Here is a 72089-nt window from a genome sequence, read left to right as displayed (position 1 = left end):
TGCTCTATTGGTGACCCAAACCTTTGGTTTGGATTCTCTATCATGATTGGATATTCATAAATTTCAAAGGTTAGGGAGGGTTTAATAGAGACTGATTGGATTATGGGATTTGACTTTCTAAGGAAGATTCAGTTAGAAAAATTGATTCAGGTTGTTGTTGGGGACTCAAAGTGATGTTTTCCATGGTTTTAATTTCTGAAGAATCAAGGCGTTCTATTTGAGTATGTTCAGTTTGATTTTGTAGAGTTTTATCTACTTCGGAGCTTTTAGATGGGTTTGAGAAAGTAGTAATATCATCTATTTGATTTTGTGTGTTAGAGAGAGATAAACGGGACCAGTTTGATTTTGAGAATATTATTGATTTAGGAAGATAAATTGGATTAGTTAAAAATTGAGAGAACAAAATGATTTAGCAAGTTTGAGAGTTAACTGATGTCATTAAAAGGTGTTCCTTTTGAACTAACATATCTAAACCTAATAAGTGCGACTCTTCATTTTGCAAAGGAATTGACAACTTAAGAGAAAGGAAAATACATGGATTTTTAGATATCATTTTATGATTACTTAAGCATCTTGTATAGGTACTAACTTGAGATGGGACCAGGTCAGTCTCTTTTGAGTGAATCTTCAAATTTGTGCTTGTCAAATTTATCCACTTCCTAAGCTGTTCTCATGGGTGTACACCTGAAAGGTATAGTACTGAGTTAGACTTACATTCACCTATTCTACCAAGGACACCTGCATCCTTAACATAGCCAATTTTAATTGGTGTCACTGACTCAAATGTTAGGTCATGGTATTTTGATCAAGCTCAGTCTCAACTTGCTTTATGGAACAGGTCCGCGGACCATACACCAAACTTTATTTCACTCATACTGCCTTAATCTCCTTCTTCTAAGATGAATTCTTTTAGGACCATGTCCCTTGGAATCAACTATTTCAAAATAAGATACTTCCACCTTAAGTGCCTTGAGAGAGAATCCAGTCAGATCTTCCAATATTGAGCTTAGAACACATATTAATAACAACCATTCCTGACTACAATCCCCTTCTAACAGTTGAAACCATGATCACTTGTTGGATTTAGGAACCCACTTAAGCACGAGTTCCAAGTAGGAGGACAATTTGTGATCAAAACCTTATTGACCCATTTAGGTAGTGATAGCTTTGTATTTACAATTTCCAGTGGCTTGAACCCCTTAAAATGTGATTTTCCTTATTGAACACGTCTGGAACCATTTATTTTAGCTCAAAGCTATCTTTGACCATTTACCTTGATTTGCCCATCTCTTCCACAATAACTACCTAAAGGCTTGTGGACCTTGTTTCTAGTATTAGGATCAGCCTTTCCATGAGACCAGTAGGTAGAGCTTTTTCTTAATAACCAAGACCTTTTTATTATTTGCACCTTGACTGGATAAGTTAGAAAGGATTCTTGATGATGTAGTCCATTTAAGAGATTTATTAAGCTCTTATCTTAAAAGGACTAGGTTCCTTTCCAACTCTTCATTCTTGTGGAGTGTAGACATAAAATGCCTTTGAGAGACCTTCAGTTTCTCTTTAGTTGAATTTGAAGCCTTAAAGCTTCTTTCTTCCCTTTACTATCCAAAGCATTTAACTTTTCCAGCTGACTCATGCAACTCGGATTTTTAATTTTTAGTTTAGTGACCATTTCTTCAGTTTCAAATATTTGGAGTGTTAGAGCAATTAATTCAAGTTCTTGATTCTCTATTTTCTCCTCTAAAACATTTTTCTCAGTAGTTAATTCACACAGAGAGTCTATCAACATACTTGTAAGCTTTTCTATCTTCATAGCAGTGTAGTTATCTAGGTTTTCCTTAATATTAGAAAGAGTTACCTCTTTTTCTTCTTCATTTTCTGTGTTTACCATGAATACAAACAAGGAATTATAGATAACTAGAATATCTTATAATGCTAACATAGACACATCTCCAGGCTTCTCATCCCCATCACATTCACTGAAAAAATCTCTCCATGTTGCCAGAGCTTTCTTTACTACATAATCAGCTGCAACCTTCCTTCTTGGATTTTCAGGGACCTGGTCTCTGTTCTTTCCCTTGTCACCTCCAGTCTTGAAATACTCTTAATAATCCAATTTGTGCATTGGACAATCCTTTATGAAATGTTCATGACTTCTATATTTGTAACACACTTCATCATTGCTTCTTCCTTTGCTGCTATATTCTCTTCTTTGGAACTGACTACTTTTTCTTATGGCTTTGACAATCCTTTTTGAAAAATAGGCAACATCAGTGTCCTCTTCTGCTGAGTCATGTTTGGAAGCCTTTAGTGCAAGGGATTTTTCCCTTTTTACTTCATTCTTCTCTAACACTTTCTGCTTCTTGCATGGGTTCTTAGATTTCTAATTAGTTTATTCGTAGTGAGGGTCTTCAGGTTTCTTGCCTTAATTATAGCATCCATTTTTCTTTCCCAAGACTTAGGAAGGACACCAAGAATATTTCTCACCATCTTGTACAAAGGAATCCCTTCTCTAAAGCAGTGAAACTTATTTGTAATAAAAGTGAATCTTGTACGCATTTCTTAGATTGTTTCTGCTTCTTTCATGGTGAAGGTTTCATACTGAGTAGTCAGAATATCTACTTTAGAATCCTTCACATCAGTAGTACCTCTATGAGCAGTCCAAAAGAAATCCTAAATCTCCTTGGAATTTTCATAGGCTGAGATCCTGTTATATTCATCAGGTCTAATACCACACACTAGTAGTTTCTTTGCCTTGAAGTTATTTTCAACTTTCTTTCTTCATCATTGAACTCTCTTCTGCTTTTTACTACCATTCTTGTTATTTCCCCTTCTTTGACTTTTTTAACTGGAACATAAGGACCATCAAGAATTATGTCCATAAGTTCATTGTCTTCAGCCATACGAAAGTCAAATATCCTGGTTTTCACCACCCTAATATTGCCCATAAAATCTAGGTGGTCTAGTAGAAGATTGCCCTTCTTCAAGGTTAGGTGGAGAAGCCATGCTAACCAAATCACTCTACGTGTCAACCTTTTAGAGTGTTCTAGATCTTATACCAATTGTTGAAACCATGAGGGTTGCACTACACTGTGAGGGACCAGGTCCCTCAATATCATTCAAAGGCAATACAATAGTAATTTAACTAGGAACACAATACAATGTAGGAAACTTAAAGAACACAAGATTTAATGTGGAAACCCCCTTGCTCAAGGGAGGAAAAACCATGGCTTTCCCTCACAAGAAACTCAAGAGTTCACTATAATCAACCTCTTGATTACAGAATCGAGCATGAACCTAACTCTATGCTCCTCCTACTTGTAGTAACTCTAATACAACTTCAACTTTACAACTCTGCTAAGACTCTTTCAACACTAGTTAACTCTAACCAGTTTCAAGCTTAAGAAACTCTACCTAAGGCACTCTAAAAATAAGAAGAAAAGATCATTACTCTTATAACTTGCGTAATTCTATTGCAATTCAGAACTCATGCAAGAACACTCACCTTTTTTTCCATACAAGAAATGAGAAAATGAGCAATACTTGATCAATGTTGAGAGTTGGGTTTTTCCCCTTTTTCTCTCTTTATCACTCGATGGATATTGCAAAAACTAGTTGATGAAGAAATATTTTTTTCCTTTCATAGATGATTGATGATTAGATTTGAAATATAATTAGATCAGGTGTCCTCAATATTACAAGCAACACCTGCACATTTTGTTACCCTAGAGGACAAAACTGTGCAGCCGCGTGCCAGCTGTACTGTACCCTTGGACATCCAAGGACCTGGTCCCTTTTAGTTATCTGCTCATTATCAAAAGAAGATATAGCAGCATTCATTGGCATGATTTGACCTAGGACATAATTACACTTTACTTTAACAAGGATAGAAAAAAAAGATATTAAGGTATACACATACCTCAAGAACGATTATCTAAAGCAGGAAACAAGAATGGATATTTGGACTTCATGTCCTCTTCAGCTTTCCAAGTAGTTTCTTCAACCTTATAATTCCTCTATAAAACCTTCACCGAAGCCACATCCGTAGTCCTCAAACAATGGACTAGGGATTTCCTCAAAAGATAAGGAATCAGAAACACCCATGCACTTCTTTAATATTGAAACATGAAACACCGGATGAATGAAACCCAAACTAGAATGCAAATCTAATTTATAAGCCATATTACCCACTTGATTAAACATACCGTTTGGGACAACATAATGACGACTGAGATTCCTCTCTTTCTAAATTGTATCACTCCCTTCATGGAAGACACCTTTAGAAACACCAAATCATCCATATCAAACTCCAAGTCCCTTCGCTTCACATCCGCATAGGACTTTTGGCGACTTTGGGTGGTCTTAAGTCTATCCCAAATCACCTTTACCTTTTTCATGGCTTAGTGAACCAAGACAGGACTAAAAACCTATTCTCACCAACCTCAAACCACCCAATGGGAGACCTACACCTCCTACCATAAAGGGCTTCGATAGGAGCCATCCCAATACTAGAGTGAAAGCTATTATTAAACGTAAACTCAATGAGAGGCAAATGATCAACCCAAATACCACTAAAATTAAGCACACAAGACCATAACCTATCTTCCAAAGTATGAATCATTCTCTCTTCTTGACCATCCACTTGAGGATGAAAAACAGTTCTACGGTTCACCTTAGTCCCTAAATCTCTCAAAAATAAGAGCCAAAAGTGAGACGTGAACTACTTTCCATGATTAGATATAATAGAGACAGGCGCACCATGAAACTTGATGACCTCTTGAATGAAGAGCTTGCATAATCCTCTGAAGAATATTAGTATTTACTTAAAAAGAAGTGAGAAGACTTGGTCATTCTATCCATAATGACCCTAATTGAATCAAACTGATGGCGAGACCACGAATGGCCGGTAATGAAGTCCATATTAATAACTTCCCATTTCCACTCAGGCAACTCAATGTCTTGAGACAAACCACTAGGCCTTAAGTTCTCCACCTCCACTTGCTAACAGACCATACACTTGGCCACAAAATTTTGCCACATCCCTCTTCATGTTACTCCACCAATAAATCTCCTTCAAGTCATGGTACATCTTTGTTGAACTAATATAAAAAGTGTACCTTAAATCATGAGCCTCAGTCAAGAACCTTTTTGCAACCCATCAATATCGAGAACACACAGTCTGCCTTGGTACCTCAAGATACCATCACCACCAATATCAAAAGCTATGACCTTTTGTTGACGCACATCTCCCTTGACCTGCATCAAAATAGGATCCAAAAACCTATTTCTCCAACAGCTCAACACCAAGAGATGACTTTACCACCTCTTGAAAAATCACATCACCATTCTCATAAACCAGGAGACGAACTCTAAGATTATCAAACCGGTGAATATCTTTCACCAATCCTCACTTCTCTTTATCAACATGAGACAAGTTCCCCATGTACAACCTGCTAAGAGCATCAACAACCATTTAGCTTTACCTAGGTGATAATGAAGACTCATATCATTGTCCTTGAGCAACTCAATCCTTTGCCTGATGTTCAACTCCTTCTAGGTGAACATATACTGCAAACTCTTATGGTCTGAGAAAATGTAAACATGAACCCCATATAGGTAATAACACCAAATCTGTAAAGAAAAAACCACAGTCAATAACTCCAAATCATGAGTTGGATAGTTCTTCTCATGTACCTTCAACAGCCTAGAAACATATGTTGGATAGTTCTTCTCATGCACCTTCAACTTCCTAGAAGCATATGCCTCAACCTTGCCCCACTTTATCAACATATAACCCAGTCCCATAAGGGATGTATAACAATAAACAACGAAACTATCAGTACCCTAAGGTAGGGTCAAAATAGGAGCTGAAGTTAACTTATCCTTCAACTTATCAAACCTACCCTCACAAGAATCCGACCATAGAAACTTCACCTTTTTCTGTGTCAATTTAGTCAATGGAGCAACAATTGAAGTGACACTCTCTACAAAACTCCGATAATATCCAACCAAACCTAAGAAGATTCGAATATCCATTGGAGTTGTGGGTCTACGCTACTTCTTATCCATTGTAACTTTTTATGGACCATGATCCCCTCACTAGAAATAACATAACCCTAAAAAGTAATAGCATGCAACCAAAACTCACACTTTGAATACTTAGCATACAAATGATGATCCTTAAGGGTCTAAAACACTATACAGAGATGATTGGCATGATCCTCCTCTCTTTTTGAATACATCAAGTTGTCATCAATAAACAAAATCATGAATATGTCCAAAAACTGATGAAAATCCGAATTCATAATATCCATGAATGTCGCTGGGGTGTTACTCAAACCAAAGGACATCACCAAAACTCAAAATGACCATATCGGGTACATAAATAGTCTTAGGGATATCCACCATCCTAATATTCAACTAGTGGTAATCCGACCAAAGATCAATCTTAGAAAAGTACTTAGCAGCCTAAAGATGGTCAAATAGATCATATATTCTGGGAAGAGGATACTTATTCTTTATTTTCACCTTATTCAACCAACGGTAATCTATACACATCCGAAGGGACCCATCCTTCTTACGCACAAAGAGCACAGGATACACCATGGAGAAACACTAGGGCGAATAAGACCCTTATCAAGAAGATCTTTCAACTATTCCTTGAGTTCTTTCAACTCTGCCGGAGCCATTCTATAGGGAGGGATAGAGATAGGACAAGTGTACTGGAGAAGATCGATCTCAAAATCTATTTCCCTATCAGGAGTGATGCTAGGAAGATCATCAAGAAATATTTTGGGAAACACATTAACTATAGGGACAGATAACAAAGAAGGACCCTTAGAATTAGAATCTTTAACCCAAACCAAGTGACATAGACACCCCCTGAAAATCAATTTTTGGGCTCTTAGATGAGAAATGAACCTTCCCTTAGGAACTAGGGAGCTCCCTTCCCACTTAATCACTAGTTCATTTGAGAACTGGAAACTAACCCTTTGGTCCTATAATCAAGACACGCATAGCATGAATGGAGCCAATCCACCCCCAAGATAAAATCAAAATCTAACATCTCCAACTCTATCAAATCCACTAATGTCTCCCTACCACAGATAGATACCACACAACCCCTATAGACTCTTCTAGCCTAATAGAGTCACCCATTGAGATAGACACAGAAAAGGGATCAGAAATAAACTCAGGACCAAAACTAAAATTAATAGCCACACAAGTGGTGACATAAGAAAGGATAGACCTAGAATTAAATAGACAATATACATCATAAGAGAAAAGTTTAAGCATACCAGTAACAACATAAGGAGATACCTCAGATTCATTATGGGTAGCAAGAGCATAAAAACAATTCTGGCCAGTGCAGGTACCAGAAGTAGAACCCTTTGGTATATAAGCTGAAGAGGTTGTAATCGGGACTTTATTAGCCCTAATGGATAAATTTCCTGAAGGACAGTTCCCATGAATATGTCTAGGATGGACACATATAAACAACTTGCTCCTTCTTTCATCACAAAAACCATGGTGTAACTATCTAAAAAATTTGCAGAGAGGATATGATAGAATTGACTGGGCCCAATTGGACTGAGATTAGGCACCTTGTACCTTAAACCCATTATTTATCTAAAACCAGCAATCACCGAACGCTTTAGGATATGGAGAACCAGCTACAAAATAAGAACCAGTATTTCCCCACTTCTTCTTAAACTATTGCCTGCCATCCCTACAACTATTCTATTGGCCTACACCCTGCTTAAAATACCTAAACCTCTTACCTTACCTCTCCCCTATTTCCACTTATTTCTTCTTTTTTATCTTTAGCCAAATGCATATACACCATAAGCCTAGAGATAGTTATGTCACTATTTAGCAAGGTAGTCTTTTACTCTAGCACTAAGTCCCGAGACAAGCTCAAAGCAAACTTTCTTATCTTAGCCTTTATGCTAGACACTAGTTTAGGAGCATAATGGGACAACTAATGAAATTTCAGGGCATACTCTTTCTTAGTCATCCTACCTTATTTAAGATTCATGAGCTCCTCAACTTTAGTCTCCCTCAACTCCTGAGGAAAAAATGATCCATAAAGGAACTAGAAAACACATCCTACAATGCTAACTCCTCATCATCACCCCTTGACTGATCCTACTCCTCATATCACTAATATGCCATTACTTCAACTAATATGCAATAAATTCCACACCCTTAAAGTCAGAAGCATGCATCACCTTGTATATCTTCTCTATATTATTCACAAAGACCTAAGGATACTCTTCCACCTTAGAGCCAATGAAGTTCGGAGGATTCAGCCTCATAAACTATCCAACTCTAGTGAACTCAGAAGATAGAGAAACCAAACTAACATGATCAGGCTAATGAGACTGAGAAGTCACCAATTGAGTAAGAGATGAATAGATTGACATAAGTCAGAAATAGAATATCTCGTTAGGGTGGTGGGCCTGATCATCATCAGCCCGAGAAGCTCGAGGAGGACTAGTATAAATTTGTGGAACTCCACAGAGATAGTCAGAAACATGGACCCTAGATCAAGTCTGTACCCCATAAATATGACATATTTTTCCCATGCTTTTCTCAGGTGGGATAGAGGTATTTCCATAAGCATCAAATCTTTGGGGAGGTATGATTGATATGCAAACAAATAGAATTAGAGTAGATTTCAATATCTTAGACTCTATCACCCAAAATAAAACACACGAAAGGGAAACATTCCTAAATGCCTTGTAGCCTATAAGTAAGGCATTCTATATACCCATTAAAGAGACTCTACTTGACACAACTTTGTATACCCAATGACACCAAACCTAGGCTCTAATACCAACTTTGTCATGACCCAAATGACACACTGTCGTGATGAGTATCTCAAGTCCACCATGGACCAGCAACCACCCCCATTGCCTAGCCAAACAGAACAAAACACACCTAGAAGCAGATGAATTCCAAACATATAGAAAGATAGAAAAGTATAAGATTAAATGAATTTGAGAATATCAACAACCAACCTAACCTTAGTAACCCATAAAGCCTCTAAACAATAACAATCATCAACCTATGTTGGGACATGCCCCTGACGATAGCCAAAATGAGTCTAGAAAGGAATTATTCTATGATATACTAAACCAAGAAGTAACAGTCCTTCCAAAATAAGGAGGCTCACCACTTTAAGCTGACACGCAAATAACTCGAGAATCACTTATCACTGTGCAGAAAATATAAAAGTGCCTTTGGATCCTATAATGTGTGGGGATACAACATTTGAGGATGGTTAGTAGGATGAGTACTAGTATGCAACTCAGGAAAAGGATAAACTAATGCTAATCGAAAGTTCAATTTCAAACTCAGTGTACATATTCATATTCATGCATTCTTATATATAATAGATATAGGGGTAGGGAACTAGGTTTAGCATGATAATAAAATATTAGCCTAGACTATATAGCTCAACTATTATAAACAAGCACTAACAAGCTATATGGGTTCACCTGTCCCTACTGAAAGGGCCTAGTGCGTGTTATCCACATGAACCAGAGGTATCAAGAAAAAAAAGTAAATTCCCCAAACCCACGTCAATCCTAGATACAAATATATCAATAGTGTGAACCATGAACATGGCCATAAAAACCAACCCTCACATTGGCAAATTCAAGTATCCAGTATCAGTTCTCTGGTACTTACACCTTCACGGCTTAGCTATATAACCCTTATTAAGACCAATTAAAATAAATTTCACATATATCATTTATTAATAAGGAATTATACATTAAGGAACACCATAGGTATCGTCATACCATTTATCTTGCAAGCTCATAAATATACCATCACAATTCTATTAACTTGGGGGAATGCCTCGACCCCCTTTATTCATTAAATCAAAACATAGCCAACAAGGCCTTCAAAATCCATGTTTATTATTTAACCATTTATGTAATGTGATAGTATAGGTGAGTATGTCAAACCAAATGAGAATTCCACAATTCAAAGCCATTTATACAAGTGGGTTGAGGGAACACAATTATTCAAAACCAATTTCCAAGTTCAAAATGTCAATTTGGAGGAATACCTAGATCTCTATTCCAATTCCCACACCCATGCAACCCATTAATCAAATCATGAACAACTCATGAAAATCATGGAAAAATACTTCAAGAATCAACTATTCCAAAACACTCAACCTATCTCAAAAACCCACATTCAAATCCATAAGAATAAACCATTTTAAAGACATGTTTTTTATAAAATATGATTTGGAAAGAGTAACATGCTTGAAAATATCACAACTATGGAGAGAAATCACCCTTGAGAGCCCTTATTGACCAACTTCTTAGAAACCCCAAGTGTTCTTAACCTTGGGGATTTGAGAGAGTTTGAGAAGTTATTTTAATTATCTTGGAGATATAATAATACCTTAAAGGGTTTTTAAGTTATGGGTCAAATTGGGGAAGAGGGGAAATATCCAAAATTCCCATAATTAAAAGCTAAGAAATGTCCGTTAGTGACCACGGGTCACAGTATGACTCGTGAGGACACATTACGAATTGTCACCATGAATTTTTAGTCAAGACAATAGCTCAGGAACCCTTCACTAGTTACCTTATGAGTTGTACACTATGAATCATGTACTGACCATATGACTCATAGGGACCTAATTGTACCCTGAGCAAAAATGTAGGCCATTACACTGGTTTTGTTATGGAAGGTACACTATGACTCATAGAGAGTCCATGAGACTCATTAGGCACAACTTATTGCCAAGATAAAAATAAAGGGAATTTTCACTGGTCACCCTATGATTAGGGTCTTATGACCCATATAAACACCATACAACTCATAGCATAAGTCATTTTAGGAAGTAAGCTCAAAGATCAAAGATTTTTAGGGAAAAAAATCAAGAGTATTATAACACTTCACAGAGTTAGTTATTTATCTAGCTTCCAAAAAATAGTTAATCACTATTTCATTAGAAGTACATTGAATCTCCTTTTTTAACACTCCCTCAAGCTAGGTAATCCAAAATAGTTTAGGATGCCCATCTTGGATATGAGATGTTCATGTTGAGCTCTATTGAGTCCTTAGTTAATACATTAGCTAGTTTATCCCATTTAGGAATGTAGTTGATAGTCAATTGTCCTTGATTGAGTTTCTCCATCATGAAGTGATAATCTATCTCAATGTGCTTGGTCTTTTAATGATATACTGGGTTGAATGCAATTTGAATAGATAACTTGCTATCAGTGTAAATCTTAGCTGGCCATTTTATTTCAACTCCAATCACTTTTAGCCAACTCACTAACCCAACAAGTTTAGCAACAGTTGTAATGATGCTTCTGTATTCTTCTTTAGCTGCACTTCTAGAGATAGTGTTTTTTCCCTAGATTTCTAAGAGACCATAGACTCACCTAACTTTACAAAGTATCCAATTACTAATCTTTTTGAGAATGGACATGATACCCAATCTACATCACAGTAGGCTGTGACTTCTATTTTTGGTTGGCTTGAAATTAACACCCCTTGTTTTGGTTTCTTCTTGCTATGTATGACTAATATAATAGCAAAATCCATATGAGACTTTTTTGGTGGATGTAGAAATTGACTGAGAGTTTGGTCTGTATAAGAAATATAAGGTGTAATTATTGTTAGATACAAAAGTTTCCCTATGAGTCTCTGATAACCTTGTATATTTGCCGGGGGATCATTAACTTTACAATCCTTTTTGTAAATGTAATCATCATATACTTTAGTAGTGAGCTTGATGTTTGTGTAAATAGATGTAGCAGTTGGTTTAGCTGCTCTCAATGCCATCTCAGCTATAAGTTCTAATGCATATTTCCTTTGATACATCAAAATACCTTCCTTTGACTTGGAAAACTCAATTCCTATGAAAAATTTTAGCTCACCAAGATCTTTTATCTTGAAAGCTTGCTGAATTTTTCCTTTATTATCTTCAATCATCCTTAGTGTGTCACCTATGATCAACATGTCATTCACATAGACCAAAAAAATATTAGTAATTTCATTAGTCTATTTTGGGTATAAAAAATGATCAAGTTAACTTTGTTTTAACCCCATCCCGATTAAAGTTTCAGATAACTTGGCATTTCATTGCCTATGAGCCTGTTTATGTCTATACCGGGATTTCAAGAGTCTTCACACTAGTTTTTTCTCCCTCTGGCTCTTGAATTCTTGTGGTAGGTTCATGTAAATCTCCTCATGTAGATCACCTTGTAAGAATGCATTATAAACATCTATTTGATGAATGAACCAATGTCTCTGAGCCATAATTGTAAGTATTGTTCTCTCTATTTTCATCATCATAATAGGTGAAAAAGTCTCTTGAAAATCAATACCTTTGAATATACCAAACTTGAACTAGAAGTAATATCATCATAAAATGCATACATTTGTCTCATACACTATAGGGATGGTGAGAAGAGATATATTTTACATCCCAGAGGGGCTATAATTGGAGATACCATTGTTTCTGGTACAGAAGTTCCTATAAAAATGGGAAATGCCCTACCTTTGAGTGCGGATATCATAATTTGTTAGACTTCAACCGATCTTAATATCTCCCAAGTACAAACCTAGAGTAAGTCATAATATGCCTAAATCCTTCTTTCATTTAAGGATATAAATAACACAACTTAGGAGATCATATTAAGACTAAAAGGGATGATTATCATCTCAACCTAAGGTGGGTTGGAGGGGCCACCTCTAACCCTAAAAGTCCATTCTAAGGCAATTTTTACCCCTAAACTAGGATACGGTTCCAAATCCTATTACAGAGTTCTACATAAGTTTTGTCAATTCCTAAAATAGGAATTCTACCTAAGGAATGGGTGGCTAGGTCAAATATGCCTAAACACAACTAACTAGCCTGCTAAATAGTTTAAATTATTATCCAATAAAGCTATAATTCCCAACCCAAAAACTAGCATAATATCATACCTATACTACAATAAAGCTCAATCTAATTGGAGAGTAAGCCTAGCCTACCTAGAAATAGAAGAAAGCTGATAAATTAGGCTAAACAGGAGATTTCCCTTTTCGAGAAGCTTCTACACGATGCCATGCTATCAAAATAGTAATCTATACATTAATAAAATAATAATGATACTCGTATTGCATTTTTATGCTTCGGGTCAAAATACCATGTAGAGATTGCTTGTGGAATTGGACTTTCAAAATCATCGACATGTCCCTCTATTTTCAAGGATCATTTCCCCTAAAAATGAGTAAATTCTGAGATCAAATGATACCAAAAGCAATCCATCAAGAAACTAGGACATGTGATAAAATTAGAGAATTAACTCAAGAATTCAATGGAAACTTACAAGGATTACGAAGAGAAAATGATTATTTCGATCTCACCAACACCCCACGAACATCCAAGGATAAGTCTTCTAATTTTCTTCACCCTCTAGGGATTTATGGATCTTAAAACTTGGAGGAAAATAGGGAGAACAGGTGAAGGGCTGAATTAAATGCCCTCCCAGGTGCCATTTAAGATGTTATTTACCACTCAAGTGGTCACTGCTTAAGTGGTCACAGCTAAAGCGGCATAGTACCATAAAAGCAGTCCGTAGAATGAGTTGGTCTTTTGCTAAAGCAAGCAAAATATCACTTAAGAGTCATCCACTTTAGCAGTTGGGCCTCTTCTTAAGAAGCCTGGGTGATCTAGCCCTAGCCACTAAAGGTATCAATTATCCGCTACAGCGACCTTCATTTGAGCAACCAAGCATCTGCTTAAATAGATGTACAAGCTGAGTCCATACACCACCTGAACTTGGATATTTCCATGTTTCCACCAACCTGTCGGGATTCATTCGAAACCCCTAGAATGCAAAAGAATAATTCTATCTTACCAAATTAGACATTCTTGATTCAATAGAGCCATAGAAATTTTCATCCAGAGTCATTTTGATAAAATATGGGCTCCACACAAAAGGACTAGTTTTAGCAAATTTTGCCTTATAACACGAGGTAGAAATGATTCTGGAAGCCTTGGGACCCAAACCAAAGGTCCCCCGAGCCTAAAATCAATGTCTTAAAGCAGATAGAACTATCAAAATATGCATATAAGGTCGTTGAAGACTTTGAAAACAAAAATTGCCTTTAATAACCAAATGAACTGCCCATTAACTTAACTGTCAACTCTAGCAAGTCATAAATGACTTGGGGTAGTTATAGGAAAGCTCTTAACAGAAAAAAGTAAGGAAATATAGAAAATGACATGGAGAGTCATTGCAATATCCCTTACTAAAAGGACTTTTATCTCCAAAAATAAAGGATTAGGATGTTCCCAAAGGCTTGAATAGGTGGGGATATTGAATTTGCATCTCGCTCTCGATCTTCCAAGTAGCCTCCTCTACTAGTGGTGTATCCACTGAATCTTAACTACTGCAATATTCCTAGAGCGCAATGACCTAACATCTATGGATAACATGATAATAGGTTACTCCATGAAGGTCAATCTCTCATCCAAATGAATCGAGTCCGATCAAAGCATATGTGACTCATGAGGGATGTAAGTCGTAGCATGAAAACATGAAAACCTTAATAAACAGCAAAAAAATTTAGGGGTAAGTCCAGCTCATAATCCACCTCTCCAACTATGTGAAGTATCTCAAATGGTCCAATATGTCTGGGGTTAAGCTTTTCTTTCCTCCCGAACCTCATCATGCCCTTCACAGTCGATACATGAAGAAATATGTGGTAACCAAATCCGAACATCAAGGTATGAAGCCTATGATCTGAATAAGCTTTTTGCGTACTCTAAGCTGCCCTCAGCCCATCCTAAATCAACCTTAATCTATCCCACGACTCTAGATGCAAGTCAGTCCCGTAGGACCTAACCTCATATGGCTCAAACCATCCTATTGGAGATCAATAATATCCATTATATAGTGCCTTAAATAGTTCCATCTTGATACTCAAATGATAATTATTATTATATGAAAACTCTGGCAATTCTAATTGTTGCTCCCACTAAACTCCAAAATCCACAACACATGCTTCGAGTATATCCTCAAGAATTTAAATTGTCACTATAACTATCATCTGTCTGAGGGTGAAAAGCGATCCTAAGGTCCACGTGGGTACCCAACTACTCCTAAAAATCCCTTTAGAAGATAGAAGTAAATGTTAAGCTCTGGTTTGAAATAATAGATATAGGCACTCGATGTAGGAGAACTATCTTATGCATATAGATACAGGCTAATCTGTTGACACTGAAGGACATATGAATGGGATGGAAATATGCTGATTTGGTCAACCGATCTATAATTACCCAGATATCTTAAAAACCACAGGTGGTGCGAGTCAACCCGCTAAAAATATATATAGTGATATTTTCCCAGTTCTACTTAGAATTAGGCAATCTCTAAATCAGTTAACTATGCCTTTGATGCTCAGCCTTTATCTGCTGACAATATAGGCAAAGATCTAAAAAGTCTGCCATATCTCTCTTTATTCCACTCCACCAGTAGTGCTACCTCAAATCCATATACATTTTAGTTGTCCCAGGGTGAATAAAATATCTGAAGTTGTGATCCTTATGCAATATTGACTAGATAAAGACAATAGCCCTAAGAAAAAAAATACAGACATCATATCCCAGAATATCCTCAGAACCTTGGATACAGACATCATATCCCAGAATATCCTCAGAACCTTGGCAGCCCTCCTAGACTCACCCCTAAACACCTGATGTTAAATGAAAAAAAGTCCCTTGTCCTTAAATTGATGACTCTGAATTTGTTCAAATAAGTTAGACCTCACCTCAACAATCGCAAGCATCCTCCTAGAATCTGAAGTATCATGTCGCACCATCATGTTGGCTAAGGACTAGATGTCCCACACCAACTGTCTCTCAGAAACTAAAATAAAGGCCAAGATACTCATAATCATTGCCTTTTGGCTCAAGGTATTGATTATAATATTTGCCTTGTCTGGATGGTATAGAATAAAGATGTCATAATCCTTCAGCAACTCAACCCATCTACGCTTCCAAGATTAAGTTTTGTTTAATTCAGAAGGTGGTGACGACTTTGATGATCGATCTAGATCTCACAATAAATTCCATACAAATAATGCCTCCATATCTTAAGTGTGAAATCTATCACCACCAACTCTAAATCATGAGTGGGGTAGTTGCACTCATGCACCTTCAACTTTCTCAATGCATAAGTAATAACTCGGCCCTATTGCATCAACACGTAACCCAAACCAACACAGAAAGCATCACAATATAAGAAAAATCCCTTTCTCTTAATAAGAAGAGACAATATAGGAGCTGAAGTAAGAAAACCCTTGAGCTTCTAAAAGCTAGACTCAAACTCCTCAAATTATTGGAAAGGAACCTTATTTTAGGTCAATTTGATCATTGGCACTGCAATAGTAGAAAAACCCTGAATGAAACGCTTTTAGTAACTTACCAAACTAATAAGGATATGAATATTAGATGGATATATCGGTATAGCCCAATAAAAAATGGCTTCAATATTTGTTGGATCCACCATAATCCCATACTTATACACCACATATCTTAGAAATATAACCGACTTGAGATAGAACTTGCACATTGAGAATTTGGCATAAAGACCATGGTCTCTAAAAGTCTGGAGCACAATCCTAAAATGTTGAATATGCTCCTCGCTACTCCTTTAGTTGTAATACCCCATAAAACTCTAAGCTTAATTCAGTTCATTAATGTTTGTCAAAAGGTCCCAGACTTAGAATATTTTGGCTAAGTATCCAAACTAAATTTTAATTTAGCCTATGAATGTTGAAAATCTCATTTCGGGACCTTCACATTTGTTAAAGGTCAATATTTAAGTTAACTCATAATAAAAAATGTCTATAGAGGTTTTCAGATGAGTTTTAGATTTTTCGGACCTCGTTTAAACCTTGTTTGAAATCCCAAAATAGTGAGTCGGTGTGATGTTGGCTTGTTGTGTTGCCAATCGTGTCGATAGATAAAATGTTTCTCAGTTTAAGGCAATTTCCAGTGAACTGATGCAATGTTGGTGCATCACATCAGTTATCACGTTATTTACCCTCGACGTGCCACATCAGATGAGTGTTGCTGGGCATATTTTTTTGTCTTTTAAACCCACAACTTTAAGGGTAATTAGGTCTTTTCTCCCAACCATTAGCCCTTATAACACAAAATTTAGCTCGATTTTGGCTAAAGATACTCATTATTACATAATTGCTCAAGAATAAGAAAATCCTAGATGATTAATTTCAAATTAGGAACTCAATATTTCTTCGTTAATTTCCTAGAACTCTTAAATAAAGGTATGTAAAGTGTTCATCCAAGGGTCCTTTCCACCCTTAGAGCTCAAGAAACCCTTTTCAAAATATGAGTTTTGAATTCCATGTTGTGGGTTTGATTGTACATATGTAAATGTTGTGTTATGATTTCCAAGATTGAATCTTTATTGAATTTTCATGACTCTATGATAGTGGGTGGATTGAAATCCTTAAATTTGAAGTGCTTGATATAGCTATGATTTATTAGTTGTTGATTCAGGACCTATAAAAGTTTATGCCTTCCATGTGTTTTTCAAAATGCCTAAGTGAATAAGAATTGTGTATTATGACCCATTTGTGATCCAAGTGATGAACTCATGATGTACCCACATGTTCAAAATGACTTCCATGCTAAAGATATGTCTTGGAATAATTTGATGAAATTTTCATGAGATTGAAATTATGAATTTATGATATATTGCATGCTTTCCCTATCTATGTATAAGTTTATGACCTTCAAGTTCTTGTGAAATCCCTCAATAATTGTATTGAGAATTGATGACTATGGTCACGTGTTCAAGAATGTCCATGTATTATTATTTTTATGCTATCAAGTCCTGGGGGTATTTAATACATGATAATTTAGCTGTGTGCCTAGAGCCAGTATCAGTTTTCAAGATACTCTCAGTCAAGCCATGATCAGTATAATTCAGTTAGTTACAAAAGTCAAGAAAACTCAGTAATCTCAATGTCAGTTCAGTCACTTTTAGTATTTAGTTAAATCCTCAGTAAACTTAGTCAGTTATCAGAATTCAGTAGTATTTTATCAATCAATGGAACTCAGTCTAGTTTAGCTTAGTATAATTAGTTCAGTGTCTATTCAGATGGGGTTAGGATTCAGCACCGAGTGAACCCAAGGATGGAAACTCACCTGCTAGCAAAGGGTGTGATTCTTAAAAGAAATCCTTGCATTCCAGAACTACATAGCTAGTGTACGCTAAGATATTATATTTGTAAGATAAGGGTTGATGAGGTGGCTTAACATGGTAGATGAGGGTCCCATCATTCTCGTTAGTATACCGGGTAGATGAGGGTCACTCATAGCTTGTCCTTACCAGTGGCGTGGTATTAACACCCTTCTAATTGGGGTTATAGATTGGACCCCAACTCAGCTATATTATCTTATTTGGGGCATGTCGGTTAGATGGCTACCTCCCACAGTCTAAGTCGTAGTCTTCAGTAAGGAACTCAAATTATTCTACAGATTTTAGTACTGTTAGATGCAGTCTCTCATCTTAGTACGAAACTCAACTAGTTCCATCAAAATCAAAACTGTCAGACACAGTCACTCAGTAGACAGTATATCAGTTATCAGTAATCTATGTTGTTAGTAAACTTAGTATTCAGAATCCTCATAATTCCAGTTATAGTGTGTATTTATTCATGTATTCTCACGCAGTCATGTTCATGTTGTTCAGTCAGTTATAGTTCATGCATATGAACCTTTGCACTCAGCCTACCTCACTTTGCATACTAGTACATTTTCACATACTGATGCATACTTTTCTCTTACGCTATGGTGTTTTATACCATAAGTTTGGATGCTCAGGTTCCTAATCGCACTTAGCAATTCAGGTTTCAGTAGTCAAAGTTAGTGGTGAGTCCTCATAGTTCAAGGACATGATTATTCTATTTGATTATTTTAGTACTTCAGTACTTAGTTTATTTCAGCAATTGGAGTTATTTGGGGACATGTCCCATCAACTCCCTATTTAGAGAGTTTAGAGGGTTTTTTTCAGACTATAACATAGTTAGACATTTATTTTAGTTTTGGGTACTGTTATACCTTATTCAGACTTTGTTTTATTTAGTATTGTTTAAATTGAATCTTATGGCACTTCAACCCATTATTCTATATATTTTAGTGTTATTGTACAATTATTATAGTAGGTACTAGTCATGAGTTAGCTTGTGGTTCTTTGAGATTATGAGCACCGTGTAGCATTTGGGATACCATACTCGAGGTATTACAAACTTGGTATCAGAGCCTAAGATTCAACAGTACCCTAGGAAGTCTGAAAAGCCGCATCTAGTAGAGTTTTATGCATGGGTGTGTTGCGCGCCACATTTATGTATAAGAGTCTATGAGATGTTTTAGGTATAGTTTTCCTTTTTCATAGTACCTATGTCGTGCGAGTGAGAATGATCTCAAATTTAACCCTCAGTCTAATCCATTTCTCCCTTTCATTTATAGAACATGCCTCCCAAAAGGACTAACGAAAGGAGAAATGGGAATCAGTCAACACCTTAACCCATTCAGGCAGATCCCCTGGACAAACCTATTTCTCATACAAAGTTTAGATCTGCATTCACTAATCTTGATAATTCAGTTACTGCTCAGAATAAATGATCAGCTGCCGTTCCGGCCAACCAAGTGGCCAATTCTACTATAGCTAGAATTCAGGACTTCACTCGAATAAATTCTCCTTCTTTCATTGGGTCTAAGACAGATGAGGACTCTCAAGAATTCCTTGATCGAGTGCAGAAGGTTACAGATATCATGGGGTAACTGCTAGTGAGAGTGCTGAGCTAGCTGGATATCAGTTGCAGGATGTGGCTCACACATGGTTCAAGCAGTGAAAAGTAGAGAGGGCCACAAATGCAGGGTCATTTGAGTGGGAGGAGTTTACCACTGCCTTCTTAGATAGATTCTTTCCCCTAGAGCTAAAAAAAGATAAGGTGTTAGATTTTATCAACCTCAGGCAGGGCAACATAACAGTGAAAGAGTATTTTCTCAAGTTTACTCAATTAGCTAGATATGCTCCTCACGTAGTGGCCGATAGCAGATCTAAGATGAGTAAGTTTATTTCTGGGGTGAATTATAGTGTGGTCAAGGAGTGCAGGACTACAATGCTGATTAGTGAGATGGACATAGCCAAGTTGATGGTCCATGCTCAATAGATAAAGAAGTAGAGGATTAAAGAGAGAGAAAAATAGAATAAGAGAGAAAATATAGGTAGTTTCAACTTTGCTTAGCCTAAGTCAGAGGTGGTAATCGTTCTTAGTTCCAACCGAAGTCTTCAGTTCCAGCTCCTTCCTCAGCCATTTCTACAGTTCCTAAGTTCAGGAGTGGTAACAAAGATAAGGCACCAGGCTCTAAGTCTCAGGGTAGTGTCAACAGTGCCCGAACCCATCCTCTTTGTCAGACTTGTGGCAATCACCATCAAGGAATTTATAGAGCTGCCAGTGATGTTTGTTTCAGATATGGCAAGCCAGGACACAAGGTCAGAGATTGTCCTTAGTCGGGTTTTTAGGGTCGGTATAATCGTTCCTCAGCCTAGTCTGGTCGCTCGAATTAGCAAGGTGCGACCTCCAGGACCACCAGTGGGAAACGTATAAATAGACTTATGGTCTTTAGTCCCCAAAAAATTAGGAAAATTCTCCTGATGTGATCACTGGTACGTTACAGATCTTTCATTTGCATATTTATGCTTTACTAGATCCAGGAGCGTCTTTGTCTTTTGTTACTCCTTATATAGAAGTTGATTTTGAAGTCAGTCCTGAAATTCTAGCAGAGCCTTTTTCAGTATCTACCCTAGTGGGTAAATCTATCATAGCCCAATGAGTATTAGGAACTTTCTGGTTATGGTATCTTAGAAAGTCACTTCAGCAGACTTAGTCGAATTAGAAATGAATGGTTTTGATGTCATTCTTAGCATGGATTAGCTTTATTCTTGCTATGCCATAGTCGACTGTAGAAATAGAATTGTCCAGTTTTAGTTTTTGAATGAGCCCATCCTAGAGTAGAGGGGTAGTACTTCAGCATTTAGGGGTCAGCTTGTTTCCTATCTAAGGGAAAGGAAGATGATATGTAAGAGATGTGCCTATCATTTTGTTCGAGTTAAGGACTTTAGTTTCGAAACTCCCAGTCTTGAATCAGACCCAGTTGTAAATGAATACTCAGATGTCTTTCTAGAAGATTTTCTCGGAATTCCTCTTGAAAGGGAAGTAGACTTTGGCATTAATCTTCTCCCAAAAACTCAACCCATATCTATTCTGCCATACAGAATGGTACCAGAAGAAATCAAAGAATTAAAATAACAGTTGAAGAATCTCCTAGATAAGGGATTCATTAGACCCAGCATTCCCCATGGGGTGTACTAGTTCTATTCGTGCGTAAGAAAGATAGTTCTCTTACACTATGCATAGACTACCGTCAGCTCAATAAAGTCATGGTCAAGAACAAGTATCCAATTCCCAGAATCGATGACTTGTTTGACCAACTTTAGGGTGCCAGTTATTTCTCTAAGATAGACCTCAGATCAGGCTATCATCAGCTCAGAGTCGGAGAATGTGACATTCTAAAAATAGCCTTTAAAACTTGGTATGATCATTTCAAATTCTTACTCATATCCTTTAGTCTTACCAATGCCCCAACAGCTTTCATGGACTTTATGAATCATGTGTTTAAGCATTACTTGGACATGTTCATCATAGTCTTCATAGATAACATCCTTGTCTATTTCTGCAGTAAACCTGATTATGTAGACCATCTCAAAATAGTATTGCAGACCCTTAGAAATCATAAGTTTCTCACCAAATTTAGTAAGTGTGAATTTTGGCTAAGGTCAGTAGTGTTCCTTGGTCATATCATTTCCGATGATGGCATTAGAGTTGATCCCCAAAAGACTAGAGCAGTAAGAAATTGGTCCAGACCCATCTCTCATTAGATATCAGGAGTTTCTTAGGTTTGGTTGGCTATTACAGATGGTTTTTTGAAGGGTTTTCTTCTATTGCATCCCCAATGTCCAGATTGACTCATAAGAAAGTCAAGTTTTAGTGGTCAGATTTATGCAAGAAGAGTTTTTAGGATTTGAAGACTCGACTCACTTCAGCCCCAGTTCTAACTCTTCTAGATAGTTTAGATGGGTTTGTCGTGTAATGTGATTCATCTAGAGTAGATTTGAGTTGTGTCTTATGCAGAATTGTAAGGTCATAGCCTACGCCTCCAGACAGCATAAGCCTTACGAGAAGAATTATCTGACTCATGATCTTGAGTTAGCGGCAGTAGTGTTTACCTTGAAGATTTAGAGGCATTACTTTTATGGGGTGTATGTAGATGTATTCACAGATCACAAAAACCTTCAGTACGTATTCTCTCAGAAAGACTTAAACCTCTGTTAGAGAAGGTGGTTAGAGCTCTTAAAAGATTATGACATGAGTATCCTTTATCATCCGAACAAGGGTAATATAGTGACCGACGCTCTCAGTAGACTGTCTATGGGTAGTATTGCTTATGTTGAGGACAGTAAGAAGAAGCTAGCTCAGGAAGTCCATCAGCTTGCCTAACTAAGTTTCCACTTAGTGGATTTAACAAAAGGTAGTATGTGGGTACAGAGTAGTTCAGAATCATCTCTAGTTTTTGAGGTGAAGGAAAAACATGATAGAGATCCTAGTCTAGTCAAGTTAAAAGAGTCAGTCAGAGATCAGAAGGTAGAGGTTTTCTCCCAATAGGGAGATGGTGGGTTGCATTATCAGGGTTGTCTATTTCTTCTAGGTGTAGATGACTTGAGGTAATAAATTCTTGTAGAAGCGTATGGTGCGTGCTACTCTATTTATCTAGGGGCCAGTAAGATATACCACGACTTATGAGAGATCTATTAGTGGAGTAGGGTGAAGAGAGACATTGCAAAGTTTGTGGCTAAGAGCTCAACATGTTAGCAGGTTAAGATTGAGCATCAGAAGCCTAGTGGGTCTATATAGGAGTTCAGTAATCCTACTTGGAAGTGAGAAAAAGTGAACATGGACTTCGTGATGGGTTTGCCTCGTACTTATTACCAGTATGATTTAGTTTGGGTTATTGTAAACAAAATGACCAAATTAGTTTATTTCCTTCCAATCCATACCTCTTATTCAGTCGAGGATTATGCCAAGCTCTATGTCAAAGAGTTGATCAGATTATACGGTGTTCCATTGTCCATTATCTCAGATAGAGGTACCGAGTTCACCTTTCAATTTTGGAAAGCATTCCAAAAGGATCTTGGTACCCAAGTCCACCTCAGTACAACCTTTCATCCTTAGATGGATGGTCAAGCAGAAAGGTCACTTCAGACCTTATAAGATATGCTAAGGGCGTATGTAAATAATTTCAAGGGTAGTTGGGATGATCAATTAACTTTGATCGAGTTTGCATACAACAACAACTATCATTCCAGTATTTAGATGGCTCCATTTGAAGCTCTCTATGGTAGGAGATGCAGATTTCCAATTGGTTGGTTCGAAGTCGGAAAGGCCGCAATTGTAGGGCCTGACTTAGTATTCGATGCCTTAGAAAAAGTTTAGTTGATTAGAGAAAGGCTCAATACAACTCAGAGCCGACATAAATCATACGTAGATATGCATATAAATGATCTCAAGTTCGAGATTAGTAACCATGTGTACTTGAAAATATCTCCTATGAAGGGAGTGAAGAGGTTCAGCAAGAAGAAGAAGCTCAGTCCCTGATATGTTGGTCCCTTCAAAATTCTCTGTCGCTTTGGCAAGGTAGCTTATAAGCTCGATTTGCCTTCAGATCTAGCTTCACTCCATCCAGTATTCCATGTCTCCTTGATAAAGAAATTCATTATTTATCCAACAGTTGTAGTCCCTATAGACGGCATAGACAATCAGAACACCTCTCTTTCAAAGAGATTCTAATCGAAATCCTTGACTATCAGACTTGCAGACTGAGGAACAAAGAAATCCTTCTAGTCTAAGTTCTTTGATGAAATCAGTCCATTGAGAGAGCTACTTGGGAAGCAGAAGAAAATATGCAGACCAAGAACCCTCACCTCTTCTCCACAAACTCAGATTTAGCCCAAAGGTAATAGCTTTCCTTAAGCTTATTTAGTTTCATGTTAAGATTTCAGTTATAAACTTGGTATCAAATACCATTTCATGTTCAGTCATATGTTCATAGGTCAATTAAGTCATCTATTTATGCATCAGATATGCATTCTCATCATGAAAAAACCTAGCTTATCAGTAAGTCTAATTTTGCATTCATGAGTCAGTTATTTATGCATTAGATATGCATCTCCAGTATGAAAAATTCAGTATATCAACAGCTTCGGCCATAAAACCATGCATAGATATGCATTTCCAGTATTCACTCTCAGTTTTCTTCCCTATTAGTTAGTCTTATTTGAGAACGAATATGCTCAATGGGAAGATGTTGTAAGACCCCATAGAACTCTAAGCTTAATTCAGTCCATTAATTCTTGTCAAGGGGTCCCAGACTTAGAATATTTTGGCTAAGTATCCAGAATTAGTTTTATTTTAGCCTTTGAAGGTTGGCAATATCATTTTACGACCTTCACGTCCGTTAAAGGTCGATATTTATATAATCAGAAATGTCTATAGGGCTTCCCGGATGAGTTTTGGATTTTTAGGACCTCGTTTAGACCTTGTTTGAAATCCCAAAATAGTGAGTTAGCACGATGTTGGTGCATTACGTTGCCAATCGCGTTGACAAATAAAATTTTTCTCAGTTTAAGGAAATTACTAGTGAACTGATGTGATGTTAGCGCGTCACATCGATTATCACGTTAGTACCCTCGACGCGCCGTGTCAGATGCAGGATCGCTGGGCACATTTTTCTTTCTTTTAAACCCACATCTTTAAGGGTAATTAGGTCTTTTCCCCTGTCCTTTAGCCCTCATAACACGAAATTTAGCCCTCTTTTGGCCAAAGATACTCATTATTTCACAATTGCTCAAGAACAAAAAAACCTTAGGTGATTAATTTCAAATCAAGAACTCAAGATTTCTCCGTTAAATTCCTAGAACTCTTTAACAAAGGGATGCAAAGTGTTCATCCAAGGTCCCTTTAACCCTTGGAGCTCAAGAAACCCTTTTCAAAATATGAGTTTTGAATTCCATATAGTGGGTTTGATTGTACAAATGTAAATGTTGTGTTATGATTTCCAAGATTGAATCTTTATTGAATTTTCATGACTTTATGATAGTGGGTAGATTAAAATCCTTAAATTTGAAGTTCTTGATATAGCCATGATGTATTAGTTATTGATTCAGGCCCTAGAAAAGGTTATGCCTTCCATGTGTTTGTCAAAATGCCTAAGTGAATAAGAATTATGTATTATGACCCATTTGTGATCCAAGTGATGAACTCATGATGTACCCACATGTTCAAAATGACTTCTATTTTAAAGCTATGTCTTGCAATGATTTGAGGAAATGTTCATGAGATTGAAATTGTGAATTTATGATATATTCCATGCTTTCCTTGCCCATTATAAGTTTATGACCTTCAAGTGCTTGTGAAATCCCTCGATGATTGTATTGCGAAAACATACTTATGGAATGTCAATTTCGCCCACTAGAAAAAATTGGGGCTCCATATTTTGATAGTTAGGAGAATAGATGTTTTCCCATGATATGCATGAACATGTATTATGACCGGGGGAATGAAACATAAGGCATGAGAAAATATCGAAGTCATTGAAAAGGCTGGGGTAAAATAGGATTAACACCACTACTTCTCACCACCAACTTGCAACCCACCGATACACCTACCTGAATCCCGCAATCTTAACTTAGTTAATTTTTTTTCTACTATCTCCCCCTTAGACTTAAGCCAACACTCCGAGTCAATGAATCACCATACAAACTCTAGTCCACAGCATTCGCTTTACTCCAGGTCCCCAGATATACTCATACACAAGATCCATAACTTAACCCGTATAACTACACCCGCGAGCGCAAAACCCATTCTTAACATAACTCTCAAATACCCACCAACTTAGACAACTTCAAAAGTTATCATACAACAATTCATGCACTCCGCAGCCTAGATTCTAGCACTTACCATGGATACATCAAACCTTCACTGAACCATACTAACTTCTTCGTGCTTTACTAACATCACATCTCAAACTAACACCCTTGTCAACCTCTAATGCCCAAGTTACCTCACAATTACATCGTATACCACATATCCTCATTCATACTTACCCGATCAAGGATAACTCTAATCGCTTAACATTAAATAAATTTTAAAAAAATCCCCATAACACCTTGAGCATACTACTACCTCAACACACAATATCATACTTGATCACAAACAAATAGACTTAAGCTCCCGTACATACGATTTAAACCTACTAAATCTCCTCCCTATCACTAACGTCGTAGCAATTCAATCATTAAATTAGTTTTTCTCATCACCTACTATACAAAATTAACAACTCACTCTAACTACGATTAACAACAATCTCAACAACCATTTCCATCTATCAAATACCCCAAACATACTAGTCCACCAGAACCTCATAACGACAATAATCATCCACAATTCCATGGCCTATGCCATAATAATTTATTAACACCGCCTTCCACCACGTTTCTAACCAATGCAAGAACAATATAGTAAATAGCCAGCTGCTAGTGAATCAAAACAGGCTTCACATGAATTTACTAGACTTTGGTTTTGTATTTTAAAAAGGAAATAAATATCAAAACAATTATGCTAGTGAATCGAAATAAGCCCTACACGGCTTCACTAGACTTCAAGTTTTCATCAAAAGATGATCAAAAAATATTTTCAAGAAATAAAAGCCTAGTACACCATAATCAAGGACCTGAGAATATGTGTCTCGCTTTACCTCAACTGAATGATTCAAGAGGGATGAGGGTACATCTTGAAAGCTATGGAACCTTTGCTAGTAAGCCCAGTAATATAAGCAAGAGAGAAAATTAGAACTAGTTAATCACCCTGTCTGAATATTAGTACAAGAATAAGGAAAATACAAAATCACATCATGAATTCTAGGGAGAAATCCAAAAACACTTCCGACATAGGCTTAATGCACAACTTTCAAGAACGTACATATGAAACCTCAATTTTTCGAAACTCAAGAGCACTAATGAAATCATTTTTTTTCTAGCTCACTTACAAGCCCGTATATCAGAGGAGATTATCTAAGAAATCACCATCTATAAGGATTTACGCTTGACTATATCTGGTATTTTAGAACAAGGCGAAATGGTCAAATTTATGCAAGATATGAACCCATATGAATTTCTTAAGGAACCTTTCCACAGCATGATCTACGACTTGAAAGAAAGGGAACATTTTCCTAAATGCCTCGTAGCCTCTCGAAGAAAAGTACAGACGTCTCCGTACCGGTCTACAAGACTCTACTAGACACGACTTCATAGACACCCTAGGACACTTGAACTCTGTGCTCTAAAACCAAGCTTGTAACATCCTGAAATCGGATCCCGAGACGTCACACGGTGCTTAAGGTCACAAGTGACCCCAAGCTAACACTTCATCTAGGATAACCCAAAGCAACTAAATAAAATATATAAAATAGAAGGAATAATGCGAAAATAATCCATAACTTAGTCTGATCAACGTGAAAGTAAATTTACACAGTCATAATTCTGCTCATATATATACAAATCTGAAACTGAATACACTGACTACTAGTGACTGTCTATGAAGCCTCTACTAGCATTGACCAAAGCTAGCCGGGTTATGACTCCCAACTACCCCTACTCAATATGACTGACTACAGAAAATACAATACACCTCAAATCTGAACAACTCAAGTCCTTGAATCAAAAGGACTAATCACCTGCCGATCAAGAGCTGCGACCCAACTGAACATGATATATGCGCTACAGCTTGTACCTATATTTTGGTAAGAATGTAGCCCATGGAAATATGTGGGTTAGCACTTTGAAATGTACTGAGTATGTGGGGGTGCCTTCAATAATATAAATAGTATAATCAATTTCATGAAAACATGCATATGGACAATGATGACTCACTTTGCTTGAGTTATATCAAATCATACTTTTCGTAATTTCATAACAAACAGTTCATATGATAAAATCTCGTAATCCACGTAAATCATTATAAATCATAAATTATGATAAATCATCCTAAATCATCATAAATTATCATATCGTCAAAAATCATCATAGGTAATTATAAATTATCATAATAACCATAAAACATCATAAACATCTCAACTCTTTGACTCAAATATCGGAGTGACTCGGTAATTCAAGAAACTTAATCTTATGGACACGGGAGTTTCCTATAACCAACAATCCCACTTGAGCTATGTGGAATACCAATGTTTAAAACCCTCATTGGCGGGAGCGTCATACTCTTTGCCAGGGAGTACGACCTTAAAACTGCAATAATCACAATCAGGATCTCTAGCCAATAATATCATCATCAAAAAAACCCCACGGTGGCACATAGGTTAGGGAAAATACCAAATTTTCCTCTCGGTGCTAAGTACTAATCCCCGACAAGCTCAGAACACGTTAGGAAATCCACCACAACATCACAAGGATCTATCATAAAGACCAAATCAAATCTCTTTCTCATTTATAAAATCATATCAATTTTTGGATTCCTAACTCAACACATTTTAGCTTAAAATATTTTAATCTTTCTCAACATCAATAAGGTATCAATGCATTGAACCATAATCGACTTGATATTTGGAAAAGGATATGAAGACTCAATACGTAATATTTTCAACAAGTTAACTCATCAAAACCATCTGGGAAATACCAAGACTCATTGCAACTTCGATATCAATATACCCAATAACTCGAATCGTTATAAGGAAGCTCAAAATTTGACAAATGACTCAAAAACACTTGAAAATACCAATAATTCATTCTTGAACTTAAAATGTGGATACATGTTCAAAATATATCCATTCTTGATAAAAACACCAAGAACCCCAATATTAAATCTCAATTCATAGAATGAAAATAGTCAAATACTCATGTGATTCAAAACTTACAATTCAAATCTTTATAAGTTCATAATCGAATTATTTAGACATAATTCAACTTATAGAACCATATGAATCCATTAAATAATCATAATTCGCAAGCTTGAACAATAAAAATTAAAATCATAATAATCTATAATAAAAATTAAAGATACGGGCACAAGAATGTAAGAATTATTCTTGTTCAAAGCCCCACATACCTAAAAATGGAAGATGAATATGAACTTCCGATTCTGGAACTTTATTCACGAAAATAAAGGATGCTTCTCGAAGCCCTTAACATGATTAACTCAAATCCCAAATCAATTTGAAATTTCTACAGTTCAGTCAAGAGACATAGAAGGCTGAAATTTGGAGTAGTAGGGTTGGGGTTTGAGCCTTAGGAAATTTTGGAGAAAAATGAGCTATTAAATGCTCTTAATGGACTTAAATCCATGGTTTACCCGGATGGATTGGAGTGGGAATGACCAAAATACCCTTAAAAATCAAATAATGTCAAATCTGTCCTTTGGTGGACTATTTTGATAGACTGAAGTAGATCGACCATAACTTTTTGCTTTGATGGACAAATTGGATAAAACCGATTTCATTGGAAATAGGACTCTCAGATATTTCTGTTGATATATAGTAGCTCACCCAGATCATTATGTACAAGGAGTTATGATCGTTTGAAGTTGACCCTAAAATTCTCCTGGCCTCAGTATTTTTTTCCTGCACATTTACTATTCACCACTATTCGCGGTTAGATTGGAATGATTATAACTCATGGTTCGAGTGTCTATTTTGGATGATCCACATATCATTGGAAATCTTATTCGATGCTCTGCACGATGATGGGTTGCATATCCATAAATTCCACACATAAAAATTATTAATTATGATAAAGAATAGAATTCAACATATTTTCGTCTGAGATCTTAACGGACTCTTGGAAAGATAAAAAGTCTTTAATGACTTGACATATTTGGGAGTGAAATATTTAATGAGAAAACTCGGGGTATCACACTCAACCCATATCTATTCTTCTATATAGAATGGCACCTGTAGAACTCAGAGAATTAAAAGAATAGTTGAAGGATGTCCTAGATAAGGGATTTATCAGATCCAGTATGTCCCCGTGGGGTGCACCAGTTTTATTCATCCATAAGAAAGATGGTTCTCTCAGAATGTGTATTGATTACCGTCAGCTAAATAAAGTCACGGTAAAAAACAAGTACCCTCTTCCCATAATTGATGACTTATTTGACCAACATCAAGGTGCCAGTTACTTCTCCAAGATAGACCTCAGATTGGTCTATTATCAGCTTAGGATCAGAGAATGTGACATCCTGAAAACAACTTTCAGAACTTGGTATGGTCACTTTGGATTCTTAGTCATGTCCTTTGGACTTATTAACACCCCAGTAGCCTTTATGGACTTGATGGACCATGTGTTCAAGCAGTACTTGGATATGTTTTTCATAGTCTTCATAAATAACATTCTTGTAAACTCCCACAGTGGGCGTGATCATGCAGACTATCTCAAAATAGTATTGCAGACTCTCAGAAAACATCAACTATTCACCAAATTTAGTAAGTGCAAATTTTGGCTAAGGTCAGTAGCCTTCCTAGGCCATATGATTTTCGATGATGGCATTAAAGTTGATTCCTAAAAGTTTGAAGTAGAGAGAAACTATCCTAGACTCATATCTCCATCAGATATCAAGAGTTTCTTAGGCTTGACTGGCTGTTAGAGTGGTTTGTTGAGGGATTTTTATCTATTGCATCCCCTATGTCCAAATTGACTCAGAAGAAAGTTAAATTCCAGTGGTCAGATTCTTGTGAAAAGAGTTTTAAGGAGTTGAAGACTTAACTCACTACAGCTCTAGTTTTGACCCTACCAGATGGTTCAGATGGGTCTATGGTATATTGTGATGTCTCCAGAGTTGGTTTGGGGTGTGTTTTGATGCAGTGAGGTAAGGTCATAGCCTACACCTCTAGATAGCTTAAGCCCCATAAAAATAACTAACATACTCATGATATTGAGTTAGCAGCAATAGTTTTTGCCTTAAAGATTTAGAAGAGCTATTTATATGGTGTGCACTTTGATGTGTTCACAGACCATAAGAGCATGCAGTATGTGTTCTCTCAGAAAGATTTAAACCTCCATCAGAGAAAGTGGTTGGAGTTTTTGAAAGACTATAACATGAGTGTCCTATATCATTCGGGTAAAGCCAATGTAGTGGATGATGCTCTCAGTAGGATGTCTACGGGTAGTGTTGCTCACGTGGAGAATGGTAAGAAGAGGTTAGCTTAGGAAGTTCATCAGCTTGCCCGACTAGGTGTTCGCTTGTTCGATTCAGCAGAAGGTAGTGTATAAGTACAAAGTAATTTATAATCATCTCTAGTTTTTGAGGTAAAGGAAAATTATGATAGGGATCCCAATCTAACTAAGTTATAGGAATCGGTCAGAGATCAGAAAACAGAGGTCTTCTCCTAAGGGGGAGATGGTATCTTGCGTTGCCATGGTCGGCTATGTGTGCCAGGTATAGATGATTTGTGATAGCAAATTCTTGTAGAAGCATATGGTGTGTGATACTCATTCATCCAGGGGCCACAAAGATGTACCATGATATGGGGGAGATCTATTAGTAGAGAGGGATAAAGAGAGACATTCCAGAGTTTGTGGCTAAGTGCTCAACATGTCAGTAGGTTAAGATCGAGCATCAAAATCCAAATGGGTCCATATAGAAGTTCAGTATTCCAACATAGAAGTGGGAAGAAGTGAACATAGACTTTGTGATAGGATTACCTCGTACTTATCGCCAGCATAATTCAGTTTGGGTCATTGTAGATAGAATGACCAAATTAGCTCATTTTCTACCAGTCCATACCTCTTATTCAGCCGAGGATTATGCCAAACTCTATATTAAGGAGTTGGTCAGATTGCGTGGTGTTATATTTTCCATTATATTAGATAGAGGTACCCAGTTTACCTCTCATTTCTGGAAGGCATTCTAAAAGGGTTTTGGTACCCGAGTTCACCTTAGTAAAACCTTTTATCCTCAGATAGATAGTAAAGAAGAAAGGAAAATTCAGAATTTATAAGATATGATGTGAGCATGCGCGATAGACTTTAAAGGTAGTTGGGATGGCCACTTACCTTTGATTGAATTCGCATATAACAACAACTATCAGTATAATATTCAAATAGCTCCATTTGAGGTGCTTTATGGAAGGAGGTGTAGATCTCCCATTGGTTGGTTTAAAGTGGGTTAGTCCACAGTGGTAGGGCCTAACTTGGTATTTGATACCTTAGAGAAAGTTCATTTGATCAGGGAAAGGTTTAAGATAGCTCAAAGCTGATAAAAATTATATACAGATGTATGCAAAAAGAATCGTGAGTTCGAGATTGGTGATTTTGTCTATTTGAAAATCTCTCCTATGAAAAGAGTGAAAAGGTTTGGAAAGAAGGGGAAACTCAATCTCCAATATATCGATCATTATAAAATCTCAGTCATTTTGGAAAGGTAGCTTACAAGCTTGAGTTACCTTCAGACTTAGCTTCAGTGTATCCAGTGTTCCATGTCTCCTTGCTTAAAAAATGCATAGGTGACCCAGAAGTTGTATTCCCTATAGAGGGCATAGATGTTCAGAACAACCTCTCTTATGAAGAGATTCCAGCCTAAATCCTTTACTATTAGATTCGCAGACTGAGAAACAAAGAAGTCCCTCTAGTCAAAGTTCTTTGGCAAAATCAGTCCGATGAGGGAGCTACTTGGGAAGCAGAAGAAAACATACGGACCAAGTACCCTCACCTTTTCTCCGCAAACTCAGACTCATCCTAAGGTAATAATTTTTATTTGAATTACTCAATCTCATATTCTGATATAGCTACCAGCGTAGTATCAATTAACATTGCATACTCACTCATGCATCCATGAATCATGTTCAGCTATGTACTCATGTATCAAATATTCATGGTCAGTATGATAATTCAGTATAGCAGTAATTTCTGTCATGGAATTATGCTTCAGTTATGCATGTCCAGTTTCTAAATTTAGTCTATCAGTATTCTTAGTTTAATCAGTCTCATTTGAGGATGAATGTTCCCAAGGAGGATATATTGTAAGACCCCACAAAATTCTAAGCTTAACTAAGTATTTTAAGCTTGCTAAGGGGTCCAAGACTACGAAAATTTTAGCTAAGTATTTAAACTTAGAGTCATTTTGGCCTTCATAAGTTGTCAACTCTATTTAATGAACTCTATGACCTTAAAATATCAATCTTTAGGTTAACTTATGATCAGGAATTTCAGTAGGTGTCCCCGAACGATATTTGTATTTTTTAGACCTCGTTTAAACCAAATTTAGGAATCCAAAATAGTGTATCGGTGTGATGTTGATGCGGCGCAGTGGCCATCGTGTCGATCAATATTTTCCTTAGCTCCTAGTGGCAATTTCCAGTGAATTGATGCGAACTCGACGCAGTACATTGGCTATTGCATTGATGCCAATGATGCGGCACATCGGTCTGCGCATCGATGGTTTAATTTTTAGTCATTAAAAAGTCATGTCTTTAGGGGTAATTAGGTCTTTTTCCCACATCCTTCAGCCCCTATAAAATGAGATTTAGCCCTTAATTATCAAATTTTATTCAATTTTTCTCAAAACACTCAAGAACAAAAATCCTAGGAGATTAAATTTCAAATTCATGGCTCAAGATTCCACCATTAATCTTTAGGAATTTAGTAACCAAGTTATGTCAAGTGTTCATCCAAGGGTTCCTTCCACCTTTGGAGTCTAAGAAACTCTTTTAAACTTCAAGTAGCTTGATTTCATGCTTTCCATGATTTGGATTCAAATATATTCATGATTATAATATTGATTGGATTTCTATTCCATGATTAAGTGCAAGATTTATGTAAAAACAACTATTATGTATGTATTATAATGTGAAATTATGTTAAAGCCCTAAAATTATGCTGGTCATGTGTTGATTAGTACTATTTGCATATACAAGACCTTCCAAGTGTTTGATGAGTTGTTTATGAAATGTAAATAATGAAATTATATCATGTCAACATGTATTCAAGTTCATGTCATACAAGTGTTTGCTAGAATGTCCCAATGAATGAATGATGATCAAGTAGTTATTTATCATGTTTCAAGATTGTGCCATGTCTTATAATTTATGCTATCGAGTCTTGGGGGTATTTAATAACCGATAATTTAGCTAATTACCTAGATCCATGGTCAGTCTCAAGATAGCATCGTCATATCACGATCAGTAGTACTCTCAGTGAGTTACAGAACTTAAGAAGAACTTAATTGACTCAGTATTTATCTAGTCTAGTTCAGTATTTAGTTTAGACCTCAGTAAATTCAGTCAGCTAATAGAATTCAGTAGTATTCTATCAGCCAATGAAACTTAGTAAACTCAATTTAGTTTAGTTAGATAGTATGATCAGTAGCAGTTTAGTCCAGCTTAGAACAATTTAGAAATTAGTCCAGTGTATATTTTGTTGGGAGTAGGATTCAGTACTGAGTGAACCCAAGGATGGGGACTCACATGGCAGTAGAGGGTGTGAGCCTTAAAAGAAGTCCTTGTGTTCCAAAACTACATAACCAGCGTAGGTTGATATATTAACCTTAAAGTTGAGGGTTAATGAGGTGATCTACCTGCCAATTGAGGGTACCACCATTATCGTTTAAAGCACCTGCCAGATGAGGGTGACTCAATTTGTCTTTAATCGTGGCATGGTATTAACACCCTTACAACTAGGGTTATAATTTGGACCCCAATCTATTTAGAAAAGGGGCATGTTAGTTAGATGATTACCTCCCGCAGTCTCAGTTTTAGTTCTAGTCTTAAAATAGAACTCAGTTCGGTTCTACAGATTTAGGACTGTCAGACACAGTCACCTAGTTTAGTATGTAGTTCCACAGAATTAAGACTGTCATATTAAGTCATTTAGTTATTAGTAATTTAGTATCAGTATACTCAGTTATCAGTTAATCAATATTTATACTCAGTATTTAGTGTTATCACGATCTCAGTTACAGTTTACATATTCATGTATGTACTCTCATTTAGTTATATTTATGTCATTAAGTATGTATTGTTCATGTATATAAACCCATGCATATCATCCTACCTCACTTAGCATACTAGTACATTAAAAGTACTAACGGATACTTTTCTCTTGTGCTATGATGTCTTATATCATAGGTTCAGATGAACGGGCTCCCTATAATCCCTAGTAGTTATAGATTTTTAGCGGTCAGAGTTAGTGGTGAGTCCTCATAGTTCGAGGACATGATTATCATTTTTGTATTTCATTTTTATTTTAGTATCCGAAGTTATTTGGGGATTTTCCCATCAAATCCATATTTCAGACAGTTTAGAGGCTTTTTAGACTAGAGTATTTTCAGACAAATGTTTAGTTTAGGTATTGTCATATCGTATTCAGTTTTATTATAGTATTTAACCTTATGGCTTGTTTTCTGCCTAATTTTTGTATATCACAGTATTATCATTCAGTTAATGCAGCAGGTACCAGTCATGGGTTAGCTTATGGTCCTTCGGGATTATGAGCATCATGTAGAGTCTGGGGTACAGACTCAGGGCATTATAGTTACCATTGCCATTTCCATTCCTTCTTCTATTGGCTTTTCTAAGAGGTATTTTTCAATAAATGTGTGGAACATGAGTTTTAAGGATATTAATTAGAGTTTACACTTTATCACTTAATATAAACATGAAAGAAAAACTTTCCTGAGACATTACAAAACATATCACTCATAAGTATGGCATGCTTCACACCTATTATGACACTCTACTTAATGTGACTTTCTGACACCTAGGATGCTTTAAACTTAATGCTCTGAGACAAAGCTTTTCATGAACTTAGTCTTCACCCTTGTCATAACACGGTGCTTCGATTAACAATTTACTCTAAGCTAACTCATGGTCTGGCATGACTCTAAGAACCCAATTAACTAATTAAAGAAATAACAAATACTAGTACAAAGTATATAAGTCTAACAATATCATAAAGTTGTATATCTACTTTCTAAAAGCCTCTACTTATGATGAGTTATTAGACAATCCCCATCTAACTCTAACTATCTAAAAATTGAAATGATTGAAATAAATAAATAACAATAATTCTCATTCTCAAAAAAAGAGGACCCACCAAGCTCTGTTGTTGACATGAGCACAAAATCATTCTAACTGCAAGCTAGATGATGAGTATCTGAACCTATAGTATAATAGAATATTGTACAAAAGAAGTATGCAGTTCATTGAATATACTAAGCATATGTGATATGCACTATAATTTATAAAGTTCAACATGTTAAACATAAAATACTAATCTAAACATGGAACTAACAAATATGAGATGATACCCTAAACTAAATAAATAAACATAAACTTTATAGATATAATAATTGACTACTTTAAATTTAGGGTTATGCAATAACTGAGTCTAAACTATGGGAGTAACTAAATACTTCATACCCATCTAAGCTAAATAAGACCCAACCTATAAAACTAACTAAAAGAGTACTTTATACCTTGCCAAGGGTACGAAGAATAATTCCCACAGATCTACTAACGTTGTCCAAAAATAGTAAGGTATAAGGTGGTTGACCCCTTACATCATAAGATAAAAATATAGTTTTGGGAATGGGGACTTCTACTAAGGTGTCAACCTAATTGATTGGTGAGCCTTCATCCCTGCATCTGTTTGGTGTTAAGTACTACTCTCAATTAAAATAAAATTAATATACTAAATAGCTCAGTAACACTGATGTTCTAAGACTTAATAATAAATTCTTTTCTAAAATCAATCTAAAATCTGCAAAATTGAAAGACTTAATATTGAAGTAATAATTTATGAAAGTTAAGTCATCATGTGTTTATAACCTACCATCTTTGAATAGTACAACATTCATCACAATTGTTATGTTTTAAGTAGAGTATGATTCATAATGTATAAGTCAAAAATGTTGAATATTAGTATACTGAGGATTTATAAAACACCAGTCTATGATGATACAAAATTTCATAAGAAGGACGTGTATTATTGACTACTAATCATGGGAACTAAATTATAAAAGAGAATCATAGTTTCAATGAAAACCGTGATTTCTAAATAATGAATTTACTGAGAAACTAAATTTACATAGGGACTCAATGGGTAAAAGTATATCCATTTATGAAAACCACACCTAGGGTAAAGATCATTCCTACTAGATCTTGATTCTTGGCTTTAGAGTAATAACCCTAAGTTTACCTTGAAAGAAAAAAGAATCATTTTTTTTCTATTTTTGAGTGTTTAGGAGAGAATGAGGAGGAAATAACATTTAAGTCCCTTTAATCCCTTCCCAAATACCCCTAAAACAATATAGTTTAGGTCTAGGAAATAGGAAGAGTATGAAAATACGCATATTAAAATCATAAATAATCTATTGTACCTAGTCATTATGGGATCATGCAACCAGTCATCATGTCTAATAATGATTAATTGTCACACTCGTTATGACTATCTTGAATTTCTAGGGTATGGGATGGCTAGACACAATGACTCATCATCCCTAATGATGGGTCATTATATTGGATCATGGGTACTAGATCCAAAATATAAACTTTTAGGACTTCTTCAGAATGGACAATTCTAATGGCTCATGTGGTTTAGCAATGACTCATTGCCATGAGTCATTGTCACTAGTATGATTTTTGATTCTTCGAGACTTGGGATAATTTCACTTAAAATAAGTGTCACAACGACTCTTTATGACTAGATATGACTTATCCCCTAGAGTCATTACCACGAGAAGAAAAATATTTTTCTCGTCTCTTAGGTAAGTTCTTAGAATGGCTCACCCAATGACTCATTACCTAAGTCGTACTGTAAAGAATTTTATAGTATCAATCTAGTTTTCTATTCTAAGTGAAAAATAGAGTCTTGGAAACCTTTATGGTATTACATAAGGAAGAGCATAAGTAGAATTTGAGGTGGTGCTTCAAACTTTAAAAGATTAGCATTGTATGACAAGTTCTCTAAGTGTGACTAATGGCTTGAGTTTGTGGAGATCTTTTGTGGCATCCAAGGATGGGATCATAATGGATGCAGCAAAGTTTGAGGTTTTTTATGATTAGGTTAGGCCTAATACTTTTATAAAGATTTAGAGTCTTATAGGATTAGCATGCAACTACAGATGGTTGGTGGAAGGGTTTTCCTTAATTACATCACCATTGACTAGATCAATGCAAACAATATCCCTTTCTAAAGGTCTAATAAGTATGAGCTAAGAACAACTACCTTAATCGTGATTTGGAATTGGTGATAGGAGTCTCCACATTAAAGATTCAAAGGCACAATCTATATAGGGTCCTTTATCAGACTGTCATCAATCATCATAGCCTACATCATATCTTTAGATAGATCGATCTTAATTTTAAGTAGTGCTAATGGTTGGGGTTTCTTAAGGTCACTGATATATCAATTCTACATCATTCGGGCAAGGTAAATTTTATGGAAGATGCTTTAAGCTGGAAGGCAGTGATTACAAGGAGTTTTTACTTTCTTATAGTAAATGAGCATCCTTTGACTTTAGATATCTATTTCTTGATATTTCGAAGCCCGATATTGTTATTTCTTGTGTGGAAGCTTGATCTATTATACTGAGATATATTTGACACAGTAGTTCAAAGATGAGAAATTGAGGATTATTAGGATAAGGTGTCTAGGAGTGAGGCTAGTAAGGCAACCATAGATCCGAAGGGTGTAGTAAAGATTAAGAGTTGATATTATATAAGTTCCTAGAGTTCCAACTTGGTCAACCTAATTATGAGAAATCTCATTGTTCTAGGTATATTATCCATCCAGTAGCAACAAAGATTTATCATGACTTGAGTCAGCATTACTAGTGGTATGGAATGAAGCTGGATATGGTGAAGTTTGTGTCTCAGTGCTTAAACTGTTAGCAGATGATGCTCGAGCATAATAGGCCAGGTGGTTAGGCTTAGAAGCTTCCCATTTCTGAGTGGAAGTAGAAATAGATAGCTATGGAGATCATGGTAGGCTTTCTATTTTTATTGTGGCGATTTGACGTTATTTAGGCAATTATGGACAAGTTTTTTATACACTTATTATCGCTTCAGACTTTTTATATCTTAGAGAGGTTGGCTCAGATCTATATTTGAGAGATAGTTCATTTCAATTTCTATTATCTCTGACTTTGGTACTTCGTTCAAGTCATTTCTAGTGGTTGATATAGAGGGGATTGGGTACTCGAGTTGATCTTGTTTTGCGGAGAAAAGTAAATTTTATGATTTTTGTGAATTTAAATATTTTGGAAAAATATTTTTCAAATTCAATTTTTCGCCACTTAGTTTATTTAGGAAATCAAACAAACCTTTGAAAATTACTTAAAATTTTTGAAATAGAAATATCTTTAAATTTTGAAATCCTAGGCAAGTTCTTCAAATTAATACTCTTGGAAGGTTGTTAAGGAAGCAAGAGTATCTACTAACTTGCTGTTATCTGAGCTATTTAAAAAGGAGACTTTTTGACTAACTTTTGAAAAGAAATGCCTTTATTTAGAAAATAAATTTATTAAAGGAAATATTTCTTTGAAATTTGGGCAAAAGAATTTTCTTTGTCTTAGTGAGAAATTTAACTAAGCTTAGGAGAATTAGTAGCAGATAAAGCATGAAAAGGGATAAAGGGTGGAAAATTATAAGACATAGTCTCATGGGACCAAATATTTTGAATGAACCTATGTCCTAGTCTAATTAGGCTTTTAGCCCGCCTGCACCTATCCTAATCTAATTATTCGAGATTTTGTCCCACAACCTATTTCACATGTATTAAATTACAACTTGTGTTCAAGGCCTAAAAATGAATAAATAAATAATTAAAAATACAAAAAAAAAATGAGACTTTTCAAGTCTCCAAATCCTAGCAACTTCATCAATGGGATTTGAATCATTTTTTCCACCTTTTTGCACCTGTAAGCCATATAACCAACCTTATGGACTTAAATTTGGAGGCTCAAACTCAAAGGAAATGGGCCTCATTGGTCCATCATCGAAATACAAAGAGAGAGGAATCCATTTGGACTTCGGGCAGATGGTACATATAAAGAAAAAGGATGAAGATTAGAAGATGATAAAGGCAACTATGCATAACACTAAAAAAAATCCACTCAGACAAAATACAAATAAAATAACATGAGAATATTCAACCAAGCATAACCATCAAACTTAACCCCTTTCATTTAAGTCTATTAATGAAATCTAACTTCCAAAAGGTAAACTTAAAAAAAGTAAAGGAAGCAAGAAAAAGCAAAATGACATGAAACACTCTATTGATTCAATTTAAACACCAAGTTTTAGTCCTAATACAAACAAATTAGCAAGAAAAATATTAAAGTCGTATTGTTTGAATCAAACCAAATTTTTTTTTACAACAATTCACGTTTATGTTTATTCACAGATTCCTTTGATATGAAGAAACCAAAAGGACCTTCTTACTAGCATTTAATAGGGAGATTATATGCAATATTCATGCCAACATATTGAAGTAAGAAGAAGGTCAACGACAAAGAAACAAAATTTTTTAAATAGAGCCAAATGGAGAAAAACAATAATATAATCAAGAATCATTCAATTGGCCATTTTATATTACTAAAACTTAAAACAACCACTTCTCTGAAATCAGCCCGACAACTCTTAAAAGCTTTATGATTTAGGAGGAAAAGTCAGATCAATGTGAGGGAAAGAAATTAGCAAATGATCATACTAATATACTTAAATAAGTGAACTAGAAATTTTCATTTTAAACAAAAAAAGAAAATAAGAATGAATTAACGCCACTAGCATAAACTGTTTTAAATTAATCATCTAACGCTGGAAAGAAGACCAATTCAAATTGATATAGAGCAACCAACATGCTATTAACTGATTTTAAAGATGATCAAATAAGATCCAACTCGACTGTACACTACTTACAAAATTCAAATGCTCGACACAACAAAATGTCATAGTACAGAAAACAAAACATAAGAAATATATCATCAATATTCAGACTAATACTCAAGATTAATATAGCACCACAACAACATTAATTTTGACTAAAATGGATTAAGATAAGATAGTTAACTTAAAGGACTAAAAATGAGAATTATGAAAAACGTCATCAACTCAAAATTTCATCCATAATCTTCATCAAAAAAAACCTATGGCTTTTAAAACCCTTCTACAACAAATAATTCCACCAACTACAATTACAATTATAATGCTACTAATACGAAGAATAAGATTAAGAAGAATAATGAACTAAAATTGAAACTTGTGTTTACTTTTTTAGGGGTAACGAAATGAAACTTCAAGCCTTCTTTGGGATTCTCTTACCACCACAGGAAGATAAAAAATTAAATAACTAAGGGAAATCTCAATTGGAGGTTCCCTTTCTAAAAAATTCTTTGTATTTTTTAATACTTTTGCTCAAAGGTTTCTTTTCACCTCTAAGACTTTCCATTTTCAGCTCCACAGTGAGCTATTTATAGAAGGAAATTTGAGGGTCAAAATATGGTTTCCAATGATATGGGATTTCAGGTAAAAACCAAAATCCTACAAGTGTGGACTAATCTCAAAAAATAAATCATGATGGATTGGTTATCATTTTTATGCAAACTATCGATGAATGGGAAGGGAAAAATAGACATTCATAGAATATTTTGGGGATTCCATGGGGTTTTGGGGGAAATCAATCTTGGTTTTTGTATTTCAAACATTATTCTTGAGTGTTAAGGTAATTGGAGCCACATGTTTAATAATTTAGTACAAATTTTAATAAAATTTAGGAAATAATCCACTGGTTTTTGTAGGTTCGACTGTTGGCTAGAATAAGATGTCATTTTGTTGAGCTAGAATGGTTGTTGTCGTTGGATTATACTAGAATTAAGTTGGGTTTATTTGAACACCTGTGGGGTACATGGGACTTCCCTAAGCAAACTTAATAATGAAACAACTTGTGGGGTACAGGGGACATCCCCAAGTTAACTTGGAAAAAGGGTATGTAGGAATCCCTTTACCCAAAAAAGGTTTGGCTAAGGAAAATACTTGTAAGTTATAGTCAATATGATGATTCCACTATTAAAGCCTCGGCTAATAATAATTGGAATAATGGATTGGTTGGTTGGAAATGGTTTTAATTAGGAAATAATGGTGAGGTACGATAGCTAATCATGAAGGAGGGAGTCCAATAGATAATGGTCAACTGGGAGTCCACAAAGTCGTGTCTAGTATAGTCTCTTTTAAGGCTGTGTATTATGCCACACTCATAAGCGAGAGGCTATGAGGCATTTATAAATATTTTACTTTCTTGGTATTCTATTCTCAAGCTTGGAGTCTAAGTCTTAGAATCCTCCATAATCCTAATTTGTTTGCTTTTTAGATCATGCTTCGATAATCTGGAACACAAGGAAACTATTTTGTTCCATTTGGGGAGAACGTAGAAGGGATACAAAGGATCCATACTCTATCTAGGGATCCAATCTTTGATATTTCTTGAGTTTCAGCAGTTGCTACTAATTCTCTTTAGAGTGAGGTGACAAATGTAAAATTTCGTCAATCAAGTTATACTATTGCTCAATTGGTTGTTGGTTTGGCTGAGCGGGATATATTTGGTGTTTCATATCATAAGGCCACAAGGGTTGGCCAATTTATGAATATGAATCCTTGTACTTTTATTAGTGTGAGGGTGGAGGGGGATCTATAAGGTTTCTTGGATTAAATGTAGAAATTTTTTCAGGGTGATGCAGGACATAAATGTGGAAGAAGTGAATTTTGTAGCTTATCAACTCAAGGATATTGCGTACCAATGGTACAAGGAGTGGGAAAGGGATTGAGGTAATATTGAGAAGTTTTCCTTATGGAAGACTTTCTTAAATGCTTTTCTAGATCGCTTCTTTCCACAGGAGCTGAGAAAAGCAAAGGTGGAAGAATTTGTCAATCTAAGACAAGGGAAAAGGTTAGTCGAGGAATTTTCCTTGAAGTTTCATTAACTGTTAAGGTATGCTTTGGAATTGGTCTCTAATATGAGGTCGAGTATGAGAAAGTTTTCTTTTTGGCTGTCTCAGGATTTGATCCTTGAAAGCAGGACCGTGTTGTTGATCAAATATAGATATGTCTAGGTTGATGGTTCATATGAAATAGGTGGAGGAAGAAAAGAGAAACTAGATGGAGTTTGGGGAAAGGTAGGGTAAGAAGTTTAGGTCTTCCGAACAAGGTGGTGTGAAATAACAAGGTAGTCGAGATGGCGTTAAGTGGCCAAAAAAAAGTGGGGGAGTTTTGGTTCCTTCTCTTCTACTAGTGCTCCTTACTCGAATCCTTCAAGTAATAGGAGTCATCAGGGTGGTGATAATTTGTGGGCACAGGGTGCCTAATCTCAGACGAGTGGGGTACAATCAGCTTCTTCAAGCCTTTTTTGTTGGTTTTGTAGTCATCTTCATTAGGGTTTTTATGATGAAAGGAGGTACAAGTGTTTTAAATATGGTCAGCCAGGCTATATAGTTAGAAACTATCTAGTTGGTAAGGTTTCTTTGGGAGCGGTTGAAGCTCCCAGGTAATTTATTCTTCTAGGGATACGAGTCATGGATATGGATCGTATATTGTGGTTAAGACTTAGTTGGATGAGTCGTATACTAGACAATATTCGATCCAAGGGTTGAGGCTTGGATACAAGTGGTGGATATCAATCATATTAGGAGGGTACGACTCATGAGGTCCAGCCATATCCCTGTGACAGGATTTTTGTGCAACTTAAGTGGGGGTATTCCAGACATTTCCCTACTTATTCGAATAAGTCCCCTTCTAAGCTACTTAGGAGGTTATTTACCCTAATATTCTATTCATTAACACTTAAAAACTCTTCCTAAATATTCCATAATTCTTTTAAGAGCTATTGAGCAAGGAGGGATAAGGTTTAAACTAAGGGATCAATTTGGGGCTTGTCTTGGTGATTTATTTTCATCATTATCTTGGTTTAAGTTATGTTTCTCTTCCCTCATTGTTAATTTAATTGAAGAAATGGTTTATATGAATGTTTTCATGGTTTTACTATTGCACGATTTTTGGTTTTCAAATATGTTTTGGGGGTTTTGATATTAATTTCTTAGTTATGGTTTACCATGGTTTTAATTAGGATTTTATATGCATTAATGGTGGTTTTGGATAAATGGATTGAATAGGAGTGGTTTAATGGTAATTGGAATTGGTGTTTGTTATAATATGCCCCCAATGTGTTTGAAAAAATGCTTATAAAGATATGTTCATTACATAACTTCTCTTAATGTAACTCTTGCATTTTTTAAACATGACAGAGGAATTATGCATGGTTTAAACGGTCTGGAAAGGCTAAAGGCTAATTAGTTGTGCTTGTGGTAAACATGGAAGTCTCCCAAGTGGTTTAATATGTTAAATATAAGGGTACTTGAAAGTTCCTTTAACCCTACATATGGTTTGCTATGGACGATACTTGCAAGTAAGGGTTGGTATGGTAATACCAATATCAATGGCCTTGGTTAATAAATGGATGATGGTTTGGTTATTTGTAAAACTATTTTAAATTGGAAAATAGTAGCGGGATGTGTAGCAAAGCTATGGAAGGTGGAGGTCCCAGGGGGACTAAAACTAGAAACTCATATTTGCCGATATAAGGTTGGTCTTAGTGACTATGTGCATGATGTATTACTTGATTTTAGGGATGTACTAGTCATCCCAAGGGATATTTCCCTGATCATGCTGCTACAAATAGTTGGGCCTTTTCAATAGGGAAAGCTGAACCCATATAGCCCTTGGGTGGTTTTGGACAACAAAGCTACACAACCCAGGTTAAGGTTTTAAAGGCATGTTAAATCTGACCCTTTTTTCCCGGCATAGTTATATATATATATATGAATGGTTGTATGCATCAGTTATAGTTGTACTTTTTTTTTTATAAATGGCAATATTTTATGCTTATCTTGAGATCATGCTAGTCGTCACTCGCTAACTCCGTCTACTAGCGGTTGTACACCCACGCTATGCAGTAGGCAGCTGTTCTACTCCTTCTACATAGTTATTGACTTTGGGATAACATTTGTAATAAAGTTATGAGCTTCCATTCTTTCAGACGACTCTATTTCATGTTATGGATACTTTTAGACATTTTGACTTTATTATGGATATTGGTTTTGGTTGTGGTTGGGGGCATATCCCAATCAGATTTCATTACTTTTTTAGATAGATTCTTTGTGGTACTTCTATGGGATGGTATGGGTGAGATCAGTATAGGTGTCATCCTAGCCATTAGAATAGGCTGGGAGGCTGGCATCATCGGATATAATTTCTCACTGTTCCATCATACTTTATTTTGGAATTAAATATATTATGTTTTGGAATGTCTTTGGTTATGGCCTGGTTTATGGCCTTATTTGGTGTGGTTTGGTATGGTTGTATTATTGGTATGGGATGGTTGGACTTAGTTGGGTTAGTCATGGTTGTGATCTATTCAAGGATCTTTGTGTGAGCAGTTATACTAATAATTTTCATGCTCAAAATTCATCCAACTCAGGGCAGGTGGCTGGGGGTTGAGTTGGGTAATAGGGGTGGTCTCCAATCCTGGTCAGACTTGGGATTCCCATTACGACAAGGCCCCATAGCAGGTCATATTGAGTTGGTATCAGAACCTAGATTTATGGCCAATTGGGAGTCTATAAATCTGTGTTGAGTAGAGTCTCTTTTAAGGGTCTATAGCACACCACACTCATAAGGGAGAGGCTACAAGGCATTTAGGAATGCTTCCCTTACTTGGTATTCTATCTTCATGCTTTAATTTTTAGTCCTGGAATCTTTTCTAATCTCTGTTTGTTCATTTATCAGATCATGCCTCATTAATTTGGAACACAAGGAAATTCTTCTACCCTATCTGGGGGTAATGCTGAAGGGGTCATCCTACTTTAGGGGTTCATCTTTGATCTCACGATCCTATCCCTAATAATTTTGGAGTTCCACCAGTTTCTACTAGTCCTTCTTAAGGTAAGGCGAGTAATGCAGAAGTCCGTCAGTCTATTCATGCTATTGCTAAATTAGTTGCTGCTCAGGCTGAGTGGTGTGTAACTGGTGCTTTGTTTGCTAAGGCCACAAGGGTTGGCCAGTTTATGAAGATGGGTCCTCCCAATTTTTTAAGAGTAAAAGTGGAGGAGGATCCATAAGGCTTCTTGGATAATATAGAAAAAATATTTTTAGTGATGCAGGCTACCAATATGAAGGGAGTAAACTTTGTAGCTTATCATCTCAAAGATGTTATACATTAGTGGTATGAAGAGTGGGATAGGGATATAGGTGATGTGGAAGAGGAAGGGTTGTAGGAGGCCTTTTTTAACGCCTTCTGGGATCGGTTCTTTCCCCAAGAGTTGATGTAAGCAAATATAAAGGATTTTGTGAACCTCAAGTAGGGGAGGATGTCTATCAAGGAATATGCCTTAAAGTTTCACTAGTTGTCAAGGTATGCTTCTGATTTAGTGGCTGACATATGGGCAAGAATGAGGAAGTTCACTTCTAGCTTAAATTGGGATTTGATTTTAAGGAGTAAGACTACCTTACTGATTAAAGATATGGATATCTCTAGGTTAACTATTAATATTCAGCAAGTGGATGATAAAAATAGGAAGCAAGAAGAGTTTGGGGATAAGCAGGGTAAGAGGAGTTGATTTTCTGATTAAGGAGGTGCTCGTCTCAGGATGGTCAACATAGTGGAAAATGGCAGATAAAGAAGTGGGGTAGTTCTGGTTCCTACACTACTGCTAGTACTCCTTATCAGTCGGGTGACAAGCTTCATTAGAGTGGTGAAATTCTCAGGCACTAGGTGGCTAATCTCAAGCGAGCGAACGTTTGTTGATTTTTTCATGTCCTCCTTGTCAGTTGCGATGAAGGAATGGACAAATTCTTCAAGTATGTCCAGGAAGGCCATCCATTCAGGGATTGTCCAGTTAATAAGGTTGCTATGGGAGTGAATAAGATTCTCGTGGCTTCATTTTTGCTTCTGCACCTAGTAGTATGCCATCTACTTCTGTTAGTGCTCCAGGTTCTAGTATTGGTCAAAATAGGTTGTATGCTTTGGCATCTTGATAGGAATCTGAGGCATTACCTATGTCGTTAGTGGTATGTTACAGCTTTTCTCTTATAATGTGTATTATTTATTTGATCAGGTTCTACTCTCTCCTATGTGACTCCTTATGTGGATGTGTCTTTTGGTTTCGATCCAAAAGTTATTTTGGATCATTTTCCTATTTTTACCTTAGTAGGTGACTTAGTTATTTCTAAGAATGTCAATAGGGGGTGTTGGTATCTATTGGAGGAAAGTAGACCTTAGTGGATCTGTTTGAGTTGGATATGGTGGATTTTATGTTATTCTGGGTATGGACTGGTTACACTCTTGTATGCGCTTTTGGATTGTCGGACCTGCAGAATTATCATTAGGTTCCCTAATAAGCCGATTATAGAATAGGATAGAGTTTCCTTAGCTCCTAGGGGGAGGTTTATTTCTTATTTTTGAGCTCGCAGGCTAATCTTCAAAGATTGTCTTTGTCACTTGGTCCGGGTTAAAGATTCTAACTCGGAAGGGCCTTTTTTTTTCAGTCAATTCCTATGGTTAATGAGTTTCTAGTGGTCTTTTTGAATGATCTTCCTGGTGTTTCTCCGAATAGAGAAATAGAGTTTGGTATTGATCTAATTGCGAACGCTCATCCAATTTCTATTCCTACATATAGAATGGCTCTGACTGAGTTAACGAAACTAAAGGAGCAACTTAAGGATCTTTTGGATAAGGGGCTTATTCATCCTAGTGTATCTCCTTGGGGTGCACCGGTGTTGTTTGTGCACAAAAATGATGATTCCCTTTGGATGTGAATTGACTACAGGCAGTTGAACAAGTTGACGATTAAGAACAATTATCCTCTTCCAAGGATAGATGATCTGTTTGACCAATTGCAAGGTGTCAAGTTCTTTTCTAAGATAGATCTTTGGTTTGGGTATCATCAACTAAAGATTAGGGAAGTAAATGTCCCTAAGATGGGTTTTAGTTCTTGGTATGGGTACTTTATATTTTTGGTGATGTCATTTGGATTGACTAATGCTCCGACAGTATTTATAAATCTGATGAACAGGGTTTTTCTATAGTATTTGGATCTCTTCATCTTTGTGTTCCTGATGTTGATGGGTTGAGGCAAAGGGTTTTGGCTGAGGCACATGAGTCGCGCTATGTTGTTCAGCTCGGCTCAACTAAGATGTATCATGATCTCAAGGAGATCTATTTGTGAAATGGTATGAAGAGTGATATGATTGAATTTGTGGCCAAGTGCATGGTGTGTTAATAGGTTAAGGTTGAGCATATGAGGTCATGAGAGTTGTATCAACAAATTGATTTTCCCAAATGGAAGTGGGAAGTGATCAATATGGACTTTGTTACTGGTCTTCCTCAGTCTCAGAGCCAATATGATTTGATTTGGGTCACCTGGATAGGATGATCATGTATGTGCTTTTTTTGTCAGTACGTACTACCTTTTCGGTAGAGGATTATGCTAAGCTGTATCTTCAGGAAATTGTGAAGCTACATGGGGAGCTTATTTTGATTATTTCTGATCATGGCACGCAGTTTACATCTCACTTTTGGCGGTCTTTTCAAAAAGGTTCGGGGACTAAGTTGAGTCTAAGTATTGCTTTTCAACCACAGACGGATGGGAAAGTGGAGAGAACTATTCAGATATTAAAGGATATGCTTTAGGCCTATGTTATTGATTATGGTGGCAATTGGGTTGTTCATCAACCTTTGGTGGAGTTTGCTTACAACAATAGCTATTATTCTAGGATTGGTATAGCCCTATTGAGGCATTGTTTGGTAAGAGGTACAAATCTCCTATTGGTTGTTTTGAGCTTCGTGAGGCAGATATATTTGGTCTCGATTTTATCTACCAGGCTATGGAGAAGGTGAAGGTGATTTGGGATAGGCTTAATGCAACCCAAATTTGCCAAAAGTCCTATGCAAAAGTAAGGTGTAGAGACTTAGAGTTTAAGGTCAGGAATAAGGTTTTCCTCAAGGTATCTCCAATGAAGGGAGTAGTACAGTTTGGCAAGAAGGGGAAGCTCAGTCCTCGGTATGTTGGTCCTTATAAGATTTTTCGAAGAGTTGGTAATATTGCATACGAGTTGGAGTTGCCTTCTAACTTAAGCGTGGTATAGCCGGTCTTTCATGTTTCCATGTTGAGAAAGTGTCTTGGTGATCCTTATTCAGTTGTTCCTTTGGAAGGATTAGGTCTCACAGATTCCTTGTCTTATGAAGAAATCCAAGTTGAAATCCTGAATAGGCAGGTTCACCAGTTGTTGACCAAGGATGTGGCTTCGGTTATGATTCTTTAGTGAAACCATAGGAGGAAGAAGCTACTTGGGAAGCGAAAGAGGACATGAAGTCTAAGTATCTGCATTTATTTTTTGTTCTAGGGATTCGTACAGAAGGTATGTGTCATCAACACATCTTTATTTTAAGAATTCGTTAAAGGAAAGATTTATATCTTTGCCTCTTTATTTTTGAACTTTGTTAAATATTGGGAATATGTCTGATAATATAATGCAAATGACTCTAGCATATGGTTACCCCAACCTTATCTGCCATTCGAGGATGAATGTTCCTAGTGGGGGAGACTGAAACACCCTAGTTTCTGTACCTTAGAAAATTTCTTGGAATTCTGATCTATGGACCCAATAGGACTTATGGGTACGAGCCGTATGATAGAATACGGATGGTATGGTACGATCGTATGCTGACTAGTATTGGTTGGTGGGATGGATTTTGGTTACTGCATTGGATACGACTTAGGGGTATGAGTCATATTGGTGGTTATGGGTCTTTTGGTTTCTTAAATTAATCTTAGTCTTAGTTACTTAGATTGGATCATAGCACGAGTGTCTCACCACGAGCCGTAAGCCAGGGTATGAAAAATTCCAGGGACTCATATGGTAAATAGTATTTAATACCCTAAGTAATGTATTCTGCCAGGGATACGGGTCATGGATACAGATTATATGTTGTGGTTACCACTAGGTTGGATGAGTAGTATACAGGACAGTGTTTGATCCAAGGGTTGAGGCTTGGATACGAGTAGTGGATATTAATAGTATTTGGAGGGTACAACTCGTGAGGGCTTGTCGTATCCTTATGACAGGATTTTTGTGCAACTTAAGTGGGGGTATTCTGGACACTTCCCTACTTATCCTAATAAGTCCCCTTCTAACCTACTTAGGAGGTTATTTACCCTAGTATTGTATTCATTAACACTTAGAAACTCTTCCTAAATATTCCATAATTCTCTTAAAGCTATTGAGCAAAGAGGGATAGGGTTTCAACTAAGGGATCAATTAGGGCCTTGTCTTGATGATTTCTTTTCATCATCATCTTAGTTTAAGGCATGTTTCTCTTCCCTCATTGTTAATTTAATTAAAGGCATAGTTTATATGAATGTTTTCAAGATTTTACTATTGCATGGAATTTGGTTTTCTAATACGATTTGTTGATTTTGATGTTAATTGCTTGGTTATAGTTTCCCATGGTTTTAATTACGCTTTAACATGCATTAATGGTAGTTTTGGATAATTGGATTGCATGGGAGTGGTTTAATGGTAATTAGAATTGGTGTTGGTTATATTGTGCCCCCAATGTGTTCTATAAAATGCTTGTAAAGATATGTTCATTGCATTGACTTATCCTAATGGAACTCTATCATGTTTAAAACATGGGAAAGGAATTGTGCATGGCTGAAATGGTTTGAAAAGGATAAAGGATAATATAGCCTATGGGTGGTTTAGGACGACAAAACTACATAGCCCCGATAAAGGTTTTAAGGCATGTTAAACCTAATCCCTTTTTCTTGGCTTGGTAATATATATATATATATATATACATATATATATATAAATAAATATATATACTTGTATGGTTGTATGTATCATGGAAAGTTTTACTTGATTTTATAAATAGCATTATTTTATCCTTATTCTAAGATCATGCTAGCGGTTACTTGCTAACCCTATCTGCTGGTTATTGTGTACCCACGCTATGTAGGAAATGGCCATTCTACTCCTTCTACGTAGTGGTTGACTCAGGGACAACATTTGGACTAAAGTGGTGAGTTTCCATCCTATTAGAAGGCTCTATTTCATGTTATGGATACTTTTACAAATTTTGACTTTATTCTAGATATTGGTTTTACCTATGGTTGGGGGCATGTCCCAACTGGATTTCATTACTCTTTTGGATAGAGGCTTTATGGTACTTTTATGGGTTGGTATAGGATGGATCAATATAGGTGTCATCCTTGGCATTGGAATAGACTGGGAGGCTGGCATTATCGGACATAATTTCTCACTTTTCCATCATACTTCATTTTGGGATTAATTATATTATATTTTGGAATGTCTTTGGTTATGGATTGGTTTATGGCCTTGTTTGGTGTGGTTTCATATGGTTGGATTATTGGTATGGGATTGTTGGACTCAGTTGGGTCGGTCATGGTTATAATCTATTCCTAGGGTCTTTGTGTAAGAAGTTACATTATTAAGTTTATACTCGAAATTCAGCCAACTCAGGGCAGGCGACTGGAAGTTGGATTGGGTAATGTGGGTGGTCTCCCGCCCTTGTCGGACTTTGGATACCCATTACAACAAGGTCCCAGGGCGATTCATATTATTGGTGTATTCTAAAAGTGAGGTGTATTCTAAGAATGTGCACCAGGCCACCCTTCGCCTTCCGTCCATGCAAGACGTAGATGGAGGAGCTGAAAATCGTACTACATAAAGAAGGTCAATTATTTTTATATATGTATATATGGTAGATGTTGAATCTAGAGTCTCTGTATGTTTACTTTATTTATATTTTGAATTTTCTTGATGAAAATTCTGTCTTCATAATAAATTTGAACTGCAAGGGAGAGAGTTGACAAACATTCAAAGATAACAAAGCATTTGGATGTTGACTCTTCACCTAACTTAAACTCTGCATACCAAGACCAAAATTTATACATATCTTACGTCAACTTTTTACATTTTTTCATTTATGTATATATATGTAGATGTTGAGAAGGGGAGCCTTGGAGTAACTAGTAAAGTTGCCGCCATGTGACCAGGAGGTCACTGGTTCTCTGGCAGAAATGCAAGGTAAGGCTGCGTATAGTATACCTCTATCGTGCGCATAGCGGGAACTTTAGTACATCGAACTACCCTTTATATATACGTAGATGTTGAGTTCACTTAGTTTCTTTATATGTTTAGCCCCAAGTTCTCCAAGTGTGAGTTGTAGTTGAACGCTGTAACTTTTTAGGCCATATTATTTTAAGCAAAGGGATCATGGTGGATGCACAAAAGGTGGTTGTAGTTAAGGGGTGGCCTAGACCTATGACTCCAACTAACATTCTGAGCTTCTTGGGTTTGGCTGGGTATTATAGGCTATTCGTGGAAAGTTTCTCTATGATAGTTGCCTCTTTGACTTAGTTGACTTAGAAGAAGGTGAATTTTTTTTGGTCGGATGCTTGTGAAGGGAATTTTGATATTCCTAAAGATAAGCTAACTTTGGCTCTAGTTTTGACATTATCTGAAGGAAATGAGGGGTTTGTAATTTATTGTGATAATTCCCGGGTGGGACTTGGTTGTGTTTTGATGAAACATGGGAATATTATAGCCTATGCTTCCAGGCAGTTAAAGGTGCATGAGAAGAATGATCTTACTCATGATTTCAAGCTATTGGTGGTGGTTTTTCTTTGAAAATCTGGCGGCTTTATTTATTTGGAGTGCACGTGGACATCTTTTCTGATCATAAGTGTCTACAGTATGTGTTCACTCAAATGGAGCTAAATCTCAGGCATAGAGGATGGCTTGAGATTCTCAAGGACTACCATATGAGTCTTCACTACCACTTAGGTAAAGTTAACGTGATTGCTGATGCTCTTCGCAGGTTGTCCATGGGGAGTTTAGCTTATGTGGATCTGGAGAAGTGAGAATTGGTGAAGGATATTCTCCGCTTGGCTAATCAAGGAGTTCATCTCTTGGACTCCAAGGATTGTGGTGTGATAGTACAGGAAATGGTTCGCTCATCTCTTGGTGAATATAATAAGGAGAAGCAAATGTTAGATCCTATCTTGATAAAAATCAAGAGGGATGTAGGTGTACAAAAGGTGATGGTCTTTGAGATAAGTGGCGATGGTACTTTGCAGTACCAAGGGAGGTTTTGTATTCTTCATGTTGATGGCTTGCAACGATGGATTTTGGCAAAGGTGCATGAATCGCACTACGTTTCTCATCCTTGTTTGACAAAAATGTATCATGATCTTAAGGAGATATATTCATGGAATGGTATAAAGAGGGATGTGGCTGATTTTGTGGCCAAGTGCATGGTGTTCCAATATGTCAAAGTTGAGTACATAAGGCTTGGTGGGTTGTATAAAGAAGTTGATTTGCCCGAATGTAAATGAGAGGTAATCAATATGGATTTTGGTATCGGTCTTCCTTAGTCTTAGAACTAATTTGATTTGATTTGGGTCATCGTGGACAGAACGATGAAGTCTGCTCACTTCTTGACAGTGCAGACTAACTTTTTGGCAGATTATTATGCAAAGTTGTATCTTCAGGAAATTGTGAAGCTGCATGGGGTACCTATTTTGATTATCTATGATCGTGGTATGCAGTTTTCATGTTATTTTTGGCTGTCTTTATAGAAGGGATTGGGGATTAAGGTTGGTCTGAGTAATACTTTTAATCCGTAGACTGATGGACAAGTAGAGGGGCATATTCAGACATTGGTGGACATTCTTCAAGTGTGTGTCATTGATTATGGTGGCAATTATATTGAGCATCTACCTTTGGTAGAGTTCGCTTGTAACAATAGCTATTATTCTAGTACTGATTGGTAGGAGGTTTAGATCTTCTATTGGTTGGTTTGAGCTTGGTGAGGCAGATATGTTCGGTACAGATTTGTTTTATCAGTTCATAGAAAAGGTAAAGGTGATTTGGGATAGGATTAAGGCTACCCAAAGTCGCCAAAAGTCCTATGCAGCTGCTAGGCGTAGGGACTTAGAGTTTGAGGTTGGGGATAAGGTGTTCCTAAAGGTATCTCCCATGAAGGGAGAAATGAGGTTTGGTAAGAAAGGAAAGCTCAGTCTCTGGTTTGTTGTCCCTTAGAAGATTTTGCAGAGGGTTGGTAATGTGGCTTGTGAATTGGAGTTGCCTTCTAGTATAGGCTCCACTCATCCGGTATTTCACGTCTCTACGCTGAGGAAGTGCATTGGTTATCCTTTTTCGGTTGTTCTTTTAGAGGGACTAGGTATCTCAGATTCTCTATCTTATAAAGAGGCCCCACTTGAGATACTGCATAGGCAGGTCCGTCGATTACGGACCAAGGATGTGGCCTCGATTAAGGTTCTATGGCGAAACCATTAGGTAGAAGAGGTTACATAGGAAGTGGAATAGGACATGAAGTCCAAGTATCTACATCTATTTTCTGTTCCTGGGATTTATGCGGAAGGTATGTGTTCTTCAACATATTTTTTTTTCAAACTTTGTTAAAGGAAAGATTACTGTCTTTGCATTTTTATTTTCTAACTTGGTTAAAGGTTGGATTGATATTTGATAATACAAATGAATCGTGTCTGTTTTTACCCTACCATGTCCGTCATTCGAGGATGAATGTTCCGAGTGGGGGAGATTTTAACACCCTAGATTTTCAACACTTAAAAAATTTCCTGGATTTTTGTGTTTTGGACAAGTTACGACTAGGGGGAACGATTTGTACACTGGGGTATAAGTGGCATGGGTTGGTCGTATATTGACAAGTAATTGATGGTGGGTTGAATTTGGTTTCTGGAATAGACATGACTTAGGTGGTACAATTCGTATTGGTGGTGTGAGAATTAATGGAGAAAAATATTATTAAAATTGTATGTTTACATAATTACATCAAGACCATGTTTATAGGCACTATAGTACAATCCTTTTTCAATTAGGATTCTATAGACTATTCCTATTTCTACTCATATTCTAACACCCCCCTCAAGCTGGTGCATACAAATCATATATACCTAGCTTGTTACAAACATAATTAATATGAGGACTAGCGAGGGACTTGGTGAAGATATCTGCAAGTTGATCACTTGATTTCACAAATTTTGTAACAATATCTCCTGAGAGTATCTTTTCTCTAACAAAGTGACAATCAATCTCTATGTGTTTAGTTCTCTCATGAAACACAGGATTTGATGTGATCAGAAGGGCTGCTTAATTATCACCCACAAGTTCCATCTTACTGGTTTCTTTAAATTTTAATTCTCTTAGCAACTGTTTGATCCAAACTAGCTCACAAGTTGCTACAAACATTGCTCGATATTCTGTATCAGCCCTAGATCGAGCAACGACACTCTATTTCTTTCTCTTCCAAGATACCAAATTACCTCCTACTAAAACACAATATCCGGAGGTAGAACGTCTATCAGAGGGTAATCCTACCCAATGAACAAATGTGTATCTAATGATATGCTCTTGACCTCAATACTCAAACAGTAGTCCTTTACCTGGAGCTGATTTTATATATCCAGAATAAGAATAACTACATTCCAGTGACTACCATAGGGGGGAAGACATACACTAACTTACAATAGTCACAGGAAAGGATATGTCATGTAATGACCCGGGACTACCCCCTAGTCGTCACACGGTGCTTACAACCCCGAAGGACCACAAGCTAACCCATGGATGATATCTGATGTGAGCACTGAATAATAATGCTGAAAGTAATGTGGAAAATGGGCTGAAATTCCATAAGGTTCAAAACATCTAAAATACTGATACAATATAACATCTGTAAAACTAAATATTGCCTGAAAATCTAGTCTGAAAAGCCTCTAATTGAATTTTTTTGAAAGTGAAGTTGATGGGACAACCCCCCAACTAACTCCATCTACTGAACTACTACATCTACTGAAAATATAAAATAATATGATATCCTCAAATGATGAGGAGTCACAGCTAAATCTACTGTTGTTGGATGAATTTGAATCTACTATGCGTGGTCGGAAACCTGAGTGTTCGAACCTATGATATAAAACATAATAGCATAGAAAAGTATGCGTCAGTATGTGGGAATGTACTAGTATGCTAGATGAGGTAATGCTGAATGCAATGGTTCATATGCATGAACAATTACTGACTAAATTATATAAAATAACTTAACATAAGAGTACATGGATAATCTGAACTATGGCAAATACTGAGTATGCAATAATGTGCATTTTTTGATAATGTTGCAACTAAGCCTTTCTGAATCTAAGTACTGACTTCTAATAATTGAGTAACTGATATCTGAGTTATTGATATATGAATTACTGGCTTTGAATGGACTGTATCTGGCACTCCTGGTTCTATAGTACTAAACTAAGTTCATTACTGAAGACCAAAACTAAAACTGAAACTGTGGGAGGTAATCATCTAACCGACATGCCTCAAATATGAACTGATAGGAGTCCAACTTGTAACCTCAGTTGGAAGGGTGCTAATACCGTGCCACAGGTACTAACACTATAAAACCAGGATGCCAAGCCTAACTGACGGGTGACACCTGGGTGGAGCCAAGCCTAATCTGATGGGTGACCCCTGGGAGGTAGTCAAGCCTAGTCTAATGGGTGACTCCTTGTTCTGTGCTATCTATGTAGTTCTGGATTACAGGGACTGCTACTAACGACTCTGCCTATATGATGGGAAAGCCATCATCCCTGCACTTGCTCGGTGCTAAATCCTACTCCCAACTGAAAGACACTGACCTGAGTATACTGAACGGGATGGTACTGAATTAAGTTTACTGAGTTTTCCTGAGTTCTATAACTGACTGAGTTCTACTGAGTTCTGTAACTAACTGAGAGTACTACTGATCATAACATGACTGATACTAGTCTGTAACTGACACTGGGTCTAGGTAAACAGCTAAATTATCGGGTATTAAATACCCTCAATACTCGATAGCATGAGAAATAAAGCAAAATGTAACCTTGATTAATACAACAATGTTCACTTGATCATAATTTATTCACTTGTAATACATTAACTTGTACATAAATGGGATCACATAATAACATGTCATGCCTTCACTTGTCAATTCATATAAGCATTTTATCAAACACTTGTAGGGCATAAGCTTGTACATGATTAAGATCTCATAATAACATCTCATGATTCCTCTATCTACTTAACATAGGCATTTTAGGAAATACTTGGGGGGCATGAGTATTTCACATAATAATGCTCATCACATAAGCATCATGAATACAATACTTAATTGCAAATTCAAGGATCTAGCATGTAATTCATATAATTCCCCCTAAATACTATTCTATTTTTCGTGAACCTTATCATAACCATGGAACACAAACCAAATTAACATTATAGATGCATTAATCACTTTATATGTTCAAGGGTATATCAAGATAGCCACATATTCACCACACGTGTTATTTAATTTCATGAAACTTGTATTTAAATAATGGATTGGAACCCAACTAATATCATGAACAAGAATTCAATCTAAATCAAACATAGAAATCATAAATCTGAGATCTTGTAGGACTAAAAAAGGAATTATTGGACTCTATGGGTAAAAGGAACCCATAGATGAACATCTAACATAACTTAATTTGAGATATTCTTAAAGTTCTTGGAGGATTTCTTGGGCTTGACATTGATTTCTTGAACTAGGGTTTCTGCCTCTTGAGAGAGAATGATTTTGTTTATGAGAGAAAGTGAGGAAAAATGACATAATAGGGTATTTAGGGCATAATTTCATGTTTAAAGGTTGATTTGGGTCATGGAAAAAGACCTTATTACCCCTAGAAAGTTTTTATTTTTCGTCACTGAAAACCCATTTTAGGCACCTAGGGCAACGCGACACTATCGCATCGTGTCACTGTAAACTGACGATTGGGAACTGGACTGATGGCGCGACGCAATGCCATCGCGGTGCCTCACTGGTTGCGAATTTTTCCCTTTGGCGTGATGTACCATGATCGCAGAGTATCACTGGAAAGTGAAAATTTGGAAAAAGGCTAGTGGCGTGATGTGATGGTATCGCACTGTCTCATTGGAAAATGAAAAATGCCATTTGGACTACCTCCGTGATGCACTAGAGTAGAAGGTGGTACACTATCTTACTAAAATGGCTCTAACTCTTCACCTAGGTGTCGGAATTGGTCAAATTTTGTATTGATGAAAATCTTATTCAATTTCCCGCATAATGAAAAGTGAAAATCTGGAAAATTACACATGTATAAAAGTGTATTCATCTTTAAAGCAAGTCTTTGACATTTTGGGATGAATTTAAGCTAGGTAAAAGTATGGGGTATTACATGTCAGGTCTTTTCACTATGAGATAATTCAACTTCCCAACCAACCATTTATACCTTTCAGGATAACTGAGTGGCTCCCCCTATCCTGGTAGAAGTTTAGCATTTGGATCCATAGAAGTGTTAATGAGTCCACATCCCATCATTCTTGTCTCCTCAAGAATGTCTAAGGCATACTTGTATTGAGAAATAACAATGCCTGATCTGGACTGAGAAACCTGAATATCTAAAAAATATTTTAGTCTACCGAGGTCTTTGGTTTGAAAATGCTGAAAGAGATGTTGTTTAAATTTAGTGATACCTTCTTCATCATTATCGGTGATAACGATATCATCAACATAAACCACCAGATAAATACACAGATTTGTTTGAGAATGTAAAACACTGAGTGATCATCTTCACTATGAATCATGCCAAATTGCTGAATTACAATGCTGAATTTTCCAAACTAAGCTCGAGGGGACTGTTTCAGACTATAGAATAACTTGTGCAATCGACATACAAGGATACTAGGCTCCTCCTGAGCAAAAAAACCAAGTGGTTGATCCATACATACTTCTTTCTCAAGATCACCATGCAGAAAAGCATTCTTAATATCCAACTGATAAAGAGGCTAATGACGAATGGTAGCAATGGATGGGAAAAGAAAGATAGATGCTATTTTATCCACTGGAGAGAAATTGTTGCTATAATTAATCCCAAATATTTGTGTGTATCTTTTGGAAACAAGGCGATCCTTAAGCCGATCAACCTAACCGTTTGGACCAATTTTGATTGCATAAACCCAATAGCAACCAACAGTAGATTTACCTGTAGGAAGGGAAACAAGCTCCCAAGTACCACTCGCATGTAAAGTAGGAATCTCATTTATCATAGTCTGCTTCTATCCTGAATAAGAAAGTGCTTCACCTATAGTCATAGGAATTGAAATAGAGGACAAAAATGACACAAAAGCATAATGGTGTGAGGATAAATCAAGAAAATATAATGTGGATTAGCATTGCCGGTGGAAGACATATATTTTTGAAGTGTAACTGATTATCTAGGAGAAGCCAAGTCCACAGTAAGAGCAGCGTCCAATGCATAACATGAATTATCTTGGACTAGTGGTGGTTCTGGATGATGATGATAAGTGAGAAGTGGTGGCTCTGCAGCTGGACACATGAAAAAAATAGTGGATTCCTCAAAGGTTGGTTCGAGTAAGTCTGGAGATAAGGGTAAGACCAAAGATGGTGCAGGTAAGACTGGAGATATGGGTAAAATCTCAGAGATATCAGGATGATCAGAATATATATAGTAAGGTCTAGATATATATAAAGTGACATCGGCAGACATAAAGTAGTGATGAAGATCTGGTGAATAACAACGATACCCCTTTTACACTCGAGATTAACCAAGAAAGACACACTTGAGAGAATGAGGGGCTAATTTATCTTTTCCAGGGTCTAAGTTATGGACAAAGCATATGCTCCCAAAGATACAAGGGGGGTAGAGTATAGATGTGAATGTGGAAACAATATCAAATATGGAACCTTATTTTGAATGGAAGATGATGTTATTCTACTAATTATATAACAAGATGTGAGGACTATATCGCTCCAAAAATGCAGCAGAACATGGGACTCAATTAGAAGAGTGCGAGCAGTCTCAAGAAGATACCTATTTTTCTTTCTGCTATACCATTCTGTTGAGGGGTGTACGAAAAAAATGTCTGGTGAACAATTCCTTGATGAGTCATAAACTCCTAAAACTGAGAGAATAAGTATTCTAAGGCATTATCACTATGAAAAGTATGAATAGAAACACCAAATTGAGTTTGTATTTCAGCACAAAAACTTTTGAATATAGAAAATATCTTAGAATGATCTTTCATTAATAAAACCTAAGTATATCTTAAAAAATCATCAATGAAACCAACAAAATTATGAAAACCTAAAGGTGAACTGACTCTACTAGGACCCGAAACATCAGAATAAACTAATGAACAAATAGACTCTATACAACTCTCAATACTACATGAGAAAGTAGCACATGTGTGTTTCCCAAGTTGACATGACTCATAATCTAATGTGGATAAATTAGACAAACTAGGGACCATTTTTTGTATCTTGGATAGACTCAGATATCCTAAATATTTATGAATTAGGTATGGAGGATCTGTAACTAAGCATGCTGTGAAGGGATTTGAAGAAGTAAGATGGTAAAGGCTTTGTGATTCATGTCCTACACCAATCGGTTATCCCGTATTGTGGTCCTGCATTAGAAAAAAGTCATAAAAAAAGTTATACTATAATGAAGGGAACATGTCAAATGACTAATACATGCAAGATTAAAAGGATAGCCAGTAACATAAAGAACAGAGTCTAGAGGGACAGAAGATAGGGTTTTGGCTTTTCCCACTCCGTTTGGTTGGTTCAGATCCTATTGTCTAAAGTAATAGAAGGAAGAGACTATGAAAAATAATATCAGACAAAAGTGATTTGCTACCATAAATATGATCAGAAGAACCTGAGTCCATAACCAATGATCCAAGAGTACTAGACTATGAAATATAACTAAAAGGATTACCAACAATAGATGCATGAGGCTGGGAAACTAAGGCTACTTGTGCAGATGTCTTCTTACTTTCTCGATATGGAAGGAACTAATCATATTCTATTTGGAAAATATGAGCATTATTGGATGGCCGATTAGGCTATGGAGATATTTTCTTATGTTAGGACTAAAATAATCAGATATCATGCGAAAGCTAGCAAAGCAAACCTCAAAAGACCATGAATAAGAAGATAAATGAGAAATATACCTAAAGAGACATAAGAATTTAATGTGGTTCATTCAATTAACCTATATCCACAAAAAGAGATGAGCAATCCATTATATAAAAGAGAGTACAAACTGCCAAAAGAGACAACCTCACACAATTCACTCAGAATAAAAGAGGTTCACATAAGTGATACTGCAATACTTGTGTCGCAGAAAGTCTCCCCCCAAATGAAACTCTCAAACCTCTAGGGCTATATCATGGATGCTACAAAACTAGAACAAAAGACTCTCTATTTGTGGAGTCTATAACTTTTTTCTACAATAAGAAAGATTAGCCAAATATGGAAAATATGTTTTCTAAAAGGAAACCCAATTATGGTAGCAAAAAGAAAACCCAATTATGGTAAGAAAGTCAAACACTAACAATTCTCCCCTTTGTCCTGAATTTCTGATAAAATAAATTTTCTCCATCTTTTTCATGTAGTATTCAACAAGTTCAATATCCATGTCCAAAATATCCTCTATTAAATCTCGCCTCTCCATAGAGTAATACTCTAATAAAATTTCTCGAACCAAAATCTTTATTATCGTCTAATAAGTTTTAACTAGAACTGAATTCGTCAAGTTGAACACCTTATTTTAACCTCGCTCTGATACCATGTGAGAATTAATAGAGAAAAATATTATTGAAATTGGGTGTTTACATAATTACATCAAGACCCCCTTTATAGACATTATAGTACAATCCTTTTCTAAGTAGGATTCTATATACTATTTCTATTTCTACTCATATTCTAACAGGTGGATACGGTTTGATGGGTCTAATTATTTCCTTCACTTAATATTAGACTTGGAAACTTAAGTTGGTTATGAGTACGAGTGGCTCATCATAAGCCATAAGCCAGGTACGAGTGGTACTATGGACTTGTATGGTGGACAGTGTTCAAACCTCTTGTGATCATATTCTGGCAAGGGTACGGGTCAAGGGTACTAGTCGTATGCTTTGAGTACCACTTGGTTTAGGTAAGTCATACCTTGGACAATGTTGGGTCAAAGGGGAAGGCCTAGGGTACGAGTGGTGGGTCTCACTCGTATTTGAGGGTACGATTCATATAGTTAGTCGTACCCCCTAACAAGAATTTTATACAATTTAAGTGATGGTAATCTAGACTTTTCTCCACTTATCCTATTAAGGCCCCACAACTTTTAATATACTTGGGAGGTTATTTTCCCTATTATTCTATTTATTAACACTTAGAAAACACTCTCTAATCCTCTCTGAAGTTCTTGGGCAAAGAAAGCTAGGGTTTTATCTTAAGAATTAATTTGGGGCTTGTGTTGCTGATTTCTCTCTATTATCTTCTGAATTAAGGTATGTCCTCCTTCCCTATTTTTTAGCTCTAACTAAAGTCATATTTTGTAAATTATTTATATGACATAATTGTTATATGGTTTTGGGTTTTAAAATATGTATTAGGGGTTTTTGTTATAATGGTGTGGTTATGGTTTTTCCATGTTTTAATTATGTATTTATATATTTTAATGGTGGTTTGGATACTAGGTTGTATGGGATTGGTTAATTGGTATTTTATTTTAGTTTTGGAAATAATATACCTCTAATGTGTTTGATAAAATTTCTTTGAGAATGCTTTTACTATATTGTCAGACTTTTAATGGAACTATTACATGGTATGGTTTGTTAATGGAACCCCAAATGGTATAAATGGTTTAAACGGTTTGAAATTGTTAAATAGAATGTTTGCTGGTCATGGTTATGGTTAGTTGAACTTCTTGTGAGGTATGATGGAATCGTCCAAGTAAACATGCTAATGAACACTTCTGGGGTACATGAGACTCCCCCAAACAAACATTATAATGGAAAACTTGTGGGGTACATAGGACTCCTCCAAGTTAACTTGGTAAATGGGTAAATGGGAATCTTTTTACCCAAAGTTATAGTTGGTGTAACGAAACCACTATTAATAGCCTTGGTTAATAATAAATGAAATAATGGATTAGTTGGTTGGAAATGGTTTTAATTGGGCAATAATGGCGGGGTGTGATAGCTAACCGTGAAGGAAAAATAGTGTTGTGGGCAATTCAGTGTGTAGTGTCACCTGTGATAGTCCAATGGATGAAAAATGGAAAATCATGTTTTCTGACATGAGAGGTTGGTCATGGCGACCTTATATGATACTATGAGGTACACTGGAATACTCTAAGTACATTGTACATATGTATGATGAAGACCAAAGGGTACTTAGGAATCCGTGACTCTTATGGTATTCCCGCTTTCTGTAGCTACATGTATCAGAGCCCGTGGGTTGTTAAGCTATACATACCTAGGTTAATGGTTTTAAGTAAATGCTAAACCTGGTTATCTTTCCTGGAATGGTTATATATATGTATGGTTTATATATATATGGTTGGTTTATTTGGTTTTACTATATGACATTATTTTATCCGTATCCTGAGTTTATGCTAGCGTTCAACCACTAACCCATCTTTGGGCAACAATATCCCATACGATGCAGGAACTGACCATTTTACTCCTCCTACATAGTGATTGAATTTTGGGATCAACTTTGGATTAAAGAGGTGAGCTTCCATCTTTCCGAAAGGCTCCATTTCATGTTATAGACATTTTCATATACTTTGTTTTATTTATGGATATTGCTTTTTGATATGGAAGGTAGCATGTCCCAACCGGATATTTAAAATAATATTTAAAACATGGTTCTTGAGTTCTATGAGCGAAATGGATCCATAGATGAACACTACGCATACCTGACTAAAGGTTCTTGATGTTTTTGAACTTGAAGGATTTGAAATCCATTGATTTTTAAGAAGATTGGGTCTTGTATGAAGATTAAATTTAGAGATAAACTCTAGTTTTTGTTTGAGAAATAATAATGAGCAAAATGGCTGAATTCAGACTAATATGGGTATATATAGGCGAGAGGTAAGTGACCAAAATACCCTTATTAAAATGGCCTGAAAGTAAATTGAACATGGCGTGTGACAACCCGACTGACGGTCCGTCAGGAACTTTATGGTCCATCATTTTGACCGTCATACATGGACCAGAAAATGGGGTTCATTGGATAATAGTTGATGGCCTAGATGACGGTCCGTTAAAAAATCTGACGGTCTATCAACTCGTCCGTCAATCCTTATCCAGAACATAGCCCTACTGCCTTGGGTATGATGGTCAAAGTGGAAGTCCGTCACTTTTTTGGTGGTCCGTCAACTTGGATGTCGCACTTGGGCGTTTCGGTCAATTCTGAGTAAAGCATCCATAACTTCCTCGTCTTCTGTCGAATTTGGACAAAATTGGTATTATTAGAAAGCTAACTCAATTTTCCACATGATATTAAGTAGAAAACTCAAATATACCACAAATACAAAAAAAATAGATTTATATTTCAAAGCAAGTACTAGCATCCTTGAGATGATTTCTAGCTAGGAATAAGAACGGGTATTACAATGATAATCTTGTAACCACTTAATCATAAATGTGGAGATCTTCACATCCATAGTTAAGAATTTTACCTGAATAAAATTTCAAAAGCTCTAGGTGTGTTTTCATGAAAATTTGAAGGAAAGAGAAGATTACCTCTGATGTGATTTTGAAATATTCCTAAAATAAAACTAAAACCAAAATATTTCAAAGTATCCACATGCCTTCTGATAGGAGTATGGTTTGATGATTATGGGAATCATCCTTTAGCTCGCGTCCAAAGAGTTTTGACCTTCCTTTCTTAACTATGTCCCAACTTGCTTTTAAGAAAAAGTTCTATTTTCCTACGTCCTTTTTGGAGTCATCCACACCTGTGGTTCTGGTTTGGGATTTTTATCCTCTCGAAAGTTGTTGAAAATATCTCAAAAAAGAATTGCTAGTAATAAACATAATTCACTAAATGGGTATATATCCTTTTATCATATCTTCGCGTGAGTTGTTATCCAAAAAGTAAAGTCGTCCTCTTATGTACCTATTTGGAGGTCACTAATTTTTACAATAACATACGTGGAAACCCTCTTCGTGGTTGGATAAAAAAATTTCTTGGCGACCAAAAAATTTCTTCAAAGTGGGGTGGCCCTCATGGACACCAATAATACTTTGTACATAACGGTCCTTGCAATCATGTAATCTTATGCTGATGTGTCAACCCTTTTAGTAACCTATGATGCTTCTTTTATGTGACCTTGGGTAAGTCTTGTGAATCTTTCATATTGATATGACTTATAGATATCCCTTAAATTATTAATTTTTCAGTAATCATGCACATCATTTGTTTTTAGATATCAGGCTACTTATAGATATCCTTGAAGTTTCTAGCTTTTTGGGTAATCTTTCAAATGATCCAACCTTGGATATGAGATAATTACAAATATCCCTGAAATCTCTAGCTCTCGTCTACTCCTACAGATCATCCAACCTTGGATACAATATGACTTATTGATATATTTCAAATTGGTAGTCTTCAGGAAACCCTGTGCAAAATAAACCATGGATATGATGTGGCTTATAAAGAACCCTTGGACCTACCAATTTAGTAATATCACATATTCTATGATAAGGATTTATTTGTGACTTATGGATAACCTTTGAATTATCGATTTTTGGGTAACCTTGTACACTACCCAGTTAGGATATTGTTGTAGCTTATAGATGGCCTATGGAATATCAACTCGCAAATAATCTCGCATACTATCCTATGTCAAATAATGTGACTTATATATAGCCCTCTAATAGTCAATTTCTAAAAATCTCGTATGTCATCCTCTTTCAAATAGCAACTTAAAGACGTTCATTTAGATCATATGCTCTTTCAACTTAATATATTGATGTATTCAGATTTTGATTCATATAATTCTAAAATATTGTTCATGTTGGGATACATCTCTTTTTGCATAGTCAATGGATATAAGTTCTAAGATATCCTCAACACCAGATTATGTTGTCCTAGCATGGTCAATGAATGTCAGTTCTCTTAAGTATCTTCCAAAGATAGACCTTATAGTCTTGCGTAGTGAGAGATATTTGAATGGTATGATTTCTCTCTTGGAAATAAAATGAAATATCTCTCTCAGCATTGCCCTCTCATTAATGGAATAAGATGGCCCACTTGGCAACGACATGAAATAAAATGGCACTCTCGGCATGACCCTCTCAACAATGAAATGACATGGAATAAAATAACCCTCTCAGCAATTTGAATTGAATCTTTATCTGAGCCTATCTAATGGTGTATTGCCTTTATGCATGTACCTATACTCAAGGTAGATAGTTAGTAGACACAATATCGCTCTCGTTGGTGACTAATGTTAAGCTTTATGGAAATTTAAATGTAAAATATCAACATCATAATTTGACTGGCTTAGTCTACTATTAATCTTCTATTTTTAAGGGAATATTAAAACAATAAGTCCACTGGATGTAAACAAATGGGTGAAATCCCATTGTAAGGACCACTCGAATACCATTTGTTTCATTTCATAGCAAATATGAGGGATACTTTTTTTGCTCTTTATACTATTGTGTGATCCTTTTGATTTTGTCCCCATTGTTCTAGCTCCTTTAAATACACTTGCACTCAAGGTAAATATTTAATAGATAAAGAATCTCTTTCACTGGTGACTATTTTTAGAAATGGTTTGAATAAAATATTCATAAAGAGGATAAGAAACCTTTGTTTGTCATTTATAGTTTCTTGAAATGAGATAGATAAGTCAAGAGGTCCTTGATAAATGTGTAATTGAACTAGTCTTTGGGTCTACCCAAAGATACCATTGTTGAACTTTATATGCTTTGGTGCAATTCCTGATTTGCATAGGGACTTTTGAAAAAATATCTTGATTTTTGTGCATTGATCCCTACATCCATAGAAAAATTGTTAGTTTTGGGTGAAACTACTCCATATTAAGCTCCTTTAATCTTTGGTTTTCGTCTTTTCATCTTTGGGGTGCTCCATCATGTTTGGACTTCTGCCCTAACTTCGTGTTTCAATAGATTTTAGGAAAAAATTAAGTATGTACAAAAGTATGTATAGATTTCCAAAAGAGTTTTGATTTTGAAAAATTGGTTTGAAAAACTTGTGTAATAGCTTTTAGAAAATCTTTTCCAGTCACTTCAGGTACTAGTTCAACAAACGTCTTCCTCTTGAGACTCGACTATGTATGGCACACAATGAAGGGCTTTTAGAAATTCATTTTCATTGTGGGGGAATTCCATGAAAAGTTCTATCATAGTTAGAGATTTAGTCTATCTAGACTCTATTATATCTGGTGATTTCTAATGTTTGATTTTGACCTCCTAGTAATGGGTAATTTGGAATTCATTCTAGTATGTTAATGGAAATTTTGTGGACTTGCTCAAAATTTCTACCCTAGTTTGAGATGATCTTGACTTGTGAGGATTTCAAGATTTTATCCTAAAGTTTTTTCTAGTATTTTCTCTCCTTGCTGAAGGATGATCTTCATTTTAATTTTTGAGATTCCTTTTCAAAAATTCTGCCCTAGATTTCTATATCCTGGGGTGATATGACTGAGCTTGTGATGACCGGATTTTTGGTAATTTATGTGAATTATTCATTTTAGTATGATTTAACCATTTTACCCCTCCCCGTGGTTGCTTTATGGTATTTTTGTGTTATGGGGATGATTGGCATGATTCCCAATGCATTTTTTGGTGCAATGTAAGCTTATATTAAAAACTAAACATTAGTACATGGACCATTTACTGGCATAGTTACAACAGTAGGAAAGGAATCACAAAAAGTGTGAACATGAGAGGCTACATTAGATATACTACAAAAGAAGGGTAGAGATGGGATGTTGGTGTATCCATGTGCCTTTCGATGCGAAAAAAGAAACTTGTCTTCTACATCTTCTTGGATTATCTGTGCGGTAAAACTAGGTGTAATACCCCATATTTCTCATGCTTAACTTAAGTTTCAGTTCTTCAACTATCCAATATAAAAAAATTTAAACGCTCAGTATTTTTCAGTTTATAGCCTGCCTTTGCATAGGAAATTGAATTATCTTTCCAATGATATGCAATTTACCTAAATCTGATAATCGGGCAAGAAGTTATTGCTATTTTAAGTTTCAGTCATTGAACATTGTCATTTAGGCCAGTAGCACATCGCGGAGTATGTCAAAATGGAAATTGGCAGTTTCTAATGAGGTACCGCGATACCAGTGCATCGCGCCACAACTTATTTTCACATTTGTCATGAACATCCAGGTCCCAACCAAAGTGGCAACGCTATACCACCACATCGCGCCACCATGCATTTTCCTAGTAGGCAATTTTCAGAGACACGGCACGATAGCGTCGTGTCGCGCCAGGTGCCTATTTTGGAAAATTTTGATGGAAATTAAATGTTTCGTCCAAGGTTAAAATAGTGTTTTTCCATGATTTTAACACGCCCAAATACATGATTTAATTCCTAAAAATGTTTTAAGTCATTACTCACTCAATTTATCCCCAAATTAAAAGCATTCTCTCTGAAAACTACAAACCCCAGCTTCAAGAAACCTAGATCAATCTCAAAGGATTCGCCAAGAATTTCAAGAAACTCACAAATTAAGGTATGGTAGGTGTTCATCTATGGGTTCCTTTCACCCATAGAGTCCAGAAATAGATTTTAAAAATACAATATTGCTGAATTATGAACTTCCATACTTGAAGTAAATTGAATTCATGTTCATGTTATTGTTGGGTTTTAGTCCATGATTAAGCTACATGATTTATGAAATTAATCATTGTATGTGTTGAATTACATGATCCTTATGATAAACCCTTCAATTTTCAAGTTGATTGATGTAACCATGATGACTATATGTTTTTATTATTGTATAACTTAAGCATGCTCCCCATGTGTTTGATAAAATGCCTATCTGAATAAAATAGTGTCATTATAACATGATAGCATATATTCCCCATTTATGTATAAGTAGATGCATTACAAGTGTTTGATTAAATGCCTCTGTGAGTGAACTATGGACAAGTATACATTGTTATGATTTTCAAGAGTATATTATGCTTTATTTTTTTTATTCTATCGAGTCCTAGGGGTATTTAATACCCAACAATTTAGTTATATGCCTAGAGCCAGTGTCAGTTACAGAATCTCAGTCATGTCATTATAAGTAGTATTCTCAGTCAGTTATAGAACTCAGGAAAACTCAATAAGAATTTAGTCCAGTTCAGTGTAGTGTCTTTTAGTTGGGAGTAGGATTTAGCACCGAGTGAATCCAAGGATGAGGGCTCACCTTTCAGTAGAGGGTGTGATCTCTAGAAGCAATCCTTTTATTCCAGAACTACGCAGCCAGCGTAGGTTGAGATATCAAACCTGCCAGTTAAGGGTTGATAAGGTATTTTAACCTGCCAGATGAAGGTTCCACCATTCTCATTAGAGTACTTATCAGATGAGGGTAACTCTTCAGTGTATTTACCAGTGGCACTGTACTGACACCCTTTTAACTGGGGTCATAGGTTGGACTCCAACTCAGTTATCTTATTTGCGGAATGTCGATTAGATGATTACCTCCACAGTCTCAATTTCAATCTTTAGAATAGAACCAGTCCAGTTCTACAGAATTAGGACTGTCAGATACAGTCAACCTGTATCAGTAAATCAGTTGTCAATAACTTCAGATATTAGTTACTCATTATTAGAATTTAGGACTTAGCTTCAGATAACCTTAGTCACAGTATTTATTTATATGCACATTAGTGCATACTCATTGTTTACAATAGTATCAGTTATCCATGTACTCTCATGATCCATTACTCTATATCATCCAGTCAGTTCTTGTTCATGTATATGAACCCTTGCATTCAGCCTTACCTTATCTAGCATACCAGTATATTCCACGTACTGACAGATACACTTTATTTTCACTATGATGACTCATATCAAAAGTTCGAACGCTCAGGTTCCCGACCACGCAAAGATAGATTCAGATTCAGCCAGCAACAATAGATTAGTAGTGAGTCCTCATCATTTGAGAATATTCTTTTATTTCATTATTTTAGTAGACTCAGTATTTCAGTGGATGGAGTTAGTTGGTGGATTATCCCATCAACTTCACTTTCAGATAGTTTCAGTTAGAGGATTTTCAGACTAGTTTTCAGACAGTGTTCAGTTTTATAGATTATTATTTCAGTTGATACACTTTAGCAGTATTTAGAGATTTGAACCTTATAGTATTTCAACCTATTTTCCACATATATTACAGTATTATGTTTTAGTTCTCACAGAAGATATTAGTCATGGTTTAGCTTGTAGTTTTTCAGGGTCGTAAGAACCGTTTAACATCCGAGGTACAGACTCGGGGTGATACAGTAGGTGCCTACAAAATGACATCGAAAGAGTGAAGTGGCATAGCCTGCTATATTTTGCTTGCCTATCCACTACTCAGTTTTTCTCCCTGAATATATTTGTTACTGTTGGATTATTCAAGAAGCAAAATAATGACACATTATCGACTACATGATTTTCACTCTTCATGGTTATCATGTCAGGGATTAACAAGGTTTTTAACAAATATTTCTAGTGTAAAACACCACTTTATATCATAAACTTTTTCTTGTATGAGTGAATCATCCTTTGGATTGTATATCATGAAAACTGATTGATACAAAATAAAAATTTCACCCTTGTATGATAGGACAAAAAGGTGGAAATGACGTGCAATGGGATGGATAATAGTCATAATTCCAATGATAATAAGAACAATTGATGGTGAACATCTTTGCCCAAGATGCTTTGACTCTATAATCCTTCATAACCCACACATCTGAATAACATCTCTCATAGTTACTAAGTATGCTAAGATCACTTCCCAAAACTCCCAACATCAAATCAAATTTTCCTTTTCCATAATCGGGTTGCTCTACCATATCCCAAGTCTTATTTGCTAAATCAAAACAAATGATGTTTCCACTATTGTAGTCATATTTCTCTTAAAAACTTATCAATGAAGAACAATAAAGCTTCCCCTTGACAAACTTAGCTGATCCTTTTATCACACCTCCCTAAAAACCCTAAACTGCTCTCCACTTACCATTCTTCAAACTATAAATCATAATTCTCATCTTTTATTTAGTATTATCATCCTTATAATAATCACGTAACTTATCATATCCAAAACCATATCTAAAATAATAATTGCAAATCGCGTTCGACATAACTCCCACTTTATGCAATTTATTCCACTTCATAATGATGGCTTCCAAGTACATAAATTGACTCCTGAATTGGTCCATTTCTCAACACTCCTAATCTGTATGACAAATTTCTCCATACCGGCCAAACATATCAGCCCATTGATAGAATCATACCACATGATATTGTAATTTTTCATAGGATAATCAATTTCAGATTCTTCGGTAATCAGGTCATAAAATATGGAACAGAGTGAATAGTCTTTAAGAATTCATATCAAGTATGTAATAATAGTATTATTGTGTATTATTTGTCATTGGATAATGAATGAAAATAGAATTTTATGAATTTAGAGTTGGAGATTAAAGCAAACCATGATTTTTAAATGCACCTGAATTGTAATAGTGATTTCACTGGTAGCTTTAAGAGTATTTCTTAGATGATTTCATAGGGAAGGGAAGGGATTATTGAAGTGGATGGAATTTAAGGTGTGGGTTTTCTTCTTCTTCTCTTTGAAGCTCTACTTTTCACTGTAGCAAAATATTTTAATAGCGCCAAGGAACTTGGCTAATTAGTGTTTCTAAGAGAGCA

This window comes from Capsicum annuum, chromosome 5 (genome assembly GCF_002878395.1).
Source record: "Capsicum annuum cultivar UCD-10X-F1 chromosome 5, UCD10Xv1.1, whole genome shotgun sequence".
NCBI lineage: Eukaryota > Viridiplantae > Streptophyta > Magnoliopsida > Solanales > Solanaceae > Capsicum > Capsicum annuum.
The sequence above is the reverse complement of the archived record's forward strand: the minus strand, read 5'-3'. Positions refer to the sequence as shown.